This window comes from Daphnia carinata, chromosome 5 (assembly GCF_022539665.2).
Source record: "Daphnia carinata strain CSIRO-1 chromosome 5, CSIRO_AGI_Dcar_HiC_V3, whole genome shotgun sequence".
Taxonomy (NCBI): Eukaryota; Metazoa; Arthropoda; class Branchiopoda; order Diplostraca; family Daphniidae; genus Daphnia; species Daphnia carinata.
The window spans coordinates 6,772,986-6,845,074 of record NC_081335.1 but is presented as its reverse complement, the minus strand read 5'-3'; the positions used below and the strand labels follow the sequence as shown (position 1 = coordinate 6,845,074).

Below are 72,089 nucleotides of genomic sequence, written 5' to 3'. Positions count from 1 at the left end.
AACTCTACTCGGCAATTGAAACAGGGCGTCTGGGCAATTGAAACGTGGGTTTTCCATAAGAGAGCTCCCGCGTTTTACGAAAAAACTAAAATGACGATATCTCAGAATCAGGGATACTCATTCATTGGAACAAGGTGTTCCAATTGCTCCGACCATGGGTCTTCTCGGAGTTTTCATTTTTATAGGTGATAAAGTTAAGCTAGAAAAAAATTAATGTGATCAACTTATAGCTTAATGAATGACGAATGATTGGAGACCTTTTTTAATGATTTTCTCCATCGTTTTCAGTGTGAAAACGAAAAAATTGTCTGCAAAAAAACAACAAATGGACAGTCAAAAAACAATTTTCTGGGATAATTCGAAAACTTTTAAATTCTAAAGCCTCAAATTTTTTCTAAAAATGTAGAACCCTAATTCCCGTTAGTTCAAATTTTTTAAACAAAATCTCTTACATACTTTAAGTGGTAGAATTTTTGTTTCAATTGCCGCGTGTTCCAATTGCGCCCACCCTCCCCTACCGCGTTTCTCATCAAATAGAACAAAATAGGAAGACCATGGTTTATCGATGCTAGAAAAAAATAAAATCGTACTAATGCGAGAGGGTGGCTTTTACTTTTCAAAAATTGAAAAAACTGTCGAACGAAGTGCAACAGCTGTTTAAAAGATTTTAGATAATTTTCGGATTTAAACAAAGCTTGTTTCAAGTGGTAAAACTAAGTAAAAGAAAACTCGGCTCAATATTTGTATTTATTGTAGTTAGATAACTAGGTACTAAACTATATATTTCTTTAGCTTAATTTGACGAGTTTATTACTCCGAGAGAAACAAAAATCATTTTTGTTGTGTCAACCACCACCTCTCTTCTCTATTTGGATTCGTATATCATTTTTGTTTCGGTGTCTGGGAAATTGTCAAGAACGACGTCTCACTGTTACAATATAGATAATAAATGAATATATGAATATAGAAACCCATCACTGTTAAAACGGTTATCAATCTTTGCGGTGCTTGACCCCGAAAACTTTGTAACCCATCGAATTACTCATAAGGACCACAAAAAATTCGAAGAGGTACACAAAATTTATGGTTTATACTACAGATACCGATTCAATACTATATTAAAAGGTTTAAACATCGGAATACACTCTGGAACGATAACCGGAAAAGTAATTTGTGGATTTGGAAAGTTGTAAGAACGACGGTTATAGCGAAACACACACATACATTTTTCAAGGTATTATAATACTCTGAAATAATGCGCTGAAAATTCTTTGTGTAAAACAATTGTTTTTGTGTAGCCACTTTTATCCCAAACATCCAAAAAAATTCTTCAGTTAAACGTTATAATACCAATTTATATGTATTACATTAAAATGTCAATTCAAATTTATTTACCATGTTTCATTTTTTTCATATTCGATTTCATGAAGTTTTCAATTATATAAATTTAAATCAATTTATAATTATGAGCTTTACAAAATCAATTTTTGTGAAGTTCGAAAATAAAATTTTAGCACGTAAAAATTAAACGTTTTCGAATCTTCAATTAAAATTTTCCCCAAAAGGTGTCTATCATCCAAAGCCTTTGAACCGAAGTTGAATGAATGTTTGCTTAGAAATTATAACTAACATGTACAGTGGTAAACAACGGACTATCCATTCAAGGTTCTGGAATTTGAGTCGTGTTACATGCAAACTTTTTAAAAATTCCGTTCCATTTAGGGTATAAACCCCCCATTTATTTGTTGTGTAATTCGGCACCAATTTTTAGGGGATTTAACCCCTATCCTGATTGAACAGAATAGGGGGTATCAATTCAATATCAATCAATATTTCAATTCGACGGAAAAACTCGACGATTTTCGCTTTCGAAAACGTACCGCTAGTTTTCGTCGGATAAATCGTACATAACTTGTCCGCCGCTTTTATATTATTTTTGGTTACGAAACCACTAACAAAAATTAACAGTGCACTCGATTTTGCTACTGCATTAAAAATTATTTTTCAGCATTGTTCCTGAATTGTTTTTGGTTCAATAATATGTTCGTTTTCTTACTATATAGATCAAGAGTAACTCATTACTTACCTTTAAGAAACAAAAGAAATGTTGCCGAATTCTTGAATCGCCAATAAACACGAAATGGAGCAGATTCCCAATGCCTCTTGTATCAGTCACTTCAGAATTATTTCGACCTACATTTTTTCGATAAAAATTATCAAAACAAGCCACTGCATTTTCAAGAGTGTAGAGCAAAAGCTTGCAAATGTGTCCATCTGGAGATTTCGATATAGGAATATTACTACTGTAAGATTCCCCATCCCCTTTCTTGTAAAATATGTTTTCTTGCTCGAGGAGGTGGCCAGTGCATAGGGGAAAGGGATCCTCATTTATTTCTTCCCTTCATAAACAAAATTTTTTTTGTTAGGCTTAAATTTTAAATCAAAAATTAAATTGTGTTATTGGTGTAAATTAGAATGAAAAATGATTTTACTTTTGAGTTTGCATTTTTACTCGAAGCGTATCGGTTTCCTTGAAAAGCTTCCAACATATTATGGTTGTGTTTAGTGAGATAATTAATAGCGGCATGAAATAGCACAAGAACCATATGTATTTTGACAACCAGCAATTGGGTTTTTGTGCATATGCTCTCATACCTAACTCCCAATTTCCCTATATTTCAATTGAAAATGTAATTGATGTTACTTTAAAGGATGGTTTGATTTTGTGTTTTTTTTAAGTTTATGCTATTTCAGTATGTAAGAAACATATTACTTATTTTCATATATTGTATATTATTTTTATTTTTTTAATGGTTGACAACACTGTTAATTTTTGTTAGCGGTTTTCGTGCCCAAAAATAGTATAAAAGAGTTGGCAATGGGCGTATGGTTTAACCGACGAAAACCGACGGTACGTTTCCCAAAGCGAGAATCGTCGGTTTATTTTTGACTATTTTCGTTACGATTGTTTTGGCGAAAAGGGTGGATAGTTACTTACGAAATCAAAATTTGAAAAAGATCGGCTATGACGATTATCGAACCAGTGACTCCCGAATCGCTGTCGGATGGAATACCTTTCAGCCAATTAACCGATATAAGTTTACTAGTTAGTCCCTAAGTGCCTAAGTTCAAGTAGATACTTGAGGTACTGCCTTTGGATTTAAAATAAAATGTAGTTCAATATATTTATTGTGTGGTTACTTAATGGTTAGTTTGATAACAGAATATTCATTTTTTACTTACACATATTCATGCCTGCCATCTAGCTTATAATTTTTAGTTCATTAAATAATTCTATTTATTTATGTTATTTTTGCGTTTTAGTTACGCTGACAAAGGTTTTTTAGTGTTCGTACCTTCCTTTTTTAAATCACCAACACTATATTACTTACCAATTTTGCAATTATCTTACGCTTTTCAAAGAGTAGAAGAATTTAAGGGATAGGATACCTAAAGAGCACTAAGTCAAAATCTAAAGCCCACAAAACATGCCACTACATTAAGCACGGTACGTTTCAATATTAAGTGATGATGTGATTTCTTACTAATTAACTGTTAACCAGAAATTTCCTTTCTGAAAATCGTAAATCCCACTCAATGTTAGTTGCTCCCTAACCGACAAAAGTTGTAACCCATAATCAACAGTCATGTCCAACAACTTCAGGGTTATTATGAATGGTATTAATAAATACGAAAATTCTGAAAATACGGAAAGTAAGCGTTTTTCCACTTACTGGCGACTGCTGAACCCGAAAAATTTTTCTAAAGTTTTTTTTTTCTAATTTCATAGGTATTACCAGGGTTTTTTGGGCACCAAAGACACGCATGTTGTTTATGTTAACCCCAATTTCCCGTATTTGGTTTCACTAGTTGTTTTGTTTTTGTTTGCTTTTCCGGTGCTATTTTGAAAAATTTGAACTACGTTACCGCACTGTTAATATTGGGTAACGCCTTTTGTCGGTTTGGGGGTAACTAACATGGAGCGACGTAACACTCTTCGTTCGTTAAAAACAAACGAAAGAAGTTAACCGCGGGTGATTTTCTCAAAGCTGCATTTAGTTGATGGTTTTCGTTGATCTTCGTGTGTGAAATATTGCATATGAAAACAATTTTCGCATTATACCCCTAGATATCCTACTTTGACAAAGGAGACTAAACAGCATTCTTTATCGTCTTGTCAAAAACACCCATTATTTATTTCATAATGCCCATTATCTATTTCATACTAAGCAGGTGAATAGCAATATGAAATAAATACCAGATAAAAAAAAGAATTTCGACCTTTATATAGTTGGTAACAAAACGAAAAAATTATTTTACTATTATAGCCTTTTTATTCATCATTGTTGATTTTATTAACCAATTATGTGATTAACCAACAAATTATAGTTTTGTAGGTAATGAAAGACCTACAAAATTTTTTTATTTATTTTAACAACTTAAACGTTATAGTTCGTTCGTCTAACTCCAGTACTAAAAAAAAAATAAAGTATTAAAATTGTTACCGAGAAGTGAATTTTTTTCTACATAGATTAGACTCGAAACAAATACGCTTGTGATCGCAGTCTCATTTCTTACCAATCTAGCACGTATGAAGTTAGTTAACATATCGGTATATTTCACCCAAAAAGACGTGTAAGCTTAAAATAACTTTTTTTTTCAAATTTCGTTTTGTTGGCTATTTAGACCACATAAAGGACCATGCCATCCTAAAAGCCTCCTTAAAAATAATTACGTTACGTTTCTTAAAAGAAATGTAAAAACTTTTATTTTTCTAGTGTAAATAAAACCTAAAATATTTGCTAATAAGTTCAGTTCCGTATGAAATATGATCGATATGAAATATAATTGTTCGATATAATTCCGAACAATGAAGTAATTATTCTCTCCTAATTCCAGCCCTAAAACCCACTCCCTCACCCGTCCCATCGTCTTTGAAAATGCCAAATTGAAAGTCTTATTATTTTTACATTTGCAAGAAATACAAGTTTGGCATAATGCAAATTTTAAAAAATAATCCTATCCTACTGATTGCCCAAAGCAGCTCAAAACCCGCTATAAGAAATTTGCAATCCCAAACAGATGGAAAGACGGTTTTATCTTTTTCTAAAGGGACAGGGGCTGTTTTGATTATAAAGCAAATGAAGAAAGGCTACAGTGCATAACTCAGTGTGTAATATTTCTATTTTTATCCGAGAAACTGTTTCTTTTCCATTTTGCTGTTCTTTTTCTGTATTTTAAGGGTTCTTTTATATTTTTCTTGTTTCTTCAAAAATGGTCAAAAAAATATATCAAAAACACATAACTAAAACCGTTATGGTTGAATTCTAAGGAAAAGAAGAATTCGAAATTGAATTCAAGAATTTTACTTCAACTTTTGACCTGTGAGTAAGTTTGAAGTATTTGAAAGTTAAATCAAGCAGATTCAGTGAGGTATCCCAGTTTGCAATCTTTGTGTTAAAAAACCAAAGTGAAAAATTCCCTGGTCGATGGGTAATTGTGGGCGACCAATCACCTGTTAAAAATATGTGCACCTTGCAATTCATAAGCACCACAAAACCTAACTGTTCAAAAGTATTATTCCAGGACTTACATCTAAATATTTGTAAGCTAATTTTATCGATTATCAACTGTCATGTCGTGTAACTATTATCTTACCACAACTCTCACTAAGAGGAACGCTTGGGCACGAGAGGCTCATGAACAACAGTTTATGGTAGGTGAGGCCACCATTTTAACAGTTCCTGCTACAATATCTCTGCTGAAAAGTAATTCCCATTTGATAGGGTTATGTAAAAGTATTTACAACGATAGACAAATGTTATCTTTTTGGTATTCGTTCCTTGTTATGTATTTTTTAAAGGACATGAAGGGATCCGACTTTCACAAAAAGCACACAGTAAGAAACTTTACCTGCATGTTTAGTGGTTGCAGAGGAAGACAGCAATTTACAACAGGCAGAGCCTATGTTAGGTGGAACAACTACTGAACAGTTTGTAAGTAAAGTAATACCAAGGCAGGTACAAAACAAACAACAAGGAAGTAGGTCTTATAGTTCATCATAAATCATTTGAAATATTAAGTTATTTAAATTTCAGGTCCTGAGCTTGTTTTAAAAAAATGATAGCCAAATAGACAAAAAAAAATGTGTTCTAGCAAGGTGCTTTGGAATCGCTGTGGACTATAAACTGAAATCGAAGAAGCGCTTAAATCATCTAGATTTACAGGCTGTGACAAGAGTTCATGGGCTTGCAATTGCTGTAAAAACTGCACAGATCAACAATCCTGGTGGTTTCGGCAATGGAGATGAAGAAGGTCATTTGGTGAAAAGTTTATCTACATTCGTAGTCCGATTGGAAATTTTTCTTTTCTTAGGTTACATGATGTTCTACTTGGGAATCGTAAAAGCTTTACAAGAACAACACCAGCGTAGAAAAAATGCTGTTTCAATCAAGACTTTGACAAACGCAGACGTCATGAAATTGTCACAAGAATAAATAAAAACTTCCAGAAAATAATTAAAAAGCGTAGTCCTGTCCTGAACGAACCTTCTCACATATCTTATTTACACATATCTATATGTTTTTAATAATGCAGTCATTACACGTCACAAGAAGATTTTGACGCATGTTTCGGTAATATCATTTAAAATGTAAAATTTATTTAACTCACAAAAAACATTTTCTTTTTTAAACTAAGGAGCCAATTTTGTGCAGCGCTGGAGTTACTGTGCTTATTGAATTCGGGCACCAAAAAATCAGCAGAGTACAGACCATTCATATTTGATATGCAAGAGGTATTGCTTTGGGCAAAGTATTTGTATAACATATCCCACTTGAATAATCTGACACAATTTACAGGATCGTTTGGATATTAGCTAATTTTTCAGAAAACTGCCCATTTCTAGACTAACTTCTTTTATCCTAAAAATCGGAAAATGTTATAGGGGAGGTAGGGGGCAATTGGAACGCTAGGCAATTGAAACAAAAATTTACCACTTAAAGTATGTAAGAGATTTAGTTTTAGAAATTTGAGCTAACGGGAATTAGGGTTGTACATTTTTAGAAAAAATTGGAGGCTTTAGACTAAAAGTTATCGAGTTATCCCAGAAAGTTGTTTTTTGACTGTCTCTTTGTAGTTTTTTCGCAGACAAATTTTTCGTTTTCACACCTAAAACGATGGATGAAATCATTAAAAAAAGGTCTTGAATCATTCTTCGTTCATTAAGCTATAAATTGATAACATAAATTTTTTCTTAGCTAAATTTTATCCCCTATAAACATTAAAACTCCGTAAAGACCCATGCTAGGGGCAATTGGAACACCGTTTTCCAATTGCGATTTCCGTAAGCGCGTCCCCCTTACTGTAGTCTTGCAACGGTGTTATAGCCCTATGCAGCGTATGAGCTGTAATTCAGGAAACTACCAAAATTCATTGTAGCTAATAAAGTTCATTCGTTGTAGCTAAATTTTATCCCCTATAAACATTAAAACTCCGTAAAGACCCATGCTAGGGGCAATTGGAACACCGTTTTCCAATTGCGATTTCCGTAAGCGCGTCCCCCTTACTGTAGTCTTGCAACGGTGTTATAGCCCTATGCAGCGTATGAGCTGTAATTCAGGAAACTACCAAAATTCATTAAATAATATTTAGTTACTCATAAAGTTATAAAACATCTTAAAAAATAAAGATTAAAATTCTTTGTATTACTGTAAAAAATTCATCAAAATACGTATACCAGATTCTGAGATATTGTCATTTTAGTTTCTTCATAAAACCGGGAGCTCTCTTATGGAAAAACCCACGTTTCAATTGCCCAGACGCCCTGTTTCAATTACCGAGCAGAATTGGCAATTGAAATATCTTGAGGTACCTCCAGTTTTTTACACATAGCAGATGTTCATCTTTGCCGAACCCACCCAAAAAAAAAATGCTGTCATGTAGCTGAGGTAACTGGCTACCAATCTATATATTTTTTAGTCTAGTTGGACGATTTTTGTAATCGTAGGGAACAAAAATGAGTTTTTTGTTCCAACCACGCCCTACCTCCCCTACTCTTGTGGTAGACAAACAGGCCTTTACTCAAATATCAAGTTCTAGTATGGAGGCACTTGTTCTCTTTCTATGTGTTTATTACGTCTTCCGTGTAAGCTGGTGTAAGGCAACCATTCTTACGTGCTATTCATTCAAGCTGAATTGCTTGATTTGCCTTTACACGAATAAGATTCACTTTTTGATTACCTCACCATGTTGCGCTGTGCTTCACTGGTCTTCATTTTTGTAATTTCCACCGCTTTCAGACTATTTTTCGGCAGGAAAACTGCTCACTAAAACTAACAGTGCGATAAATTTTCAACCGGTTAAAATTTATTCTTTATAACTAATTTGTTTCTGTATAATAGAGCATAAAATGTTAAGACAGCACACTCGTTGCGACGAATTTACATTTAGGGTTGTACTAGTTATCAAATTTGTTCTTTTTTCGCATCAATCATATATTTTAAAACCCCGCTAGGCATCAAATGAGGAGCAAAGATTTGTTTTGATTTAATTCTTTTTTCCAATACCTCGTATTATACAACTGTAATTTGGATTTGAAACCAACTTAAAGTAAAACCGGTGCCATTCTATCGGGTAAGTTGTCCCCAATGTAAAAGAGGGTCGGTTCCATATATTCCATAGGCGAACCGATAGTTGATAGTGCTAAAATTAAACTTGAATTTCAAAAACCCAAATGTATTTAATATTGGGTTTGCCTTTTGAGCTCAAGAACAAATGCCATGAAACCTTAAAACTACAACAACAATACCGAAAACGCCAATTATTCGGCAAACACATTTTACAACAAACACATAAAAATTAGTGTTAGATATACAATTTGATATGGGCGTATTTTTACTGTCATTTGAGGCTACCCATACATAATACATTTCTGCGTAGTACATTAATGTCCAGCTTGCCGGTTATAACTTTAAACTATTTTATACAATTAGGCTATAATGTAAATGACGTTTATTGAGACTTGATACTGTTTTTACGGCGACAGATACAATTTATAAAGGCAACTTGCCCCAAAATAAGGATGTCTTAGAAAAGTATCTTTTAAAGCAATTAAAATTGCATTTGCATTTTGCCTTTTTTGATTTTTACACTCTCAGTTTTTGCCTTCTACCATTTTCCTACCTTTCGACTACCATACGTGGTAGAACTGAAAAGGTAGAGGAATGGTAGAAAAAATTGTCTGCTTTCAGAAAGTAGGAGATTGGTAAGGTATCTACCAGTCCTCTGCTATTTGGTAGAGCACTAGGTGTCTACCACAAGGAAAGAATTGGTAGGCATGAAATGTGAAACGACATCGCGAAAATGGACGACGGCCGAACATTATATCGGGGAGTAACTTGAGAATGGTCGTGAGATGTACGCTTTGGTGATGTGGGAAAATTACAGTGATATTGAAGAAAAGTACTGTTGTGTTGTCGTTGACGAAGACATTTGTGTAGGCTACATCCTCGTCCAACAAACTTGTATCTATTATTTTTCTGCTGAAATACATTTTCAGATGTGGTAAATTTTCGTTCAGTTTAAAAGACTCATAATTTAGTTAATCATAGTATTAATCAAATGTTTTTCTGACAAAATAATTTGATCGTTGAAATGCTGTTCTCAAAAATAAAACCACAAGTTTGGTATAAGAGACCTGTGGATGCAATATTCCCATTGATTTTGATGTACTATATGCTGTATACAAGAATAATATTTGGCAACAAGTGTATTCAGTTAACCATACCTTTGTAAACCACCAATACTAAATATAATGCAAAATAAAATAAGTTGTTGTGGGACTCGTGAACTTTTTTGTCTTTCACTGCTTTTATTTACTCCTAGGTTATCGAAGAATGTAGTTAGGTAACAAATTTATCTATCTTTCACAGTTTCTTAACGTAGTTAAATAGTAAGTAAAATACAATAAGTAAATAATACCTGGAATGACAAATCGAAATCTGGGAATAACATAAAACCCTGGTATGACTATTGTCCGCCACCAAAGCAAATTTATCCAGAATGAGATTTCGTTTGGGTTTTTAAAAATTCATACAACATATCCAAACACTTACCAAAAAAGGCTATACAATGTTCTGAAAAAAGAAAAATAATAAAATTGAACGCAGTAAACTTAAATTTTTTTCTGAGAAGCTGCTGTTTTGACACGCGTTACCATGGAAACCCTGACAGCTACGAGCTTGTACCAGTTCAACAATTGTTACCCCACTTAATTTAAAAAGTAATGTACAAAATTGTTTTCTTAGTTATGTTCAGCGATCTATTACTTATGTCAAATTGTTCTTGGCTTAAGTTACTTAAAAATATTACAATGTTATTATTAATAAAATATTATGAAGACTTACATTGTGTGTTTAGGGACGTACAACTAGAAGATGTGTGTGGTTACCCTGATTACTGTTTTTTTTCATGAGGTTTTCATTAGTCTTTAAAGATTTTCGAAGGAACTAGTGTCGCTCGTGACTCATTATTTGTAAGTCATTGTTTGATGTGTTCTGCATTTTGCATTACAGCTTGTGCGTTTTTTTATTAGCAGTGTTATTGATAGTGGTATCGATTGTGGATTTTTTTCGTACCGTGATTATTAATAGTGATTTACAATTTTGTGACGAACAACCTACTGTTTTTGGGGATTCGTGCAAGTTCACGTTTGTTTGTGAGGGAAACGGATTTTTTCTACTATTCAAAGGTAGGGGAGGGTGGGCGCAATTGGAACACGCGGCAATTGAAACAAAAATTCTACCACTTAAAGTATGTAAGAGATTTTGTTTAAAAAATTTGAACTAACGGGAATTAGGGTTCTACATTTTTAGAAAAAATTTGAGGCTTTAGAATTTAAAAGTTTTCGAATTATCCCAGAAAATTGTTTTTTGACTGTCTATTTGTTGTTTTTTTGCAGACAATTTTTTCGTTTTCACACTGAAAACGATGGAGAAAATCATTAAAAAAGGTCTCCAATCATTCGTCATTCATTAAGCTATAAGTTGATCACATTAATTTTTTTCTAGCTTAACTTTATCACCTATAAAAATGAAAACTCCGAGAAGACCCATGGTCGGAGCAATTGGAACACCTTGTTCCAATGAATGAGTATCCCTGATTCTGAGATATCGTCATTTTAGTTTTTTCGTAAAACGCGGGAGCTCTCTTATGGAAAACCCACGTTTCAATTGCCCAGACGCCCTGTTTCAATTGCCGAGTAGAATTGGCAATTGAAACAACTTGGGGTACCTCCGGTTTTTTACTCATAGCACATATTAAACTTTGCCGAACCCACCCAAAAAAAATACTGTTATGTAGCTGAGATAACTGGCTACAAATCTATATATTTTTTACTTTACTTGGACGATTTTTGTAATCGTACGGAACAAAAATAAGTTTTGTGTTCCAACCACGCCCACCCTCCCCTACATACATTTTTTTATTTTATGGAGATATTTTATGTGATGTGATTTACCATTTAGTAACCAATAACCTTCTGTTTATTGGGTGTGGTTCGTGCAAGTTCACGTTTTTTGGTGAGGGAAACGGAATTTTTCAAGGTACATATATTTTTCTATGTTATTGAGATATTTTAGCAAATTCACATTGAGGATCTAATTGCTTTCCTTATTTTAATTAACTTTGGTTCTTTTGTCCGTTGTAGGGGCGTTTTCTCCTTTTCCGCGTGGCGTCTAATTATCCAACTTGTGCTCCGTGCCTCATTGATGTTTCGGAGCTTAATGCAATTGATTTAGAATCATTTTTGCTAACCATCAACTTCAATTCAAGTGTTGCGGCAAAACTTAAAGGTATACTATAAGTCTCCAACTTTTTCTTTCTGCTAAAAACATAAGTTTTTCCAACTATGGCTCTTAATTCTGCGGTGTCGGACATTGAGGGTTTTTTTTGGTTTTCAGTGCATTTCAAAAAATTTCACCCGTACTTTTATCAAAGGTGAATTTAGAAATTTTACTTCTCATTTACGAGCTATTCATGCCATGCATACTTCCGGTGATGCAAGAGGAACTCTACTGGTATGCGCTCAGAACGGGTGTCCGGAGACTTTTAATTCTTTTTCTAATTTCAGAAATCATTTAATGCGGTGTAGTAAAACTCGGCGTAAAATTAGTTCAGAGGTTAGACAAAATATCAGCTTTCCAAATACCGACGAAGATGTTCATGTTATTCATGTAACAACCATGGAAAATGACATTGCAATGTCAAATGCAACTATTGTTGTTACTGAAGATAATAAAGCATCAAAACAAGTTGTAAGGGATTTAGCAAAGTTTATGTTAAATTTAAGATCAGAACATTTAGTTTCAAACACCGCATTAGATTACATTGCAAATAATTTGGGCGCCATTTTAGAACGAGATGATGAACAGCGTGAAAAAACCGGATCTCTTACGTCGATTCTAAGAAACTTCAATTCTCAAAAAAAGCGATTAAACTATTTCAAAGCACATTTCGCTTATGTTGAGCCAAGGACGGTGTTTCTATCAAACGAAAGTAATCCTCCTGTTCGAATTAATTCTAAGGGGGATCATTTCCAAAAAGAACAAAAAAAACTTTCCAATATATTTCTTTACGAGAAACTTTGAGCATATTATTTTCAGACAACAACTTCCGCTCGAAATATTTTGGAGAAGTAACAAGCGAGGATGGTTTCATTAGAAGCCATCGGGACAGCAACAATTTTAAAAATAGTTCTTTTTTTAAACGTTTTCCCTTTGCAATTCACTTCCAAATTTTTTTTGATGAAACTGAAGTCACAAATCCGCTTGGCAGCAAGACAAAAAAACATGAGTTGGGTATGTTTTGCTTTCGAATAGAAAATTTGGCTCCATTAGAAAATTCGCGTCTTGTAAACATTCATCCTTTTGCGGTTTGCTTTAGTAAAGATTTGAAAAACAGCGAATTCAAATTTATCATTGATGAATTACTAAAAGAAATGGAAATTCTAGAATCTGACCAAGGGATGTTATTAGATGTTTCTGATTTACCAGGATTTCGTATCCACGGTACAATTTCTTCTGTTTGCGGCGATACAAAGGGCATTCATGAATTGTTTGGGTTTTCATCGCCATCTGCTACGAAATTTTGTCGACTTTGCCTTTTGAGCAGAGACCAAATAAAACGTAACTCAAATACGCATGGTTTAGAAATGCGAACTAAAGAGAATTATGACGTTGCTGCAAGAGAGGCAAAGTTGACAAACGGTCAATCCACTCCACTTACTGGAATTAAATTTAATTGCCACTTGAACAAAAGTGGTTATTTTCACGTAACCAACAATTTAATTCTTGATTGTATGCATGATTTTTTGAAAGGAATAGTTCCATTTATTATTATGCTTGTGTTTCGTGAATTTTCGAAAAATACGGAAAACTTTTTCGTAGCAGAGGAATTGAATAATCGTTTAAAGCGCTTTAGTTACAGCTATTATGATAAGAAGAACAAGCCTTCGCCAAAATTTACAGATGTTTTAATTCGAAAAAGGGGAAATTATAGTACAAAACAGCGCGCGTCACAAAACTGGTGCTTGATCCGAATGCTTCCATTGATCATTGGAGATTTAATTGAAACTGGTGATCCCTACTTTGAGCTTATTTTAATGTTAAACAGAATAATGGATATTGTTTTTGCCCCAAGTATCGCATTGGAACATACTGTGATACTAGAGGCCTTGATTAATCAAATATTTTTCTGTTTTAACAAACTATTTAAGGACATTAACCCTATTAATAAATTTCATCATTTAGTTCATTATCCAACCGTCATAAGGGAGAATGGTCCACCGGTGCGATATTGGTGTATGCGTTTTGAAGCGTATCACAACATATGCAAACGAGTGGCGCATTATAATTGCAATTTTGTCAACATTGTAAAAGTGTTGCCGACCATCTCCAGACCGTGTCTTGTGCTGCAATTTTGAATACTAACATTTTTCATTCTGAGGACTTTGTTTTGGGTCCTTGTGATAAAAGTAATGGAGCAAAATTCGTTTTTCTAAACTTAAACCCTGAAAAATTTCAATGCGATTTTAAAGTTCCCAAATGGGTTAACTCTAAAGGAAGGGAGTATCGCACAGGGTCCGTTATTTGGCTTCACCCTAGTTACAAAACTGACAACGGGTATCCTGAATTTGGACTTGTCCATAAAATGGCCGTCAAAGACAGCGCATTATACTTTGCTGTAATACCATGCAAAACAGTCTGTTTTGACGATCATTTCCATTCATTTAGAGTTGAAAAATTATCACATCTTGAAGGCCTTGCTATAGTAGAATTTGAAACCCTGCCTGATTGCGAGCCACTATGGATACTCCAAAATTTCAAACAAACTACTCAAAAATTTTGTTTCACCGAGGCACTGGGTTTAAATTTTGCTTTATTTCAATTAAATTTAAAAACAAAGAATTGCAAAATTTTTTCGTCTTCCTCTATTTTGTTTTTTTAAACTGTCACTGCACTAACTGTACTAACTGGAGCCAAAAATGTGTTTGTTTCTAGATTTTCTAATAATATTTTTTTTTTCAGGGGAAGATATTGATGGAGAATGCCTTCTTTCATTGACTGATAAACAAATCGATGGCTTAAGTTTGTCCCTCGGCCACAAAATCAAATTGCAAAAAATTGTGAAAAATCTTGTCGCCGAAAATGCTTCTGCCTCAATGAGGAACAATGAAATCATTCCTGAATTATGTGCCAATGGCACGGTAATCGAACTTCAAGGAATTGACGACGTAACTCACGTAAATGAAAGCATTACCGAGGCACATGCAGATCCTATCAGCAAGTCTGATGTATACATAGTCAAACATATTTATTAGCAAGCATAAGAAGTAATAATTTTTTTTCTTGTTTGGTTTCAGGATACATTTCCAGTTATTTCAATTTTGAAGGAGTCGTCAGAAGGTAGAAAAATTGTTAAATCATTTATGGATCGCAACGAAGCGTATTTAGAAGTAGATGAACGGAAAACGTTGCTACGGATACTTGTGAGCCATATGTGCATGCTTTCTGGGAAAGAAGATTTATATCCACCGAGCAGCCTTAAAGAAGAACTTGCAAAGGCAATTGTTAAAGCTTTTCCATGTTTGGCTGTCCCTTGTTCTGACGGTTCTAGCCTGACGAACTATACTCACTATTTTAATCCAAAATTAACTAACGGTTTCATCGATACTCGTCTGAAAACTATGCGGTCGAAGTCCGAAGTGTCAAGGAAAAAAAAAAGTCTGGAAACCAAAGACTGCTGCTGCCCGGCTAAAAGGACAAAGTCCAATCGCAGGCCTGACAACGAGCTTAATGGTGATAGAGACCCCGCTTTCAATGAAGATGAAGATATATTCAAGGTAATTGGTTTGTTAATACATTCAAGATTTCATTCATCATTCAAAATTATCTGGTTTTCTTTTTTAAATTGAATGGATGAAGACACATTTACCTGAACAGGGTTCTAATGAAAACACAATTCAAGAGCATATGGCGTCTACATATAACTACAGACAACATCAAATTTCTGTAGGTAAATGGACCACTACGCAGATACTTGCGGAGTATCCTCGCTTCCGTGATTGCCAAAATTTGGTATACATAAACTTATGCACTTATGCCTTTTCTAATACGCTTCTTAATACATCCATAACATCCTAGATTTTCCGTGATTTCCTACTGGCATTCCCGAAGGCGGGACACTTTGAGGAGACTTTTATTTTGGCGCAAGGACCATTGGTAATAAAATATGCCTTGAGATCAAATGTTCCCGTTCCAGACACGGAAGATGGTAATTTTTTTTTTAATTTCAATGAAGGTCGAACATTTAATGAAATTGAATTTAGAATGCCTTAAACTATTGGTTCTAGTAATGCGACTGATTCCATCTTTAAAGAAGATTCGCGTTGTTAGCCAGGATTCAATCATTGAACGAGTGGTTTATTTCATCAAGGTATACACCTAGTATTTTTGTTATTGCTTCATAATTTCATTCATTGTTTTCAAATAGGCTAATGAAGACATTTTATCAATTATCGAGAAAAAGCCCCATCTCAAGGAGTCACCTTTTATGTGTTGCGTAGGTTCGCTGAGAAACCCAATCTGTTTTAGCATTGTCTGTGAAGGGGAATTAATATCAAGCGGTACCAGCTCAATTAAGGCGTTCAAGAACCTCTTCGCGTCGTTTCATATGTTTCGTATTAAATACCCTACACTCCTAAGCACATTTTATTATTTTTTTGATTCTTACGTTTTCAATGTCCACCCTGGTAGAATTCGTCCTTCAGTCGCAGATTTTTTTACACAGTTAAATGCATAGAAAGTGGGCATACAGAAATTGAAATAGCCTACACTGGATCTCATTATATGATCATTTTTCTGAAAAAGCATGTTTCCCTATATGTTAAATGTTTTGACTTATCTAGATATGTTTATGTAACTAACGTTCAAAGCGCATTTATGTGAATTCAGAACTATATGTTTAGTATTCTAAATACCAAGAAGTTTCTCTATTTTACATGGTTCCCAGAGCAACCCGGAAATTTCTGGTGTTTTTTGTATTTTACAATAAAGAGTATTTTTCAAATAAAACCTTTTTCACGCGTATACTAAAAATTGAAAAAAGTGGTAAAATAGTAGGAGAAAAAGTGGGAGAAAAGTAGAAAAATAGAAGGAATATGGTAGTGTATGTTGCATGGTAGTATGATCTACCAATGCGAAATTTTTTAATGGTAGACGCATTGGTAAAGGATCTACTTTTCTCCACTTTTTCTCTACTATATAAAATCGACGACTTTTCTACCAAATGGTAGCAAGTACTACCATTTGGTAGCATGTTTCATTTCGATACCAAATGGTAACCAAAAGCAGCGAAAAAGTATAAATCAAAAACTGAGAGTGTGCTGCGTGTTGACGAATGGTAGGAGACTATGGCAAAAGTTGAGATATGTATTAGTGGGATTGTTTGATTCTTACCCCTACACCCCCGCCCATATTTACTGTTGCAGATCACCTAATGCCCTCTGAGAGACGGCTGACTCGGGTTGACGGCCCCCTGAAAGCCCAAGATATTAAATTTATAATTTTGTGTAAGCCGTCAGGGGCACTGTAACCAGCGGCCTGTTGGCGGCCAATATCGGCGAAAATTTTTCGTCTAAAACCTTGGTCAAGGTAAAGCAGAAGTTGCTTCTTGTGTCAGAATTTTTCAATTAAAATCGTGTCAGCGTCTAAACCTACGTTGTGTGCACAATAATACAATAAGTTCTTAGGCGGGCAAATTCAATTAGAATAAGCATATTATTGTTATTTATTTAATATTTTTTTGGCATAATTTACTATTTTACTACGATGTGGCATACGGTTATCGTAACCATAGTAGGGGAGGGTGGGCGCAATTGGAACACGCGGCAATTGAAACAAAAATTCTACCACTTAAAGTATGTAAGAGATTTTGTTTAAAAAATTTGAACTAACGGGAATTAGGGTTCTACATTTTTAGAAAAAATTTGAGGCTTTAGAATTTAAAAGTTTTCGAATTATCCCAGAAAATTGTTTTTTGACTGTCCATTTGTTGTTTTTTTGCAGACAATTTTTTCGTTTTCACACTGAAAACGATGGAGAAAATCATTAAAAAAGGTCTCCAATCATTCGTCATTCATTAAGCTATAAGTTGATCACATTAATTTTTTTCTAGCTTAACTTTATCACCTATAAAAATGAAAACTCCGAGAAGACCCATGGTCGGAGCAATTGGAACACCTTGTTCCAATGAATGAGTATCCCTGATTCTGAGATATCGTCATTTTAGTTTTTTCGTAAAACGCGGGAGCTCTCTTATGGAAAACCCACGTTTCAATTGCCCAGACGCCCTGTTTCAATTGCCGAGTAGAATTGGCAATTGAAACAACTTGGGGTACCTCCGGTTTTTTACTCATAGCACATATTAAACTTTGCCGAACCCACCCAAAAAAAATACTGTTATGTAGCTGAGAAAACTGGCTACAAATCTATATATTTTTTTACTTTACTTGGACGATTTTTGTAATCGTACGGAACAAAAATAAGTTTTGTGTTCCAACCACGCCCACCCTCCCCTACTCATTTTAAAGAAGGGGATGGTGTACCTTAGGGAGGGTGGAGTCAATTGAAACTTTAAACGTACGATTATTAGGCTACTTTTACTTATTTTCGGCTCACTTTTCTTTAATATTTTATCTCTCGACACCCGATATGATCTAAAGTAAATTACAGATAATCAGTTGTTTCGTACTTTTTTTTATTGAGTTATGTTTAAGAATTAATATCGAAAAAAAATTAATTGAAGAGTTATAAAAATTTTTGTCAACTAGCCCCTCTAACAGGATAAGTTTGCCGGGTAGCGGGGTAAGTAGGACCCCTTGTAATTCAAATGGGAATTCATGTAAAACATTGATTTAAAAAAAAAAGTAAAAAAAAAAAATAGAACGATATTACAAAAAAATTAATGTTCATGCGTAATTTGTGGGTAAAAAACTTAAGACGTAAACCCTAATCGCCTTAACAAAACCATAAAAAATTAAAGGTACATAGGATACAAAGATGAGTTGTGGCGCAGTTTTACAATAACAGTAACGTTTATAATATATATGCCTACATAATATATAAAATTTACATAATAGGCATACTACAACATATATCATAACAATAAGAGGCTTGTAAGTGCTCTTTGAGAAACGTCTTTGGTTGATGCATCCTTCGGCACAAAGTAAGGTATTTTTTTCAATCATGGGCGGATAGCGGATTCCACCGTAACAAGAACAACTAATGTCGGAGGTAGGTACTAGTATTTGATATAGCATTTCATTTAACTGATATCATATTTGTAGTTATGATTACGCAAGCATCTTCGCAAACAAGTTGTGAAAGGGCTCAACCAATCGTCAATCGAACATATATACTTACGCGTGAAACATGAATAATTTTAGGCCAAACGATAGCCAAAATGCGGGATTTCAATTTCTGTAAAATTTAAACCAAAATTTGCGAACAAAAAAACCCTGAGCAAGAGAATTTCTTTTCGCATTCTGGGATCAAGACGAACCAATACACAAAACTGAAAAAAGGCTTTGTACATAAACATGTTTCCTGTTTGAAAATTTAGACAGAAATTTTATAGAATTCAACAGCGTTCATCTTGATCTATAGATTAACATAAAAGTGTTCCACTTTTTATCCAAAGGGACAAATTATAAAACATAACAATCCCCGAGAAAACGGTAAATGAAACCTGTTCGTTTTGCTTGCGGGCGAAAACCCTAAACAGCATACTATTTTTTAGCTGACACCTAGACGGCACAGGAAATGTCTAAGGTAAAATTTAACAAACCCATTAATTGTTGAGGAAAGTTTTGAAAATGAACGCTGAACAACGAGTACATTTAAATTTCTGTATTTAGGCCTTGCCTATTAACGTTCAACGTTCGTCTTTTGAGCGCGTCTTGTCACAATCTGCTGTCCCCCCTCGTCCTATCCAGCCCCAAAAAACAAGGGGTTAGGAAAACCGAGATACAAAGTATCCCAAGGCTAACAAGGAGACGAAACCCTCGAGGTCTAAGCGTTAGCATCTGAACGTTTTGCAACGTTCGACCGTCCTGACAAAAAAAAAGATCTCCTGATCTAATCAGTTGGTCCGTAAACGGGGTACAATTATCGTTGGTAAATTAACGAGAATAAAAAGAGGGATTTTAGAAGAACAGAAAGAGCAGGTATGGAAACGAAAGAGGCTGCATTGGCCTACATATCAAACATATTAAGTTAAACTTGGTAGCCTGAGTCGTAAAATTCGGAGAACAAACAGGGAGGAAACACAAACTAGAGAATACGTCAATGCAAGTGAACGAACATCTATCCATAGAGATATCGAAAATTAGCAACCGTATCCGGCAATGAATAGGTTTGGTTGACGGGATAGTTTTCGTGATCTTGTGGTGACTGGGAACGTTCTAACTGGTCCGTCCTCTTCGTCTTCTTCGTCATTGGCCGCCGAGCCCGTTCCCTGGTTGTCTTCGGATTCGATCTTGTTGACGTCTGCGGCGTCTTCCGCGGATATCAGCTGTTCACGGTTACGGTTAGGGTAGTCGTCGTCAGTGTATTTCTTCATCCGGTAGCAAATCTACTTCACGTCAAGGGAAGTAGCGTCGTAATTGAGAGACGTGGACGTTAAAGCCACGCCAGATGCTTTTTCTTGAATGGGCAGGAAGGTCTTCTACCTTATAGCAAGTTGCTGAAACTCGTTTGCAGATTTGATAGGATCCAACGAAATTGGCCAAAAACTTTTTTGTCTTTCGTTACTTACTTCGTTCCTTCGTTACGTTACTTCGTTACACCAAAGTTTACGTTCAACGCAGCACTAGTCGCCCAATTCGAAAAACGGGCTGGGCTTTCGATGGTTGTCATAGGCATGTTTGCTCTTTCGTAGTCTCTTGAAAATTAGGTGGCCCGCGCATTTTCTAACCCTTTTACGGCGTTTTTCTTGCGTTTCCGTATCGTTGGGTGGCCATGGAAATTTGGCTTCGTTGGGGGGGGGGGACACTGAGCGTCCGTACACCAATTCGAGGGGGTCCCGTGCGAAAAATGTTACATTAAACTAGCTAGTAACTAGTTCGCCAAAATGCCTGGTTTTTAGTTGTTCCCAACATGTCTTTAGCGAGCTAGCTTTGCACCCCCACAAGCAAGCGTTTTACTCGTTTGTGTTTTACATTTTTTTACTTAGCTAGTTTCATGGATTTTTTTTCGAATGCTAACTTTACGTTGGGTATGATATAGTATTGTCTAGTTGGTATTCCTCTCTAACCGAGCAAGCTAGTTTAAAGTTTAGATTTTTTGTCTTGAATTTGTACATAATTTAAATTATTAATCATACAACGGAAAACATTCATAATTATTGCCGTGTTTATTGCAACATATTGCACGTACAATCCTTATTTCACCAAAACAATCATAAGATGTTCCTGAATACTTTATGGCAGTGTTATTCGCAAAAGCCCAGTTTCATTCATATTTACCCTATTTTAAAGGACAACAAAACACACACAACGCACAACACTCCTAAACAAATGTGGAAAGTTATTAAATTTCGTTTTCGTTTTTATCAGCCGATGACGAGCCATCACTTTGTTTTCCAATTTCCTCGAAGCTTGACGAAACTTCAATATCTTCTAGGTCATCTCCAGGATTGTGGTCTAATAAGGTATTACTATTCAAGTTGTTGGAATCATTGCCGATGTCGTCTTCGTTAATTATTGGAGAAATTTTCGCATTTTGACTTTTTTTTGGCTGTATGGCAGGAACGTAGTTTTGCCCCAACTCCACTGTTGATGGCTTTATCGGTTGGAACAACCTGGTACCATTGTTTCCAATGCCTTCGTATGAAATCTAAAAGAAAAAATTATTCATAATTATGCAGTAAAGAGCCTTCAAAATAAAAAAAATTACTTACTTTTAAGGGCTTGCATGATTTGTGCTGGAATTTTGGGCTTTGCTTTACTCCCCTTCATATTAGGACATGGCTTCCCAGATAAACTAAAGGCTGCCAATTCGCTCTGCTTGTAAAATGCGTCTAGGATCGTGTTGATCATTAGGTTTAAATTATGATCGGTGTTGGCAGTAGATCCATAGGCAATGGCGTTCTTTAGCGCATCTGGATCAATCAGTATATCTCCATCAAACTTGACCTGCCCAATCAAAAAAAGGTATAGCAAGTATTAGTAAATTTTCATTAATAATTCGAAGACCAAAAAATATGAAATTACTAATCGCTTTGTCGGAGTAGCCAGTTGGGACGAACAAGGCGTGGAAACAGAAGACGAAGGGAAGCTGGCAAATTGATTTGATAAGCGTAGAAACTCACCCTGTCTTTTTTCCGAATCAGTTTTGATGACACTAATCAGGTCGGTCATATCTAAAGGGTAAAAGAACGATATTAGCCAATTACTTTGAGCAGTAATTGTACAAAACTCACGTTGGATAAGAACACCTGGAGCAAGTTGATCGGCATGCAATTTTTCAAGTTTTTGAGTTAAGTTCGATACCTCCGTAGCTTTGTCTTTGCAAAGTTTTTCGAGTGTGCCCAATTGCTCTTCGAGTTCCATTATTTGTCCACTGAGAATTTTTCGTTCTTCTTCCTTCTCATTTTCTAGTCGAGCCACTTTCTTCTTTAAATCTTGGTCTTCCTGTAAGAGTCAAACAAATAATTATTTCAATATATATTATTTGACATATATTATTGTTGAATAGTTACCTGTACTAATCGACGTTTAAGGCTCATTGCATCGTCCGTTTTTGGTGATAAGCCGGTATGTTGATCGCCATCACAATTTTCAGTTAGAGCTCCTGTATTAGACATTTTTTCGATTAATTAAAATTTAGTTGGCGACGAATTTTACTAGTTTTATTACTAGGATCATCCTTCCGAGCAGTTGGGCTGCCAGATAAGGGCTTCGATTTAGTAGCAATACTAACAGGAATATTGTTGCTATTTGTAGATGTCGTAACATTGCCTTTGTTACGTCTAACTTTGTTTGCCTTAAGTTGCTGGGCCTCTTTCGCCAGGGCAGATTTCTTATTTAACATTTGCAGATGTTTTTTAAGGAAATCTTTATCTTCTGTATAGATATTAAGCACAATGATGATTCAATTACATAATGATGAAACGATAACTTTTAATATACCTGATAACATGACTGCACGACAAACTCTAAATTCATCCTCAGGATCCTCAGTTGAACAGTTTCCATAAATTTTATCATTCCAATTGTTGTTACATCTCTTTTGCCATCTGCAAAGAGAAAAGAAAATAATGTGAAAGACGTTTGAACTTATTAATGATTTAATAGATAAAATGCTAAATACTTACCGAATGGTGAAATGTTGACTCGATGTGATCCAAGAATGCACCATAAGAACACTTTCACTTAAACTCTCTGGAAGAGGAGGCTTATAAATAGATCCAAGCGTTCCAACACCAGCAACACAATCACTTCCAATTAACTCGAACAAGACCAAAGGAAGTGAAACATTCTTCGAAGACTTTTCCATTTCTGAAAATAACACAAAGTATTGCAAAATTTTTCTTGAAAACACTGAAATTGACAAGTGGAAATACCTTTGTGAATCAAACGACACTATCTTCGTCAAATAAAGATAAAAATACTGAAAGCCAAGTGAATGGTGTCTAAAACCCACTATACTCTAAGTAAACAGTGCAGTACAAATCCAGCATGAGGCGAATTGAAAATGTTTTGGCGCCAAATACCGCTGTCGCAAGATTGCATTTTCATCTGAAAAGTATGATATGCTTTCAAATACATAATTATTGTATAAATTAAATATAGGAAATTTTTTTCTTCCAATTATCTACTAAAACTAATATTAACTTTGCAATAAAAATTTCGATGTTTAAATATTGATCAAAGCTTCTGTCAAAAAGCTTGTAGCAGACTACATTCGAATGTAAACAGTGAAGAAAACATTGAATTTCATTCTCTCGTTCTTGTACTTAAGTTAAGTTCATCACGTTGAATTATATTTCATATTACATTACTTTATTTCCGGAACATGAGTCTTCGTAAGAATGAGAAAAAAGCTGGATATTCTAGATGGACTCTCAACAGAATGGGAAAAAGGAAAGCTTCTGAAATAGTTGATAGAATGTTGAATCCTCATTGCAAGACAGCTAAAAATGAGGTGCGAAAAATTTGTCAATCATAATTTTTCCAAAATTATTTTATTTTTCGTTTTATAGACCTTTCCTCTAACCAGTAGTCTAGGTACAGATATTGCAGTTGAATCTGAAATACCTGATAACACTCAGACAATATTGCCTGTGGAAAATGTAAATTGTCATCGACAAAGTACTATTCAAGAAGATCTCTGTAGTTTTCCTGTAGTACAAGACAATTCATACCAAGCTTCTGATACAAAGCTGCTGCTAGCATCCCACAACCGGAAAAGTCAAATGACTCTATAGACGATGGAAGTTCTGTAGAAGTAGATAGCATAACACAAGAAAACAGCATTGACATGCATCTGCATTCACGAACGGAAGTATAATCTTAAGGCTGGTTTCATCAATGAATTGTTATGCTAATTTAAACATCCATTTTAGGAAAAAAATGAAACTGACTCATCGGTGTATCTGCCATTGCTATGTCTACTCTTTTACCTCAGACACCATTTGTCTAAAGTTGCCTTACAGCATCATCTCCAAATCTTGATGGTGGCTACAAAGACTAGCATAAAAAATCTAACGAGCCCACATAACCTGCTATCAAAATACAGCCATTTGAAGACAACAATTCAAAAAACATACGTCTGTAGGCAGAAAAAATGTAATGCTGAACTTGTGGTAGACGAGAATAAAGTCCCGATTGAAAAACAACCATGTGGACGCAAGCATTTAAAAAATCGGGAAATTACAGAAAACTACGAGAAGCCGGTATTATCGATGAAAAAACAATTACTTTGCAGATAAATACTGATGGAGCTCAGACGTTCAAATCTAGCAAGTTCGGAATTTGGCCTTTGATGGGGATCATTAACGAAGCCAATTACAAGACACGTAGATCTTGTATTGTTTTACTAGCCCTTTGGTATGGAAATAAGAAGCCCCCAAGAGAAACTCTGCTCAAACAACCCATTGAAGAACTGAATAAGCTTCAGACACACGGTGTAGATGTGAACGGAATAATCTACAAAGTGCGTGTTTTAATTACTTCGACTGATACTGTCGCTCGTCCACTCGTTCGCAATTCAACTCAATTTAATGGTGAGTTTGGATGCGACTTTTGCCTTCATCCTGGCGAACGAGTGCGAAAACGAAAGGGTAATGTCCGCGTGTATCCGCAGCCTAATTCATACCCCACCTTTAAACCGAGGTCCATGGAACAACATAAAAAGGATCTACAACTGGTTGGCATGTTGAAGAATAAGCCAATCTATGGAATTGTCGGCCCTAATCCATTCGAAAAATTGAATTGTTTCGACCACGTAGAGGCATATATTCCGGAGTATATGCATTCTTGTTGCCTAGATGTTTTCAAGACTTTCATTATGCTTTGGACTGACAAGAAACATAAAGTGAAAAAATGGTATATAGGTCACTACCTCGCCGTTATTAATGCCCGCCTGTCTCAAGCCAAACCCCCTTACGATATTTCCCGCACTATTGATTCTCTTAGTGATTTAACCAATTGGAAAGCGTCTATGTATCGGACATTTGTCCTATACTATTTTCATCTCTTAGAAGGCCTCTTGCCAGCACCTTTTTTTGAACATTTCTCTAGTCTTGTGTACGGCATGTCCATGTTGTTACAAGAACGTGTCAATGTGGCCGACGTTTCCAAAGTAGAAGCTGTGTTCCACAAATTTGTTATTGACACAGAAGCCCTTTATGGGATCGAACACATTGGGATCAATTTGCATTTTTTGACCCATTTACCAGATAGTGTAAGGAAATGGGGATGTTTGTGGGCAACTTCGGCCTATATTCCTGAATGGTTTAATGGGGTGTCGGTTTCAATGTGTAAAGGGACACAGGCAATTACCGAACAAATGAGCACAACATATCTGATAAATTTGGCAGTCAGAGCGGAAACAATACGGCTGTTGAAAACCGAAAATGTACCATTGCCTGTCGAAAACCTTTTTAGAGATTTGCTTAATTTATCCCACGATGATTCTGTTCGCCAACTTGGCAAAGGCAAAATAACTAATTCGGGATCTGTCAAATTAATTGGTGGATCATTTAGTCGGCAATTGACAGTGAGCGAGGAAGTAGCAATAAGAAATAAGTTGCGATACCATCCGGAGTTGAATCATCTTCGAGACGTAATAGATTTCCAAGGAATTTTCGATTTTTCCCCTCGGTTTCAACTTAATTCAATTGGCTCCATTTTTACTACCACCGAGTATGGGAAATCCCCTAAAAGAATCAATTACTGCGCATTGCTTGAAAACGGAGACTTTATTGCTATTGACAGCATAGTTTATCTTGAATCATTATCTGTGACATTCATCATTGCGAAAAAATATGGTTCAGAATCGAAGCATATATTTTTGCCTTCCCCTTTCAATGATGTTCATTTCAATCCTATTTGTGGACAAACAACACGTCTTGTGGGGATATCAAAACATCAGTACGCTTTTGATCCTTCAGAAATTAAAAAAAAGTGTGTTTTGGTGATGAATAATGATTTAACAAACACATATCTAGCTACTGCGATGGTAAATCATTTAGAGAGTGATTAATTCGAATCTTAAACTAAATTTTTTCATTTTCACGTTTCGTTTTCTTCCATGTTTCATCTGCCGGGCTGAAAATATACATTTAAAAAATCGATGTACAGAATAGAGTAACTTTTATGTGTTTTTTATTATTTACCTCTGTCAAATCTATTCTATCAATTCGACAGATTGATTGGAAATTTGGGAAAAGAATTATCAATAGGTTATCCTTTTATGAGGCTATTATAGGAGAAACTTGAAATCCTAAAAACTTTATTGCTTTTACGTTTAAAATTAAGTGCTTTATGCTAATAATACTTCTCTTTTCTCGAACATTATACATCTACCTTTGCTTGAAATATGACCTAGTGATAAAGTTATAAAATATTGTTTTACCGCGATTTGTGGTTTACTCGTAGGTTCGTTATTATGTTTGATGACGAAAGGTTAATATAACGTAAACGTATTTCATGAAAACAAAAAATTCAAATAGGGAAATAGCATGCGTATAAAATGATGGTAATATTACATGTTGTCTCCATACGTTCCAAGAAAAACTCTTTGATTAGCTGTGAAAAAATGACTAACAAGTAATATATTTTCATGCGTAAACGATGGTGATCATTTGTATGTTGTTAACATACATGCCACGAACAACCATTTCATTAGCTAAACTTTAAAAGCTAATAAATTTCATGCGCACAATATAGAATATTTCGCATGCTAGAATATAGATATCTAGGTACAACCATTCGTCGCGTTAAAATATTTACAGATTTTTTTAACAAGCTACACGCCACCTAATTTCCACCATGTTAATTTATGAGTTAGAACTAAAATTGTTAGGTTACGCTTTTGACTAGCTGGATTCCACTATGCATATTCTGGTTACGCTTGTCACTAGTAAGCGGAAGGTACCGACATGCTACATTTTTCGCACGGGGTTATTTGCGTTTCCCACACGGCGCATCTCCTTCCTGGTAACCTCCTAAAAGGCCCTTAGCCTCCCCAGCGCATCAATCATACCGTTGAGAAGTAACGAGGAAGGCCACAAGAGGCTGGAAAATTGTGGAGGAATATGCCAATATTTTCAATTCAAGAAATTGTTGGTGATATGCTCAGGAGAACTTTAGGAGATCCCTCCATGAAAGTAAGACTCATGCGTTTTAAAGTATCACAAAAACATTTGGCTGTTTCAAAGAAATATATAAAATCAAGTAAAATTGTTAGATAATGTAAATTTTGCACTGTTAAAAATATGTACTATTTTCGGTAATTTACCTCCTCTAAAATCGGTAATTTTACCTAAAAACGGTGATTTTCAGTTTTTGCGAAAAATATGGTGATTTTTTACCCGAAAAATACATTGTGGGTTTTACACACCAGATAACGGGGTTGACGCGCCAGACAATGGTGTTAACTAACTAAAAAACGAGGAGCCACCCCGAAAGGTAAAACGATAAATAATTGTTCACCATATTGTACTGTATGGCCACGTCACATACGTTTTGTCAACTCTAACCTACGCAAGCTCTTTCGAATTAGTCGGCCATTAATAGCTACACCGCCTACACACTTCAATTGTGCAGCACAGGTCAGTTTTCAATTTTAAAGTAAAAAAGTAACTTCCAACTATGATAATAATTTTGAGATTGGTTTTTCGAATGAGAATGGAACATTTTCTGATCTTGCTTTGATCACCCAAAAATTGATAGCCAAGAGTGAAACAGCTCGAAACTCTGTAAGGGATCGTGACTTGGTTTTAAAAAGGCAAAGTTATGTTAAAGAAGGGTTATGGGTTGTTATGGGTGAGGATTCACCAGTTAAGTCTGGATCTATAATTAAGTGTTCTTTCAAAACCCCAGCACAAATGTCTCCGTTCTGCTACAAAAGGTATGTATTAGTTGAAATTGATAATATTAGTAAGAACAATAAACACAATGCATATTATTCGTTTATTTTCATAGAAAGCACAGTTTTGGCTCCTTCAACAATGACAGTTGCTGCTACTCCTGGTACTTCACATGGTATGTATGGTTTTTTGTCAACTAGTTTATTACGATGATCATATAATATCCAATTTCTGTTACTTTCTAGATGGCTTTCTAGAAGTAGTTACAAGTGCTTCTACTCCTGTTGCTGGACATGGTATTTATATTTTGAAAAGAAGTTCACGGTGACAATTTCAATAGCCTGTTGTATTTCCTAGATAACTCTAAAACTCACTTTATTTGGTAGGACTTACCAAATACCCCTCAATGGCAATGGGTACGTACTCTACCTTTTTAAACATATTTCACTTTTAAAAATTGTGTACGAATTGGTTTTAGATGACAGCGATACCATATCTTATGGTCAAAATGTAGCCAAGATGTTGGATATTTATAAAAACGGAACGGCCCCTTATAGTACTGCAGTGGACAATCTCGTCAAACTTACTTTCTCGATCAGAAGAATTCGAGTTATGCAATGGATACCTGAATCAGGCAGAATTGAGAAATTCATAGACAGCCACTGCCCATTTCTTAAACATCAAACTTTTGTAAGTATTAAAATAAATTCAAGGCAATTTTTAAAGTGAAAAATATCTATTGATTATCAATTGAAATATTTTTATTATAGCTTTTCTTGGAGTTTGAATTAATAATGAAGAAACCATGCGAAATTTTTCGAGAAATGTGGACCCAATCGGCCAAATTCATCATTGAAGCAGCAAAAACTACAAATAAGAAACAAGTAGCATCTCTATTATCGTCCAAACCTTTTCAGAACATGTCGCCTAGTAAAAAATTTCACTAAAGAATCGCAAACGTAATAATGACTAACTGTTTTATTTTTTATTTTGCCCAAGAAATGTGATCGAGAGCTCCCCTTGAATTATTCCCATTCTTGGTTCCTGGAAAAGAAAGAGGTGATAAAGCAGCTCGACATTTGGTCGATTCCAGAATGGTAATAGAATTACCTCTTACCAATCAAAGTTAATCTGACTATTGTTTTAATTAATAGGAATCAGCTAACCTTGGAAATTGCATCGAACAGGAAACAAGGGGATCGCCGTTTATCCTATACATTGGATCGACAATACACCTCATTTTGGAGGGTAAACCATTTATGAGATTTCACACAACTGCGGATGCTGTTATTGGATTAATGGCAAGCTACTACGTCTTTCACTTCAAATACAGCAACAAGGTTCAAAACGCATTGTTGTTTCTTCAGTGTTACGTTTTAAGAGTAAAGGACGAAGCAACTGATACTTGTCCATTTGTCCATTCCTTTTCCGCACTGGTGGATAAAATGAAGACTTCTTCATTGTGTTTGTAATTGCAGTGCGTTACAGATCTATACTTTTGTGTTAATCTGAATATGTAAACTAAGATGCATTAACAATAAACGTCATTTTCATTTGGATTTACTGCTATTATTTCAATTATTCATATAAATAACGAGTACACGAACGGGCCATTTGGTTTCATTTTTCGGTAAATATGTCTTTTAACTTAGGTGTCATTTAAACCACTTTTCGGAGGACGTTTACCAATTTCAGGGAGTCTCCCCTAAATTTAGTTTTAGGTGAAATTTCCACCTATCTGGCAGAGTCCGACTTAGGTGCAAATTTCACCGAAATTGGGGCCTTTTTTTAACAGTGTGTGGTTTACCATTGTTTATTCAATAAATTATTAAGGCGGCTGTTTTTCACACGAATGACAAAGACAATGTGTGGGTTGCAAAAATTAATCGCTAACGTTAGTAAACTAACAAAGGCAACCAAAAGAAATGATTAAAAACACAAACAATAAAACTCTTTCAATAAGATAGAGGCCGAGCACTACAATAAGTGAAATAAGAGACCGATTTCAATCATACTACCTAAAATATGCCTATGGGATAACGTATTGCACCTCCTTCGTTACTGGACATGTAATTTCATGGTATTTAATAAATAATTAATAAAATACTATTAGAGCAAAATTAGAATATGTAAGAGCTGTATATTATGTAACGATAGTAGTATGAAATAGTAAAACATTAGTGCAATTGAAAAAGTTTGTTATGACCACATGAAGTGCAATATAAGTAACAAATATTTCTGATTTTGCTCTAATAGTATTTTGTTAAATGAATTCTATTAAATACAATAAAGTTCATGTTCTCCTGTTATTTTAATTAAAATAGCATAAGGAAAAAAGGTTTTGTGAGCCATTTAAGTAATGAGTTAACACTTTCGGTATTTTAAAAAGGAAAATGGATATACACAATATATTGCGTACCGGATTGGAGGCTCATCGTTCCATTTGGAACAATTTAAAAAAAATAGGACTATCGCTAAATAGAAATAGGACTAATGCCTTGGAAAAATAGCACTGACATGAAATAGTTTAAAAGTCAGTTCTATATCTCCCAGTCCTATTCACCGCGAATCCCAATAAAAGATAAAGTTTTTGAAATTGAATATACAATTTCCTGTTGTCGTTTAATATTCATTTTATATTTTAATTACATTTAAACGCTATAAAACTTATATAAAGCCGCTGGGTATATCGAAGACATATGTCACAAAATTGTTTTCATTATGGGAGGTTCTTGGTACTAGCTGAGTCATGCAAAACTTCTGCGTATGCTGCCGAAGAATGGGGCCTCCATCGCTAAGTCTACTTGGATGGTCCATTCTAAATCTTCGTTGGAGGTCCGTGCTTGATGAAAACGTTGGTTTTTCGAAAGGCGACTGCGTGTCTGTCTACGTGGATCGTTGACAGACTAGCGGCCTCGGAAGCATGGACGGATGCAAACAGGTTTTAAGTCGGTGTTCGGCGTCTGGGGCAGACGGCGCTGATGTGGCATGTCCAGATCAGACATATTCACGTTGATTGGGCAGCATGGTTGGTTGCCTTTGTCGCAATTTTTTCTAGGTGTCTTTCGTTTACCGACTGGAATCGGTTGATCCAGAAACGGGTGTAGCGGCCAAATGAAGCAGGAATAGAGTATAATCTAGGCAAATTCCGACTCTGTCGTCTTTCTCCAATCCTTCTAACGGAACGTGACACCATTCCCTTGTTGATCAACGGCTTGGCGAAATGGGAGCATGTTAACGATACATACTGACTTTAAGATTGCAGGTAAATTTCGCACTCTGTATTTTATTTACGGGCACGTTAGCTCAATACTGATATTTCACAAGTCACAATATTTTACGGGAAAACGAGTGACGCGACTGTAACAGGCAAATTCTTGTCTCTAATTGTTTTGCGAAAGGGTGATCTTCCCTCCTCGTCGCGTCGTCTACGTTCCCCTGCCTCCGTTTTCGCCTATGGCACAATACCGTTTTAGATAAAGCCTCTTCTAACTGTTTGGGGCTGTAGGATTCGGAACATAGCCGGCCCTGCGTTCGTAAGCGGACGCACCATCCGTATCCCAAGACTCCAACAAGCAGAGTTTCACAGCTGGGCGATGAAGTTCGGAGGTTTTGGTGGCCGAACGTAGGTGAACGATCGCGGAGCGGACCACGCCATCTGGTCCAGAGAACACCTTGACGACACGAGCGATGGGCCATTCTCCACGGGGTGTGTCTGGCTCGATAACGATCACGATGTCGCCAACGTTGAGGTTCTTTTGTCCGTATAGCCATTTCCGTCTTTCCGTAAGGCTGGGCAGATATTCCCTCATCCAACGTCTCCAGAAACAATCCGTGAGGTACTGAGCGATGCGGTACTGCCTTTTGGTCGTCATGTCGTTTTCGTCGAACATGTCGAAGGGTACGTACGGATTTTCGTGTCCAAGGAGAAGATGGTTTGGCGTGATGGGTTCGGGATCCGCCGGGTTTACGCTTACATACGTTAACGGGCGGCCGTTGAGAAGTTTCTCCACTTGAATTAACGTGGTGACTAAGGTATCTTCAGTCAGGGTTTGTTCGTTAAGTACGAATCTTAAGGCACGTTTTGACGACTGAACTAGACGTTCCCAAGTTCCACCAAAATGTGGCACGGCAGGTGGGTTGAAACTCCAGGTCACTGTTCTTCGTTTTCGTCCATCTCTTATGGCTAGTTGTTCCATCCGGCGAAGACACTCGGAGAATTCACGCACAGCTCCAACAAAGTTCGCGCCATTATCGCTGTGATAATGTTGCGGAGTCGTACGGCGATCTTCAAAGCGACTGATGCAGTTGATGAATGACGAAGTGTCAAGAGAGTATGCCATTTCCAAGTGCACGGCTCTTGATGACATGCAAGTAAACAAACAGGCCCAGCGTTTTACTTTCCGTCTGAATATCTTTACGTTGTACGGGCCAAAGAAATCTACTCCGGTGTGTGTAAAGGCGGGGTAGAAAGGCTTCAGACGGTAACCGGGAAGGGCGGCCATCATCGGGCAGAGTGCTTTTGCGTAGTGTTGCTTGCATTTGAAGCACTTGCTGATAATTCTTCTCACCGTTTTTCGTCAACGTTGAACCCAGTAAACCTTTCGTAACTCGTGAAAGGTTCTCTCTGTAGTGGAGTGAGCGAACTCGAGGTGGAGACTATAAATTAGCAACTTTGTGATTTTCTCATCAGCTGGAAGTATGATCGGATGGCGAGCTTCAGGTGGAGCTGGAGCATTTTCAATACGTCCTCCGACTCGTAAAACTCTTTGATGGTCGATGAATGGCGTTAACGTGATTAGGCTTGAACCAGGATCGAGCTACTTTCCCTCTTTTAAATTGCTATAATCTTCTGGAAAGGCAGACATCTGAGCGCGCCTAAACAATTCTGCTTCCGCATTCTTGACCTCGGTTTCCGATAATTTGCCGAATTCGCGATGAGTTTTTTCTTTACGAGCGTTACTGATGAAACGTTTGACGTAGCCGACAACGCCGACTAAAAACGGATAGCGGAAGGTGTACGTGGTGAGCTGGTCGATGGAATCGTTTACGTGTAGAATCGCACCAACCCATCTCGTACAGCGAACTTCGGGATCCTCTACTTCGTTAGTTCCCTGTTTTACATCGGGGAAGGCCGGCCAATTTTGAGGTGATTGGTAGAGGAAAGACGGACCGGTGAAGAAACGATGTTCGATGGAAAATTCAGATGACGTGACGCCGCGGCTGACGTCATCTGCTGGGTTTTGAGCCGTAGGGACGTAACGCCATTGACTACTTTCGGACAGCTCCAATATTTCGCCTATTCGGTTTCCGACGTAAATATGAAACCGATAGTGTGGGGAGTTGATCCATCTCAAAACCGTTGTCGAATCTGACCAAAATGAGGTTTGGTCGATTTTTAGTCGAAGTTTTGACTTGATCACTGATGCTAGGCGGGCGGCGAGTAATGCTGCACACAGCTCAAGTCTGGGTATCGAAACGTATTTGATAGGTGCTACTCTTGCCTTGGCCATAACCAATGACACTTTAACGCCGTCGGGGATGTCGAAACGGAGATAGGCAATGGCACCAAACGCTGATTAGGAGGCGTCAGCAAACAGATGCAGTCCCACACCTCGTGCTTTTGGTAGCTCTGGGTAAAAACATCGTGGGACGGAAAGCGGGTTTAGCTTCGAGAGGGAGATGGCCCAATTTTGCCACTCATCGATGGTCGTCTGGTCTAGTTGATCGTCCCAGCCAACCGATTTTCTGCATACAGCTTGCAGAATGAGTTTAGCTTGTAGCAACACCGGTGAGAGAAAACCAAATGGGTCGTAGACGCTTGACGTTTCTCGTAGTATTTCACGTTTCGTCTCTCCATCCAGTTTAATGCTTGCGCTCACTACGAACGAGTCGCTACCGTAGTCGAGTGAGAGGCCCAACGTCCGTTCTATGGGCATTCCGTGTAGCGCTAAGTCGATAGACGAAACTGGGTTGCCAGGCAACGACAGCAGAACCTTCGGGCATGATGAGCCCCACTGGGCGAGCTCGAATCCTCCACGACGTAGAACGTTTGTCACCCTTTTCGCTTGCTGAATAGCTTCTTCGGCAGTTGGGAATGACGTCAGCCAGTTGTCCACGTAGAAATGGTCGATTACTTGTTTCGTAGCGTCGGCTGCATCAATCCCACCGTCTTCGGCTGCTTGACGTAGAACGTGAGCACAAATTGTCGGGGAGCAAACTGCGCCGAAGGGTTGCACGTTCATTTGGTAAACGGAGGGCGGTTCCTGTATACCCGGGTCGCGATAGAAGAAGTACCGGCCCGTCTTGTGGCCGCACTCTTACTTGGTGGAACATCTTTACGATATCCGCGCTCAATGCCATAGGATGTTGCCGGAAACGTAGCAACACACCAATTAAGTTGGTTAGCAGGTCAGGTGCTTTCAGCAGGGCAAAGTTCAGCGACATTCCCTTGTAGTACGCGGAGGCATCAAAAACTGGGCGGCATTTGTCAGGTTTCTTCGGACTTATCACAGGGTGGTGAGGCAGAAACCAGGTACGGCCAGCTGGACGGTAATCGACCTCCTCGGCTGAAAGTTTTCGGGCGTGACCAAGACTGATGTATTTGTTGATTGCAGCGGAGTATCTTCTACCAAGATTTTCGTCGGCGATGAGTCTTCGTTCTAGCTTTAGGAAGCGAGCTAGTGTAGACTGGCTGTTGTCGGGGAGGTTCGGCTCTTCGTTTTTCCAGAGGAGTCCCGACTCGTAACGATCGCCTACGAATCTTGTCGTTTCGTTTAGGATCTTGTTTGCACGTAATTCATCGTCGCTGACCGGCACCTTGACAGCTGCTCGGGCTTCGTAGGTCTCGGTGAGTAGAAAGCGATCGATCGCATTCACAAGATCTTGATCGGGTGGGGGCGCTAATGAGAGCGAGTTGCACTGAAGTTGTGCAACGGCGGCCGGAGAAATCGGACCGGCTATACACCATCCAAAGGCTGTTCGGAGACTTCGCGGAGCTCGCTCGTTCAACGGATCTCTTTTGATTTCAAGCACTTCTTGCGGAGCCATATCACACGAGCCGATCAACACGTTCACGTCCACGGAATTTTGGGCGGGAACCTTCAATCCAGCTAGATGAGGCCAATCCTTGACAAGCTTCTTTAGATCGACGTTTTCGTTCTTGATTTTTAAGACGGGAACGGAGTAACAGTTCGGGATTTCGAAAGAACTGCTTTTGTCCAACGACGAGATTCTGAAGGACACCTTTGTCGTGTGTGCAGTTGGGTCGCGGCCGTGGTACGTTCCGATTATCGAAATTCCCTTCTCGCCTTGAAGTCCCAATTCGTTTGCAAGCGCGCTGGTTATCATTGAGATTTGGCTACCGGGATCCAACAATCCGTACCCGGTCCAGGTTCGACCATTAGCTTCGATTACCATAGGGACGATAGGCAGCAGGGTCGTTTCGTTTTCGTAGCCGAAGGAGACCGCGCCGTTAAATGGGCCCTTTCGAGAAGAGTGTGACGTCGGGCTCGATTGTGGCGTTTTCGGATACATCCTCGGTGCTCCGTGGAGAAGAGGGTGGTGAAGACGTTTACAATCTTCTGTTCCACATTCCTTTTCCCTTTTACACTCGGAACTTAGATGGCGGTCGTCGAGACACCGGTAACAGCATCTTTTTTCTTTGACTACCTCCGATCGCTCCGTGGGATTTAACGCCTTAAACTTCTCACAGAGGTAAAGGCGATGAGCACCGTCACAATATGGGCAGGATGCGATGTTTACGGTTGTGGAGAAGACCATAGGGGGCGTGGTCGACTTCTTCGGTTTTTCGTTAGACGATTTGTGGACGTTTTCTCGAGTCTTCGGATGACTGCCTTGCTGGAATGTGGGGTCGACGCCAACACGGACGAAATACTCCGCCATCGTAACGTCATCGAGCCACGTGTCCAGGTCGAGTATCGTAGGCAATCTATCTTGAATTCGATAGCTCACTTCGGCCCATTTACTGCGTAGTTTGGACGGCAATTTTCCAACCAATTGAGCCAAAGTGGTGCTGCTGTGTAGCTCCAATCCATATCCACCCAGTTGCAAAGTTGCGACGACTGAACGGAGTGTGGACGAAAACTGCTTTAAAGATTCGTAGTCGCTATCTTTAAACGAAGGTAGCTTTAGACGCAATGAAGAGCAGGCGGTTGATACGATTCTTGGATTTCCGAACTTCCGATGCAGCTCTTTCAATGCAAAGGAGTATAATCCAGGGTTGAGTAGAACTTCACCGAGGTTCTTCTGAATTTCGGTCGTCAGGCATACACGTAGATGATGTTGACGTTCGGCATCGCTGAAACATGTGTCGTGGATCTGAACCTTGAATGACTGGATAAACATAGGCCAGTTTATCGGGTTGCCGTCAAACTTCGGTGGTTCAGCTTTCGGCGGTCTCGATGATGAACGAAATGTCGGAGGTGGGTCATGACGATTCACGGTGAATATCCAGGCATCAGGGGAGTACACCGTTGGTTGCGAATCAGGAACTGGTCTCTGGGACGGAAACGTTTGTTGCGTAAATCGGTTGTGTACGGGAGGCGCCGACATCGCGATTGTTGGATGTGACGGCGGACGTGAGCTGGAGTTGATTTGCTGAGCTACCCGATCGAATATGTTTGTGGGTGCGTAGCTTGAGGCGTTGACGTTCAAGTTAGGAAACGACGAAGATGGCTGGTCAAACGTAAACGGCTGTTGGGACGCAGCCGGATCGTGTTGAGAGCATGGTTGCGTTGTCGTTGCTGGTCTGTACGGCATGCAGAATTCTGGAACAGGCGTAGCGGGTGCATGAAATGGGACGTTAGAAGTTTTCCAGACATCTGATTTATCAAACCCGGACGTTTCGATTTCATCCGTCTCTTCGGTTTCCGCTAATTCGTCTGCGAGTTGTTTACGTAACAAGGAGCTAGTGTAACGTTGCTTCTCTAACTCCATTTTCAGTTGTCGTTCCTTACGTGCTGCTTCAACCCGCTTTTCCTCTGCCTTTCTGGCGATTTCGAGCTGCATCTTGCCAAGTTCGAACTGCTTTCTACGTTCTTCCTCTTCGGCTTGTTGTAAGGCTTCGGCCTTTTCCTGTTGAATCCTTAGTTGCGTTTCCTTTTCTAACCGCTCGGCCTCCTGAAGTTTACGTCGTGTCGATGAGGTTGATGAACGGTTGGAAACACTACTACGGCTGAAACCTGCAACTGATCTTGCGCGGGCCTGAAGGGAGTCGATGTAGTTGGCCATGTCGGTTAACGCCCTCGAGTGTTTGATGGAAATATCAATTCCCCAGCTGGTTTCTCTGTCTAGATCTTTGCCGTCGAACTTGCAGACTTCCACGTAGCGACGGTGAATTCTTTCAACGATGTCGTATGCACGAACCAGGCTTGTTCGCTCAATCTCGATTGTTCCAACATCTTCCTGCATTCGGACGGCAAGGAGAGCTTGATTGAGTGCCATCGTGTGGATTCTCTTGGCCTGCGTACGGTGCTGTTTTAGCTGAGCGGGGTCGTTTGTCCTTTGCCATTCTTCCAAATCTTCCTCCGGTTCTTCTTCTTGAATAACATCGAGGGGGAAAGCTTCGTTGGCCATGCTTGAATGACAACGGATGACGTATGGGATCAGTTTACGCAACGTGTTACGTGATCTGCCACGCGGGACTGATTTGCGAGTATGCACTTTAGACGTTATTTAAAGGCATGAGCTTGTCGACGAGACGGGTACAAGGTAAGGTTTCGACAATCAAGTTATTAGGACAATACTTCGTGCGTAGACGATTCAATGTGCTATAGGGCGAGCACATGTGGCGTAAATCGTCTAATTAAGTTTTGTTCTAAAGGTAACGCTTGATTGTAGATCCTTTTGATAGGAGACAACGTCAGCATGAGTTTTCGTGCTGTAGCGTAAACGATGTGGACGATACAGAGCGATAAGACGACTACAATTTACGGATCAGTTCGTTGGGATTCACGATTCCCGGTCGATGCACCAAAATGTTAACGATACATACTGACTTTAAGATTGCAGGTAAATTTCGCACTCTGTATTTTATTTACGGGCACGTTAGCTCAATACTGATATTTCACAAGTTACAATATTTTACGGGAAAACGAGTGACGCGACTGTAACAGGCAAATTCTTGTCTCTAATTGTTTTGCGAAAGGGTGATCTTCCCTCCTCGTCGCGTCGTCTACGTTCCCCTGCCTCCGTTTTCGCCTATGGCACAATACCGTTTTAGATAAAGCCTCTTCTAACTATTTGGGGCTGTAGGATTCGGAACAGAACATGTAGCCGGATTACCGCCACGACACCGGAGGATATTCCAAGTTTCATTGTCAGAATTCGACAGCTGGAACAACTTGGGGTTTCAGCGCGACCAGAGGTGGCGCCAAATCAACAGCATTGGACACCCCCGCTACAACAAGATCTAGCAGCAACGTTTCGGAACTTCGGGGAGAAAATGATGTGGTCGAAGGTGACGATAGACAGGCTGTGAATAGGATTGTCGAAGGAAGACGGGCTAGTATTGCGGATGGAGTGCTGGTATTGCCACAGGACGGGCCACCAGCCACGTTTTTTTTCGTCTAAGCCGGAAAACGCAAACTTTGTCAATCGAGGCAAGGCCATTGTTGACCAGCTACGCTTCCTTACCTTGAGGACACCTCCTTCCTATAAACAAGGTAGTCATTATGAGCGTTGGTGAAGTTGTAGACTCCGGAGCCACGAGTAGCGCCATTAGGTTTAGCACGGCCAGTAAGTTAAGAAATATGGTGTTGAGGTACGGCGAGAGTGATTATAAACTGAGAGGAGTAGGCAATAGAGTAGTTGCAGTAGAATCTTTTTGTTTTTGATAATCTGGTGAGAAGGGAGGAAAATAGAGTTGGCAGAGGTAGCAGTGATTCAATGGTCACCTTTTTCTTGATATTGTCGGTTGATTGGATAATAAAAAGCGGGACAAACATTGTAGTAAAGAGAGGTAGACTTGCGTTAGAAGGGAAGGGATTGCAGTTTATGGGACAACTATTGGGGATATCGAAGGGTGTAGAAAGTGTGAAAAGTTAAAACAGAAGAAGAAGAAGGTATAATTCGTGGACGAAGTGGAGGATACCTCAGAGGAGGACTTTTCGGCTTAGACGCCCTTGTTAAGATGTTACAAGACGAATCTCCCCCGAAACGCAGTCGACAAGGTGTAAGTTTTAAATTAATTCAATCTTTAGTTATTCCAGGTGACTCACTGATGTTGGTGTCGGTGAAAGTGCAGAGAAATTTCATCGGAAATGGAGCGGTAAAATTGAGTTGCTGTGCTCGTTCAGGTGGAGAGTGGATGGTATCGCCAGCCATAGTTCAAGTGAGGAAGGAAAGCTGAAGGTTCCGATAGTGAACTTGCGATCCAGCCCACCAAGGTTTACCGGAAGGGTGCTGATTTCGACGATGGACATAGAGCTTGGAGCAGAGGTGATGATGGAGGCAACGGAGGAGATGTCAGTTAGCTGTACGATGATAACCGGGGTAGCTGAGCAGCTGAACAGCTGTCCATCGTCGGTAGCAAATCTGAGGTTCGAAGAGGAACTATCGGAGGATGAAAAAACCAGTCTAGGGTCTCTAATCAAACGGCGATGGAGATGCTATCCTGGTAGCGACGGGCAGATCGGCATCACCGATCAGGCGGAACACGTGATCGACCCCGGCGACGCACAACCAGTCCGATCCGCACAATATCGCGTTTCAAGGTATGACAGGGACATAATTGTCGACGAGGTGGCCGAAATGCTCAGAGGAGGAATTGTCTGGACCTCGTCAAGCCCTTTGGCAGCGCCAGTAGTTTTGGTAAGCAAAAAAGATGGGAGTTTGCACAGACTATAGGAAGTTGAATTCGGTTACTAAGAGAGGCGTATAACCTCTACCTCTGATTGGTAATGTTTTTGATCGCTTGGCAAACGCAATTTTTTTTCTAGTCTTGATTTAGCCAGTGGCTATTGGCATGTTCCTGTTGTTGCGAAAGACCAAAAAAAGACCGCGTTTGTCGTCTCAGATGGTCTGTATGAGTTTTGCCGCCTACATTTAGGTTGAACACCGCCCCGTCAACCTTCCAGAGATTGCTGGATAATGTGTTGAGGCGTCTGAAGTGGCACATGTTACTCGTCTATTTGAAAGGTGTCTTAGTCTTCAACAAACACGTGTTCTTACGTCGTCACAAACACCGCACTGCAAGTAGTCAGGAAACAACATAAAACTTTAGATGATGGGGACGAGCACGAATTTCAAGAACGCAACGGGCTGACTTGAAATTCTGTAAAGACGGACGAGAAAACAGAACGAAACGAGTTTGAGATTTGTGCCACTTGCTAGCGAGGTCGAGACCGAGGTCGGGTGAGGTCGGAACTCCTAAGCTCCGCCTTTCGTTACCGACTCTCTTCCTTCGGGTGCGGCGTCGTCAGATCGGTTTTAAATGAGACCGTTTTGGCGAGCTCTAACTCGCCAACAGGACGCAAGCAATCTCGATTTGAGGGCTGCCTTACTACAAGACGATGGTTATGGGCCACGGCCGGTGGCGTTCGTATGTAGAACGTTATCAGATGCGGAATCGCGCTATCGCGCGAATGAGTTAAAGTGTCTTGCTCTCGTTTGGGCGCTTAAAAAGTTCTGAACTTATGTGTATGGACGTCGGTTTTCAGTTGAGACCGATAGTTCGGCGTTCAAGTGGATGCATTCAAAGAAGGAATTGAATGGAAAGTTTGCTTAATGGATTCTTTCTTTACAAGGGTATGATTTTGAAGTTCGCCATCTTAAGGGTACTTGTAACGTTGCGGCGGATGCTCACTAACACAATCCGAAAGAAAAGTTGTCGGAAAGCGAGGCAGATCATGTATAATTTGTATTGTGGAAAGTAATAAGCCTACGGGCTATGCCCCCCTATGAACTGGCTAACCTCCAACAGGTAGACAGCCAGGTAAAGAACATGGATTTCATAGATTTTACGTTTTCTAACCCTGGTAGAAGACCCCATGAGTTTGTCATCAATAGAAAAGTCCTCTGTAAAAACCTTGTTGATCCTAGAAGAAAATTTCTCCTTGTCGTCCCCTCTGTACTCCGTAGAGAAATTTTGTATAGTTGTCATGATGATCCCCAAGCAGGGCATATGGGGAGGGAAAAAACGTATGCAATGGTTAGTGAACGCTATTGGTGGCCTAAAATGTGTGGTCGTGTTAGAAAATATGTATCTTCTTGTATGTACTGCCAACTACATAAGCATTCCGTGGGTCAGACCGTCGGGTAAATGCAGCTTATTCCTCCGCCTGCCTACGCCTTTGAAATGTTGGGTATACACCATTTGAGCCCCTTGCAGACGACGCAATCTGGAAATAAACATGTGATACTGGCGATAGATTATTTGACTAAGTGGGTGGAAGTTCCAGCCGTCCCCAATGCCTCCGCTAATCACGTCATCCTGTTCATCCAAGAAAACATCATTCATCGTCATAGTCACCCCAGAAGAATTGTGAGTATTCAAGGCCCACCGGCCGTCAATAAAGTCAAACAAGCGACCACTGAGGTCACGGCGTTTTAAATGGTGTATGGCCGACTTCCGGTAATGGCAGGCGAAAACTGGTTCCCTTGACCACCAGAATATCCAATGCCGTACCAGAATTTTGTTAAACGCGTGAGCGAATTGCGAAACGCGGCTCGGGTGCGCATATTCGAAAAACAAATAAAAGGGAAGGAACGAGCTGATCGTATTCGCCAAGTGACAGAGGATTTACGTGTTGGTGAGGTCTTATAAGTGCGAAGAAAATTAAACAAAAAAGGAAAAACGAAAAAGTTTTTGCCTATGTTCATAGGGCCGTATCAAGTGATTCGAAAAGTGTGTGAGACCACTTATCTTGTGGAAGACTTGACCGCCAGATGGAAAAAGAAACAGTTTAGGAGGCTTAATGCACATGTGTGTCAATTTCATCGGTTTCACGCCCGAGAAGATGTGGAGTAGAAACGTGAAGAAGATTATAATGCGAGTGGCGAGGAGACGGAAGATAAATTGCAGGAGTCGCATGAAGATTTACCGCTGGAGGCTGTCGACCGAACTGCAGAAGATGCACCACAAGACCAGCCGGGAGAGGTTATGGAAAACATATCCGGGAGGCAGAGTCGTCCACCCGCTTGGCCAGCGACTACGAACGACACTGAACACGGCTCGTCTTGCTCGTAGTTGGTAGGCGTAACTTTGCTTCACCTTACGTATTTAGAATTTTTTTTTTTCCTCTCTTTTCTCTTTTCTATTTTGCGGGTTGTTTGTTTTCGCTCCCCCATATCGTTGGGACTTTCTTGGTTGTTGATATTCTTTGTCTTTTTGTGGTGTGATTATTATTATTATTAGTATTATTTTTGGTGGTTTTAAAAGTATATCTTGGCACATTCGTTGTTTTCACGTGCATGAGTTTGTTAGTTCGGGTACAGCAGCGGTCTACATAGTGGGTCATGCCGTGCAAGGGGATAACCTTCCCACTTTGCAGGTTTGTCCCACTTTGCGGGTCCCCATATGAATATATAGATGAGATTAGGCAACCCGGCTTGGCTCAGCAAGGGCTATTAAAATATCCGGCGTCTCCCAAGATGGGAGTTGCTGAACCACTTTAATAGATTACATTGACATCAGCTTCATTCTCAATCTGCTCCATGACTCTTAGTTGCTCACCTAACGAAATACGTTGATAAAATTTTCAGTATCTAAAAGCATCACATCCCCTGTTTTTTGCACGCTTTTTGACATTTTTTCACAACACTAGGAATGAGCAAAAAGTGGCTAGGCGCAAAAACTAAAGCAAAGTGACTTTGTTTGTGAAATATGGCGATTTTCGCCAAAATATTTCATCTATTTTTAGAAACATATTTTACAGAAAAATTGTTATATTTGCTAAGCTATCTAAAAGAGCTCCAGCAGCATGAAACATCAGAAATTGTTTCCAATATTGCGGAGTTTTAAACGTTACCGCGCTTTAGCTACTTTAGTCAGACCCCGAGATTTCATTTCTGTGCAAGCGCCGCACCTTCCCACTTTGCAAGAATTCCCACTTTCCGGGCCTCCCACTTTGTGGACCGCTACTGTACAACTAACGAGAAGCCAGTGGCAACGAGCTATCCCTCTTACCGATGCCGAGTTGATCCCATACCTAATCCGAGTGCTCTGTCGTGCTGAAATGGGTATAGTCATGACAGGCCATCCGCTTCATTTAACGCATTCCTTACCGAAATTTGTCCTTTAGAAAGTATTCACGAGCCACTCACCCACTCCCGGCGTTAAAGAATTCCTCATGTCTTCTACTCGCACAACGTTCAGGGAAGCATAAACAACTTTCATCACACTGTTTATATCCCTTTACACACACACACCTAGTACGAAACCCTACTCCGCAGAGCAGTGAAAACGGCTCATTCGCACCCCAACAAGCCGGAACTAAAATGACATATGTTCAAAACAGCTTCTTTTTTCGTTCGTTTGTTCGTTTCCGCAGATCCAGGGATCAATTTGGTATCGGACGGCGTAGATTTGAGGTGATTCGACTGAGGACATCACGCAAGGCAAGGTGTATCTTCCCAAGACAGTGCTACACGGCTAAAACAAGGGAAACCGCGTGCTCACCACAGTGCGTGGGTCGATTACGCAGCAAGCCAGATAAATTGGGTATAACGAATCCCCAGAAACTTTCAAGACTGACACCGAACGATTTCCACGTTGACTTTCGACGGACAACTCGTAAGACTCAAGAAACCACCGATGTGGCCTCGTAACGCGTTCGTAGAGCGGTAAAAAAAAACGCGACCTCACGAGACAGTACACTGGAATTGTTGCCTTCAGTTGTGATCTCGCCGTTGCCACCAAATTTTGCGGAAAGTCTTGAAAATGAACGCGGAACAACGGGCATGTTTAAATTTCTGGTGTTGCCTATTAACGTTCAACTTTCGTCTTTCGATCGCGTCTCGTACTATCTACTGTCTCCCCTCGTCACATCCATCCCAAAAAACAGGGGGTTAGGAAAACAGAGATACTAACTACCTCAAAGCTAACCAGGATACGAAACCCTCGAGGGCCTAAGTGTTGGCATCTGGACGTTTTGCAGCATAACTAATTATCAAACAGGAGAGAAAATTAAGTTCTACACAGTAAATGCAAGTCTGTTAAGTTTTACGAAGTAAGTACAAGTCTTTCCCAATAAATGCTAGTTTTATTCCAATGTTAAAAATCAGAGGAAAACCCCATTCCTGCTAGTTTGGGACAGCCGACGCTATTTTAGGGCAAAAATATTTTCAAAAAACAAAACAAAACTTTTTTCAATATTCTTACATCAATCAACGCAGAATTCCAAAATAAATTGACTGATGTAGGATATCTATCCGTTTTTGAATTATTTCACAGAAATAACGCAAAAATAGTTTCTGGACTTAGAATCTAATCTGGCTTCATTCCGCAGCTTTAAAAAAAATTATTTACGTCGTTTCACTTTTTTTCCGTAACTTCAAAGAAATAAACTTTTTATGTTTTTAAAGAAAATTTCGTATTTTTTTCATCTTACCAGGTACTAAACGAGAAATTTTTCGGAAACTGTTGTCCCTTATTGGGACACAAGTTTATTTGTAGTTTTTTTCCAGAAATTTTCCCGCGGTTTTCTTCGCTTCTCATTTCTTTTACTTGTCGTAATAGAAATTATAAATAAGTAATTAGTTTTAATTAAAAATAAAAAAAACTGTTTTATTGTTCTCGTCATAGCTTCATTTGATTGTGCTTTAAGCGAAAGCGCTAATTCCGGATACACTTTTTGAAGGGCATAGGAGGGCGGGAATTTTCTTTTTATAATTTACGAGTTAGCACAGTGGATGAATGCCTGGATGGTGAGACGAAGGTCTGAGGTTTAGTCCTCAGCACCTGAAATCTAATTCTTGTGTTTAATTAATACATTCGATGTATTTAGATACGGTGGAATATGTCTGTCTATCATGTTTAATTAAATCTCAAAAATTAATATTTTTGTCTGCATTTTGGGGCTTAATTTAAATAGTATTTATAAATAGCAAATTTGCCCAAAGAAATTTGATAGCTCAGAGGTAAAGCATACGCTTCACGATAGTAATGGCTGTAGTTCAATCCCAGATAGCAGTTAAAAGTAAATAGTTATTTGGCAAATGCTACGAAACTACCATACGGCAGTATACTGATGAAGAAAAAATTCCTACATGAGTTTTCCATTTTTATTTTTTCTGCAACCTGGAGATTTAACAGTATCGCACAAAATGTGAAAAAATCAAGAAAGATGTACAAACAATTCTTTTGTCTATTCAATTGTTATTAAACCATCGACCTTCGAATTAACAATGAAACGTTCTCACGACTTGGCCCGTTAACATAATATAACAGAAAATGAAAACGTTATTTAGTATCTCATGTGCTGTCCCGATTGCCGGAGAAATAGGACCCGGAGATTTAGGACCCAATGTTCAAACATTTTTTGAAGGGTCCTATTTCTCCATCACAAGGGTCCTATTTCTCCTTGGTATTGGTCCTATTTCTCCGTCATAGATAGCCCAAGTGTCTGCTGTTAGAAAAGAAGAACCGACGGGTTATGCAGTTTTTCGCACTGCAAACAACGTTATCAATTGCTCGTCTAATCATTCCATTAGAACTTTTTTGTTTGAATTCATATTTGTAATTTTTTTGCACGATTACATGCTCTATCTTAGACTTGCCGCGCCGATCAATTTTCCGATCTCGATCTCCGATCCGATCTTTTGAGTTTGATCGGATCGGGCGATCATTTTTACCGATCTTTTTGTACGACATCTAGCGCTCAAAGTTTACACTATTTATCGAATTTAGCATTGGCTGTCACAGCGACAGTCACTGACGGCCATTGAGGGTGAACACTAAACAGCATCCCTCAATTGGCATTCGCAAAAATATTAGTGAAAGAGTACCATGTGGCTGCAAAATCGACAGCTAGATGACGAAAAGTTTGATCGCTCAAAAAGATCGGATCGCAATCATTTTTTTGGGATCGCCGATCCGATCTCCGATCTTTCCCAAAAGATCGGATCGGCGATCATTTTTTGATCGAAGATCGGATCGGCGATGTTTATGGGAACAATATTACAACCTACAACTAAATATCGTCTGAAGCAAGGACAAGACAAAGGACTACTATAATTCACTCTTGATTCAAATACCATTTATTTCTTCAATACATTTTCAATTCTTTTCACAGTTACAAAGATTCCAATAATTATATTAAAATCAAACCCTACTTCTGTAACAATGCCAGGCGGTGAAAGCTGTCTGTTATATAGGGTAGGAGCGCTTTACACCAAAGCATTAAATGTAATAAGCAAAACTGAAATGTCCAACTTGTGTAGGGACATCTATGAGGAAAATTGCAATAGTTATGGCGTGGCTTCTGTTAAAGCGGAAGAGGAACAATAACCTCACAAAGCTACTAATAATGACAAATCCATTTTAATTATTTTCGACCAGGCAAGACCTTTTTTATGTGCGTCAGTGATTACCAAAGTCACTAAACCTTTTAAAATGAATCCAAGATGTTTTTAAAATTTTCAACGATCATGGAGGGCATGCAGGTGCATTGTTATCCAAAACTATCATGGCACGGCTTGTAAATAATAGAACACGAGTCAGCTCATCTATGAGTCAATTTCGGCCATTCATACGATAATTTGGCTCTTTTTTCGCTAGTTTATTTCAGTTTATGCTTTCTTTTCATTTTCCGTTTTCTTGATGTTGATTTATCCCTTTTCTGTTGGTCTTCCTTTCTCTATTCCTGTTCTTCGATGCGTTCAAACTTCAAACCACTTTTTTTTCCTTTGTGATTTTGATTTTATCCTGTTTCTTAATTAGTTTGGCAAGTAATTCCACATTGTCTTTTGCACCTATTGCTCTTAGTATTGTTTTACCTATTGTGATACAGTAAAGTAATAAAATATTTGAAGATCTAAGAATTTTTTTTGTTTAATTTAAAGTTTACCTTAACACCTTCAGCTCTTTGCCGAGCACCTTCCCATGGCTGTTTCTCTTCAATGCTTCTTGCCTTATCAGCTTCACCTTTGCCTTCCAAGAATATCAATTTTTCTTTTACTTTTTTATGTTAATCATTGCCGCGTTTGGATTTAAAGTGGGTTTCAGTTTAATAGTCAAAATCAGTTAGTGTTGATAATTAAGGAAGTACAACAACGCGCGGTAAAGAATCAAACGGCAAACTTGTATTGCTTGGCACTGAAAATAAAATGTTTTTTAGAATACAGTAAACAAAAGATCATTATGGAAATTATTCACCATTCTGGGTCAGTGTTAAAACACTGACACTGTGATTGACTGAGAACACCGGAAAAAAGGCTAATAAATATATTAAAATTACAAACTATGAACCTCAATTCTTATTACCTTGGTCTACCAACACATTAGTGAGTTCGTTACAACAGTCAACCCCTTTCATGGACTGTTTGTCACGTTGTCTTGCTGAAATAGGAGGTACATCTGCAGATATGAAGAATATGAATTCATAAATTTCCAGGGACAACTGTAATTAAAACTACCATTATTAGCTTTCAAAATGAGAGGTTGGCGAGCTTGGATGTTGCAATCAGTGAATGGGTTGCGTTTAGTTTGGCCACCTGCATAAACAATCATCTAGTTATGTTTCATGTTTTAAAGTTTTTACAAATTACCTTTTTTTACTTGAGGACAACAAAGCGGAGGCTTATCATTGTGCTTTACTGTAGAAAAGTAGATTAGTATTAGCAATGTGGAAGAATTATCAACAATGATTCTTCTCTCTTGATATGGGGGATATTGACAATCACTCTTCTACGAGTTTGTCTTTCTCCCACAATATGTTTTTTTTTGCGAATCTCAGACATTTTAGATAACTTAACGAGTACGCAGAGCTCCCAACGGCTAATAAGCTTCGCATTTGTCACTAATAACCTGCAATCAGAATATGATGAAACAAAAACAACACAACAAAGCCTTTGTAGAAAGCAGAGCCGGCCTAGCAGACGCTATGTTGTCATGAAAATGTAAACATAACAACATTGCCAGATACTGCAGCTGATTTGTTCAGTAAAAAATGTTTATTTTTATGATTGTAAATTGCGCAACGCTGCAAGTTAACTTATTTTCCCGCCTTTACAACCGACGCTATTAGTTGTCCATTGTGTCTGATTGCTTGCTCTGACTTTCCTTTTTTTTTTATAGTCCCTTATATTCGGTAAGTAATGTTTTCAATTATGTTTGACTAACCTGAGCCGGTACTTCTTCATTTGCCGCCTTCCGTGCCATAAAATCCCGTGACCCTAAAGCAAAGGTAGAAAAGTAATTCATTTTATCTCGCCATTTTTAATTGAATCATTCGTTCTAGGTCTTAGTCATTGGTGAAGAAAACCACTTGCCTTACATGAGGCCACCACTATCGAAAGAACTGTGGTTCAGTGACGATCCCGAAGTGTCAAACAAACTAAAGTTTAAGCAGTGGAACGGAAAAGAGTGAAGGTGATTGTCTAAAGTTATAATTTTGTATTGCGTTATTTTAACGAATGTGACTTATTTTTGGATCCAGTTTGTTCTGCGAACAGGATAAATTCTACTGCAGTCCCGTGGAATTGGTTGCCAAAGAAATTGGTGGCGTTTCAGTTGTGTGAGGACATCATGTAGTTAAACTGGACATTGTTGGTCGCAAAGCTGAGTTAGATGACAGCCATACCATCACCTACGACAAGTGCCTTATTGCCACAGGTGAATTTCTTTCGTATTTATCTAAAATTTAAAGTACTCGACGATTATAACTTATTGGAATGTTGAAAAACTTTGATAATCTTCCTGCTAGATAGTATCTGAGAGCCATTGTTTAATTATCATTTCACTTAGACACATTTTCAACTATTAACTACATTAATTTATTATCGTCTTAGGTGGCAAACCGAAATCGTTGCCATCGCTGAGCAGTGCCCCGGAAAATGTCCAGGTGTACGTAACACTATTCCGCAATATTGATGACTTCAGGCGACTCGAATCCATCTCTCGCCAAGTCAAATCCAACACGATCATCGGTGGTGGATTCCTCGGCAGTGAACTTCCCTGCGCTCTTGCAAGAAGAGGTAAAAGATACATAAAAATTATTCACTTTAGATTACACATCTCTGTGATTACAACCTTATGGAATGTTGAACAGTTGTGATTATTTTCCTGCTAGATAGTATCTGAGAGAATTAATAGCTAACATTATCGCCCTTCAGTTTGAACTGTTGAGAAATGATGTAATGGAACCAGTTATTTTGTTTTTATGTAGCCAAAACAAGTGGACTGGAAGTACTTCAAGTCTTTCCTGAAGACGGTAACATGGGCAAAGTTCTCCCGAAATATTTGAGCCGATGGACGACCGAGAAGGTGATGGGTGAAGGTGTTCAGGTTTTACCCAAGACGCACGTTCAGGGAGCAACCATGGAAGATGATTATGTCGTTTTGACCTTGCAGGATGGACAAAAGGTATCCCTAGCTGCATAGTAGTCTTGTTTAAAGTGTAATTTGACATTTTTCTCAATTGTTTTCGTTAGTTTAAAACAGACCATGTTGTTGTTGCTGTCGGTCTGGATGCTAACACGGATTTGGCTATCGCCTCTGGTTTGGAAATTGACCCCAATTTCGGCGGTTACAGAGTCGATGCTGAACTTGAAGCCCGTTCTAACGTCTGGGTGGTAGGCATGTCTATTTACGTAACGTTATTATGGTTATAATTTATGATTAAACATTTTCCAATATTGATTTCCATAATGTTGTTGCTAGATAGTATATGAAGCTATTGCAAACACAAGTTCTTCTAAAATGTGAGTTGCACAAAATTGAAACGGGCTTTGTTTATGGAAATTTTAGGCTGGTGATGCTGCCTGCTTTTACGATATCAAACTGGGTCGTCATCGTGTTGAACATCATGATCAAGCTATCTTGTCTGGTCGTTTAGCGGGAGAAAACATGACCGGCGCTGGCAAACCCTACTGGCACCATTCCATGTTTTGGTCAGACTTGGGACCTCCCCACATAGCACCGGGCTGTCGTTAAAACATCCCGAGGATGTCCGATCGTCCCGAGTGAGGAGATCCCGAGGAGCTCTTTAGGTAATATTTAAGACCCCTTCCTTTCGTCCAAATGTCCGGGACTAGTAGTATCTTTAAGATAACTTTCTAGACAATCTGCGGACAAATTTAAGTTTTCATTTTGATGCATGAAAGACGTTCATGACGATGTTGTTTTTCATAGGCGAATTCTCAAATATATCTTATAGTTGCCTTTAAGACTTCCGTAGTTACCCTAGTAGCCCATCGGCATCGTTTTGGCACCGTTGCTAAAACGGCTGTGGTTGGGATCAAACTCGGGTCTCCCGCATCACAGTCGGATGTTCTTTCCACTGGACCATTCTATTCATATTATAACTGATATTTCCGAACAATATAAATAGAAATCTAGAAAAATACTTAATATACTAATAATAATCTAATACTTAAGTTTTTCGACAACAGGTCAAAAACAGAATTTATAAAACCTAAAGATGAAGTCAAAATCAAGTTAAACTTTCGTTCCCTCAAAAGCAATTAAACCAATTTTGCTAAACGTTTTTTATTTTCAAACTTAAGTATGATTTGTTAATTTTTTTAAGGAAATGAATTATTTAAGATTAAAGTCCTATCATAACTAATGCTTGTTTTAAGCATTTCTTATGCTAAATAATATATATTTTCCTAACTCCCACTTTTCTAGCTTTTTTTTTTTTAAGCGCAAGTTTAATTTTAAGGCGCTGAAACCAACCCCCAAAACTCAAGCTAACCTAATAAACGTATCCCATTTTTAATGAGCACAACATTTAAATGATGCCGCTTTGATGCCGATTTCGTGCCTTAAACGTGTCGGCTCTCTCCGTCATCTGCGGAAGGTTTCGGGTGCCGAAATGGTACCCTTTTCATACCCGCCTTGAGGATGCCTTACTTCCTGCAAACGGGTACCATTTTGGTGCCGTTTTGGTGCCTGAAATCGGTGCGGATGCCTTTCCGGTATGTACGGCACCTTTCGGGTAGCGAAACGGCACCGCGTGCTACTAGGGTGTGGATCACGACGTCCCAGAGAATGGAAAATGACGGCCAAATGCATAGAAAATGACGTCTAAAGTATGGTTAAAGACATCTAACAGACGTCATAAAAAATGGAATATGACGTCAAAAACTTTACGCAAATATGAGGCCTAAAATGGTAACAAGAGTCCACATGACAAGTAATATATTCTTGAATTAGCAGTGTACATCAACACATTGCGGGGCCATACGGCCAATACAGGATCAAGTAAATAAATAGGGACATGTAAAAAAGCATCACGATTTGCTTGCTGTACTTTGCACGTTTCGGACGTCAGGTTTCAACAATTCTTCTTCGAAATGTTGGAAGTCTTCTTTCGTTTTCAAAGAAGTCCGACAATAAAGAAACAATTAATTTTGATTGTTTTATGTTCATTTTCGCGCAATAACTGATGATATGTTTTTTACGCTGTGTATACCCCTTAAAAATAGACTGATAGAGGCGACTTAAATTTTCGGGTATAGGCGTCTACAAGGCATCTCAAAAACACCCAACAGACGTGTAGAGCACATTTAAAAGACTTCTTTAAGATATTTTAAGACGTCTAGAAAACACCTGCATTTTGCCTTTAACTTCACTGATAAAGCTGTAGAAAATTCGCCCTATCTAGACGTCTTAACGACACCTTCTTCTGATCCCGTTTATCTCTTCAATAATTGTCCTGAGATAGTCTGATCTTGGACGTCTTAAGAATATCTTATTTTAATCTTAGTCCTAGGTCCCGAGTTAGTCTCTCCGGGGACATCCTTAAGACATCTTTTTTTGGCTCTAGAATCGTCTTGTCCTTAATTAAGCCTGCCTTGACGTCTTTAAGACGTCACTTTTTAGTCTTCCTATTCCGTTGACCTAAGGAAGTCCTGACAAGATATCTTTGAGACGTCCTTTTTTGGACAGAACTGTCTTTGTACCAAAGTAGGCCTGACCGGATATCTTTGAGACGGCCTGTTTTAGTCAGGGATGTCTTTCGGACTATGGGACATCCTTGGCATATCTTACAGGTAACCCGGTGCTATGTGGGTCATGTTGGCTATGAAGCCATCGTCATTGGAAACGATGGCCGTTTTTGCCAAATCGACGGCCGCAGGCACCCCGAAAGCTGTCGTCGAAGCTACTGGCGAGGGTATTCGATCAGAAACGGAAAATGTACCATTGACTTTGTCCGAGGAAATCTAAATTTTGTACTAATTTTTATTTGTATAATTCAAGGCTGCTACAGAACAATCTTCCATATGGCTTCCTCCCGTGCTGACGCCATCAAAACCGCGCCGGGCTTAGAATTTGAGTAATTTTTTGTTTCATTATTTATATTTTGTAAAAATAAATGAAATGTAATTCTATTACAAAGAATTTATGGTTTTATTTTAATTGGAAGCTATTTCCATTACAAATTTTCCTGCGTCCTTTGGCTGCCGTGATCCGGACATTCCCCGGATGTTCGAATACGTACGTTCACCGAACGTACGGATTTGCCATCCTGCAGACGTCCAACTAGGGACCTCCGTAGTACTCCCAACTAAGGGACCTTAAAGAAACAACCTTATAGATAAATGGTTTTGTTTCTTGGAGTTTCACCTACGAAACGCTTTTTTGTTACCAGCTGGAAAATTTGTTACTCGACAAAGATGGACACATAAAGATTGCTGACTTCGGACTTTGTAAGGAGGATACAACGTACGGACGGACTGCCAAAACATTTGCTGAACCCCCGAGTACCTTGCCCCCGAAAGTGCTTGGAAGACAACGACTACGGGAGTGCAGTACGTTGGTGGGGCTTGGGTGTTGTGAGCTCATTTGCGGTTACTTTCCGTTTTACGACCGGGATCGCGACATTCTCTTTGACCGTATTCTTTTGGAAGAAGTTAGATTCCCTCGAACACTATTGCAGGAAGCGAAAGATTTTCTTGGTGGGCTTTTAGCTAAGGATCGACATAAGAGATTAGGAGGCAGCCCGGAAGATTATCAAGAAATCATTCTACATCCATTTTTCCTACCGATTTGTTGGACAGATCTAGTTCAAGGGAAGGTACGTAGGCGTGCAGGTTGTATTTGAATGTTTTGATTTTACCCTGTCTCCTACACGCAGATTCCACCACCGTTCAAGCCGCAAGTGGTAAGTGAAAGACACCCGATAATTCTGTATCTATGCTTATTATGCTCAATGAGAGAAATAAACTATTTGTACAATTGATAAAACTCTTACGAATGTTTGCGTAATCCATTTTTAATTACTTAATACTTAAATTGAAAATTTTAGGGAACTAATTCCTAAGTGTGAAATGCACGCTACGGAATTAAAAATGTGATAAAGAAATAAATGGTATTTGAATCAAGATTGAATTATAGTAGTCTTTTTCTTTTGTCCTTGCTTCAGACGATAGCTTGTGTAAGATTGTAATATTATTCCTATATACATAATTCATCAAATGTTAGTAATACTGAACTAGACATCATGATAACAAATCTCGTTCCTAGCACCCACAAAAAAACCCATGGAACTCATTCAATTTCCGTGCTTACCATGTAGGCCTAGTTCTTTCCTTTGTCCACAAAAGGCAAAAACAATATTTTGCGCAAGGGCAAACAGTGTTTCATTATTAAATTAACGTTTCTTAAATTATTTTTATATAATAATTTCTTATTTGTCTGTGTATTAAGAGGTACTTAAACGCCCTCCCAAGAATCCTCATTGAGGCACGAAGAAAAAAGAAAAAAAAGGTGACTAAGGACATTAGTAAAGGGATGGTAGGCCTGAAAACACCAGTAAGAAAATGTCAAATGCAAAAATCCAAATACTGTGTGAACAAAATTACTTTTCTATTAAATGAGCTCTAAAAAGCAATAGATACAGCATATAATCATGCAAAAACATTACGAATACTAATTCAAAAACAAAAGTTATGATGGAGTGAAAACACGTCATATTGATAACGGTGTTTGAAGTGCAGAAACCAATATAACCCGTTCGGTTTTCTTCCTAAATATCGGACAAATAATGGTCGTTCGAGATTTGTCCTTTTTAAGCTGGAGAAATAGGACCAATACCAAGGAGATATAGGACCCTTATGATGGAGAAATAGGACCCTTCAAAAAATGTTTGAAGATTGGGTCCTATTTCTCCGGGTCCTATTTCTCCAGGTCCTATTTCTCCGGCTACCATCCACCGTTATCCATTCTCACGGCAGAAAAAGTAAATAAAAATTTGGCGGAGGTGGAAAAACGGAGGCAGCTGCAACCGGGAAAAGTGCAGGAAAGGGAAAATTGAGAAAATTCAAAAAACAGTGCGCCACAATTGGATGAAGAATTTGACGACGACGTGGATGAGGGATACCCCAATACATGGAAATGTAAGTTAAATTTGTCATTTTAAGAAACATCGATTAAACAGAATTTTGGTGGAACGGACCCTTCCAGTCACTGCCAACACCAGGGCCATCTGAGGCAAATACTTCTCATGTCACTTTGACAAAAGATGGTGTGTTTTCATGGTATGATTATAACACTTGGTTAGTTTAATGTTTTTGTTTAATGTTATGTTATGTTGTTTATGTTTTTAGTTTAATGTTTAAAGTAAAAAAGGGCAAAAAGACAACAGGGAAGGTTTTTATAGAAGGATCACGACGCTCATCGAGGCTTCAAGCACGATTGAGAGTCGGAGAGTCTCCTGACTTTGTCGGAAAAGCTCAGCAAAAGTTGCTCCAAGCTCTCTGTATGCTGTGTAAAAGCACAGGTACAGAGGATGATTGCAACCAATGTAGGGTTTGCGATTCATGGATCCATAAGGCCTGTTTCGGTATGGATATTCTTAAGGAACATGGCATCCCCAGCTTTTGTTGTCCAACTTGCATGGATACCTTTGTCAAGTAAACAAAAGCTTTTCAGTTTCAGGTTTTCCCCCTTGATATTTAATACGATCTATTTTACTTTAAAGAAACAAGGAGGTTGAAGAAAAAAATGCCAGGAAATAGATTTTTTTATACATTTAGCAAGTTGTTTTCTGTTTCTGTCTGTTCTCTTTCTGTAAAATTATACTGTTTTTTCTGTTTACGTTGTTGAAAAAATATACTTCATTTTATTGTTTGACTCAAACCACACAACAGGATCCCAAGAAACTCACTAGAACTCCCTACTTTTTCCGAAGTTTTTCTTACAAACATGCGATTCCATAATATCGCACAAAATGTGATAAAAACCCAATAATGGAAAATATTAAATATTTGTCCCACTAACATCGATCCTGCAATCCTTTGGTTACCATTCCAACATATTACGACTGAGCCACTATCGTCGTAATTTTTATGAATGATACAGCTCGCCATAAGAATAGCGCTCACCGATTTCATGAATATTGTCGCATAATTTTTATAAAATATGCAACAGCCATGTAGAAGAAGCTGAAACAAGTCTGTCATTATGTGTCATTGAAGATTTAAAAGTATCTCACAAAATGTTATAAGAAGTGAAAGAAATAGGCAAAGCTATCTGTTCATATTCTACAACTGGAGTTGAACCATCCAACTTCGGGTTAACAATCCAATGTCTTACGACTATACCACCGTTTACATAGTGAAGAAAAAATATATAATAATGAGTACATAGTACATAGTGTGCTGTCCCAAATTAGCGTCATGGGAGCTTATATAAAAAATATAGAATTGCTATCACCTATTAGATAAATATTGTCACATGATTTTCACAAAATATTCAACAGCCATGTGATTTTAAAAATATCTCACCAAATAGGAAAAATTCAAAAATGAGGATAAGAAAATTTGAAATTGGTGTTAATACGGTATAGATCCATCACCCTTTGTGTCATCAACCCACAGTCTTACAGGTATGACATGGTTAACATACGTTAGCTGAAAACTATAGCATGTAATTAAGTATATAGTCTGTTGTCCCAAATTAGCGTCACGGGAGCTTATGTAAAATTGCAAACACCGATTAGATGCATATTTTCGATTGGCGGAGAAAAAGGCCCAGACGAAAAAGGCCCAGACAAAAAAGGCCCGACAAAAGGGCCAGGCGAAAAAGGCCCATACGAAAAAGGCCCACTTTGTTCCATTCAAAAGTGGGCCTTTTTCTCCGCTCAATTTCCAAGTTCCTAAAAACTTTTTATTTGTTTCCAAAATATATTTTCCACCTCCTATTCCGTGGAAGTTGGAATGTACGAAGGTTGCTGAAACCGTCACCTCCTATAAGGTTTGCCGAGATCAAACAATGTTATCGTATGTGCGCTATTTAATCTTTGATTATTGATTCGGTAGTAATCAGATTTCCGATTATGTTAGTATTTATCTAATGCTAATAACTCGTTATATAAAGTTCATTTTTTACATTTTTTGTTTATTGAACAACTATCGGGTCTTAAAATATAATATAAGAAATCTATGTTTTCCGCACTTCGGCTTGTTCTGTCCACCCTCTTGCTCATTCTCTCCCCCCACCCCACTCAGTCTCCCTTGTAACTTCTCTTTTGCAATACTTATGCCATAGATAAAGAACAATGGTTCGTTGTGTGGTATGCTTTTAGCCCTATCCCTACTGACGCCGAAAAAGCAAAATACTTACTCTTATCGGTAGTGCCTTTTGTGGACAATGGAAAGAACTAGGCCTACATGGTAGGGACGAAAATTGAATGAGTTCCGTGGGACTTTTGGTGGGTGCTAGGAACGAGATTTGTTATTGTGAAGTCTAGTTCATTATTACTAACATTTGATGAATATGTTTATAGGAATAATATTACAATCTTACATTAACTATCGTCTGAAGCACGGACAAAAGAAAAAGATTACTATTATTCAATCTTGATTTGATCTTTGAATTTCAGCATGCATTTCACACTTAGGAATTAGTTCCCTAAAATCTTCAATTTAAGTATTAAGTAATTAAAAATGGATTACGCAAACATTCGTAAGAGTTTTATCAATTTTACAAATAGTTTATTTCTCTCATTGATCAGAACCATCGATACAGAATTATCGGGTGTCTTTCACTCACCACATGCGGCTTGAACGGTGGTGGAATCTGCGTGCAGCAGACAGGGTAAAATCAAAACAATCAAATACAACCTGCACGCCTACGTACCTTCCCTTGAACTAGATCTGTCCAAGATATCGGTATGAAAAATGGATGTAGAATGTTTTCTTGAGAATCTTCCGGGCCGCCTCCTAATCTCTTATGTGGATCCTTAGCTAAAAGCCCGCCAAGAAGATCTTTTGCTTCCTGCAATAGCGTTCGAGGGAATCTAACTTCTTTTAAAAGAATACGGTCAAAGAGAATGTCGTGATCCCGGTCGTAAAACGGAAGGTGACCGCAAATGAGCACATACATGACAACACCCAAGCCCCACCAATCTACTGTCCTCCCGTTGTCGTTGTCTTCAAGCACTTCGGGGGCAAGGTACTCTTTGTTTTGGCAGTCCGTCCGTACGTGGTATCCTCTTTACAAAGTGCAAAGTCAGCAACCTTTATGTGTCCATCTTTGTCGAGTAACAAATTTTCCAGCTGGTAACAAAAAATCGTTTCGTAGGTAAAACCCCAAGAAACAAAACAATTTATCTATCAGTTTGTTTCCTTAAGGTTCCTACAGATAATGCCTTGATCGTGTAAATAACCTAGCGCTAAAACAATTTCCGCTTCGTAAAACCGCGTTTTGTCTTCAGAACACGTGAAAGATGAAAAAACATTTCACCGCCGTTAACATATTCCATTACAAAACACAACCGTTCAGCTGTTTGAAAGGAATATTTTAATGCCTGTTTCAAAGTTTTAAAAATATGAATGAGAAATGGTGCAATATTATTTAATGAAAAATGTTTTACAATAAAAGAAAAAGGATGGTTGGTGGTGGCATGCGGTTTTCCGTAAGAATGTGGGCAACTTCGTCTAATGCAATAATGACTTCCTTTTTAAAGATTTTGATGGCGAACAAGTAGCCAGTGCCTTTTCTCGGCAAAGAATCACCTTTCCAAACATACCTTTGCCCAACATTTTGATGAACTCAAAGTTTTCTAAAGTCTGTTTCAAACAAATATTGGGATAAAAAAGGAACAACATTGGAAAAAGAAATAGTTAAAAATGGTTAAACCGTCTTCACTATTAATAAACCACATATTTGTATCTCTTCGACTACGTACCACTTCCTACTTCCCTGAATGATGAGGTCTATTGTTCCGGTTAAGAGAAATTTCATTTGCACTTCATCATTCGAAGTGGAGGCGTCCTGAAGCTAGATTTGGCTTTAAAATACCGTTCTCTAAAGAAAATAACAATAGGCTAGGTTCGTCGACATTTTCAAGCCAAATCTAGGTTCAGGACGCCTCCACTTGAGGGCAGTATAAGCAGAGTAAGTATCCAAAAAATCGTATGAAGGGTAGTACAAAAAACAAACGTAGTAAAATAAACTCTTAAGATTTTCTATTGAAATTTTTAAAAATTTTAAGTCTTTTAATACAAGTTCAGCAAAATTTAGTTACTTTGTTATTGTTTATGGTTTCCATCTGTCGGTGTAGTATGTGAATTCCATTGATAGCTTTGCTGTTATTGTCTGCTAGCATCGTAGCTAGTACCGAAAGAATTCTGTGAAAGAAGGGAAAAGGCCGTTATTACAACAAAATGTTTCGGTTCAATTGATTCTACCAACAACTCCTTTTACCATAAAGGACGGCTGGCTGCTTTAAAGAGGTAAATTGAGTAAGCTCTTCTACAGAGACTTACCTGCAGCTTGCACTTAACTTGTTGATGTGGAATTTATTATGCATTCTCATTCACATTCAATGTTTATTTTGTTTACTAGGAGAACAGATAAAAAATTGGCGTCAAAGATATTTTGTTATACGGGATTATTGATTATTACTAGGATCCAAGCATAAAAGAAAGCCAAACATAGGACTTGCTTAACCACTCAACAATTTTACTGTGAAAGGATGCCAAATTATGAAAGCGGTCTAACATTTTACTAACCAATACATCTTAGAATATCTTTACTTTGTTTTTGCATGATACCAGAAGGTCATCCAAACCATCCACCTTTCTGATTCGAAGTCTTCAATGGATGAATGCAATTGAAACGAGTTTTCGTATTGAGTCTGAAAAAGAAAGGTATGTGAAGGGTCAAAACCTAATTTTAAAAATGTTCATACGTTGGTTATCTTCTGCATGAAATAACAAAAATTGTGAGCATAACTTTGTTTTTGGATTCTAGGGAAGAATGGATGACTGCTATTGATTATGTTGCTGAACAGCTTCATACAGATCCTGGTAGCAATTATGTGGATATGCCAGCCGTTTCTGAAAAAACACCAAGAACCATGCTTCCAATCCTGAAGAAATGGAAGAATGTCTAACAGCTAAGCTCTCACACCTGACAGGTATGTGTTATTCTTTACATTTAAGGAAGACTGGCCAGATTATTCCATTGATTTTCAGGGAAAAAGCTGGATTTGTCTGATAAGACAACAAAAACCAAACTAAACGGAAGTTAATTGAAATGAAGAAGAAATTAAAAAGGAAAAATAAAAAGAAGAGGTCCTGAATTGCCAAACTTGCATGAGCCACCAAGGCAGCATCTGTGTCATCAACCTCTGGTCTTTCAGAGTTTATCAAAGCAGAAGTTCAAGAACCAAGACTAGTAAGTACACTGCCAACACCGATTTTCAACAGTGAAGGCTGCCTAGTTTTCAGCAAATTGGATTTTGGAGAACTATTTAATCCCTCACCCATTCTGGAAAAGACCACTTTAGATCCAGAAGTGGCAACTATTTAAATGAAAAAAAACTTAAACCAAAAGTGAAAATCTTGGTAGGCCAAGCTGAAGTTGAGAATGGAAGAAGCATTGAAGATAAACAGGCATGAAAAGGTGCTCTGCACATAGCTGATGGTTTTCAGGTACACTTTCAATTTGGCAAACACATTTGTAAGAAGTTCAAAACTTTTAACGTTTCTGTATTGCAATAGGTAAAAGACTGTGTGGAATTGCTTGACAAATAAATTAAGAAACGAGATCAAATCAAATCAGAAAGTTAACAAAAAATTGGGCTGAACGCATCGAAGAAAAGGAAAAGAGAAAAGCCAACATTAGGAAAAAGAAAACTGAAAAGAAAGAACATAAAGTGAATAAACTAAAAAAAAAGGAAAATTTATCGCATGAATTACTGATACTGACTCATGGATGAGCTAAACTTGTGTTCTTTCATGTGCAAGCCATGTCGAGATAGTTTTTTATAAAAATACACTGGCATGCCTTCCATGATCGTGGAAAATTTGAAAAAAAAAATCTTAGATTCTCTTTAAAAGGTTTAGTGTCTTCATTTATACAGACTCTCACAAAAAAAAAGTCCTTCTTGGTAGAAAATAATTAAAATTGATTATTTATTGTTATTAGCTTTGTTAACGTCAAGTGCAAAGCTTCCTTATATTTCACTGTAGTATTTGATGTGTAATTAGGTAACCAATAGCTGCTTGAAAATGTGCATAAGGGGAAAACAAGACACGAAGAACGTAAAAAATCATTTATAATTGCTGGAAAAACGCCTGTTCTTACCAGAGACTGTTGCAACTATTGCCCTCTCTCGTCGGTTGACTGTATTTTAAGTGCTGCCATCTTGTGTGAGCCTTTGTTTGCATGTCTTTCATTATTGTCACCCTTTCACCCCTAGAGGTCAGGTCGAACCTTAGTCGACTTCTGGCCTCTCTTTTACTTAGTCTGGGACTCGGGATTTGGCCCGACGTCCGACAGGACGCAAAGAGGGGGCTCTGCCGTTGGCTGGCCGCCCTCGTGTTAGTCCTTTAAAGAAGGAGCTCTGCAGGATTGCTGGCTTCCCTTCGCGATGTGTTTGTAAATAGTATATGTGTTGTAAGTATTGTGTTTATTTTGTATGTCTGTGTTGAATGCCTTTGTTGTATTTCTGTGCTATAATGTATGTGTCTTGAATAATGTGTTTTGTAGGTATAAATGTGTCAAAACTGTAACAAGACGTAGATTGTTTTCTCGGACTAAAGGTGAGGTTATTCTTTAACAAAAGATTGCTCTTTAACAAAAGCCATACATTAACTATTTAAGTTTGATTCATAGGCGTTCCTACGCAAATTGAATATTCCAGTTTTGATCGAACTATTTATTGCTTTGGTGAAAAGCGCTCCAAGCCTAGATAACAGTCAGCAGTCACCGCCTGAGATATAGTTATAGCAGTAGGTTATGATTTTAATAAATTTATTTGGCTCATTGTAATTGTGAAAAGAATTGAAAATATGATAAGGAAATAAGTGGTATGAGAATCAAAATTGAATTATAATATTCTTTTTATTTGTCCTTACCTCAAACGATAGTTTAAGTGTGTAATTTTCTTCCTATAAACTTTATTTATCAAATGTTAGTAATAATAAACTGGTCTTCGTGTTAACATATCTTTGTTCCCAGCAACCACAAGAGCCCCGCGGAACTCATTCAGTTTCCATATTCACAGAATAAGTGGTCTTTACCTATGGCATAAGCATCGACAAAGAAAAGTTATAAGGGAGATGGACTGGGGGTTGGGGGGGGGGGGGAATGATCAAAGGGGGTGGACAGAACAAGGCTATGTACGAAAAACATATATTTCTTGTATTATATTTAAAGAAGCGATAATAGTTCAATAAACAAAAATTGTGAAAAATGAACTTTATTTAACGGGATATAAGCAATAGATAAATACTAATATAATCCGAAATCAAATTGCTACCGAATAAAAAATTAAAGATTAACTAACGTACATACGCTAACATTCTTTTATCTCGGCAAACCTTATAGAAACAGTTTCAGCATCCTTTGTACATTCCAACTTCCACGGAATAGGAGGTGGGAAATACATTTTGGAAACAATTAAAAGTTTGTAGGAACATGGAAATTGAGCGGAGAAAAAGGCCCAGTCCAATGGATAAAAAGGCCCACTTTCCAATTTGTAAAAAAGTGGGCCTTTTTCGTCTGGGCTTTTTTGTTGGGCCTTTTTTCGTCTGGGCCTTTTTCGTCAGGGCCTTTTTCTCCGACCTCCATATTTTCACTTGATTTTCATAAAATATTCAATAGCAATGTAGAGGAAACTTAAACGATTCTATTGATCCTAATATTGTTGACATTACAGTAGTGTAAGGTATGTCATGTGATTTTAAAATATCTCACAAAAAAGGAAAAAATGAGGATAAAAGAATTTAAAAATAATGCCTTGACAGTATAGAACCACTACCCTCTTGGATGGCAAACGAACGTCTTACGACTATGCCGTGGTTAACAAGAAATATTTCAAAAGCATATTATGTCTTTTTGTATGTAGACTACTGTCCCAAATTAGCGCCATGACAGATTCAACAGCCATGTAGAGGAAAGTTAATCGATTCTATTGATACCAGTATTTGTTGATATTGCGTTACTTTAAGGTGTCATTGAAAATTTAATTATCTCGCAAAATGTGATTAAAAGGGAAAAAGTTGGGCAAAGTTAGCTTCATTTTTTACAACTGGAATTGAACCATCATACTTCGGGTTGACAATCCAACGTCTTACCATTATACCACCGTCGATATGCAGAGGCAGAAAAATATAATACTTAAAATACGTAATACTTAATGCATAGTGTGCTGTCCCAAATTAGCGTCATGGGAGCTTATGCAAAAAACACAAGACTTGCGGATCACGGATTAAATGAATATTATAACATGGTTTTCATAAATATTCAACAGCCATGTAGAGAAAAATTCAAAGAATCTATTGATCGTAATATTTTTGATATTGTGTTAGTGTAAGGTATCTTAGGTGATTTTAAAATATCTCACAAAAAAAGGGAAAATTCAAAAATTAGGAAAAAGAAATTATTGCCTAGGCAGTATGGAAACACCCTCCTATAGGTTGGCAATCCAACGTCTTACGACTTTGCCATCTTGAACAAAACGTAATATAAAAGCATAATATGTCATCTAGTGTGTAGTCTGCTATCTCAAATTAGTGTCATGGGAGCTTATGTAAGAAACATAAGAATTGTGATCACTGATTAGATAAATATTTTCACATGATTTTCACAAAATATTCAACAGCCATGTAGAGAAAACTTGAACGAATCTATTGGTACCAATATTGTTGATATTGCTTTAGTTTAAGGTGTTCTTAGTGATTTCAAAAATATCTTACTAAACAGGAAAAATTCTAAAATTAGGATAAGAAAACTTAAAAGTGGTGTCAATGCTATATAGATCCGCCACCCATTACGTCATCAACTCATCGTCTTACAGCTATGCCATGTTTAACATACATTTACAGAAGAGCATAGCACGTCATTTAGTATGTAGTCTGCTGTCCCAAATTAGCGTCACGAGAGCTTATGTAAAACACATAAAAATTGCAATCACCGATTAGATGCATATTTTCATATGATTTTCATATAACATTCGATAGCCATGTAGAGAAAACTTAAACGAATCAGCCGATCCTAATATTTTTGATATTGTTGTAGTGTAAGCTATCTTAGGTGATTTTAAAATATCTCACAAAAAAGGCGAAAATGAGGAAAGGAGGATAAAAAAATTTTAAAAAAGTGACTTGGCAGTATAGAACCATTATGCTTTTGGGCTGGCAATCGAACGTCTTACGACTATACCATGGTTAACACATTCTAATTCAAAAGCATAACAGGTCTTTATGTATGTAGTCTGCTGTCCCAAATTAGCGTCACGGGAGCTTACGTAAAAAACATAAAAATTGCAATCACGGATTAGATGCATATTTTCACACGATTTTCATAAAATATTCAACGGCCATGTAGAGAAAACTTAAACGAATCTATTGCTCCTAATATTGTTGATATTCTAGTAGTGTAAGGTATCGTAAGTGATTTTAAAACATCTCAAAAAAAGGGGAAAACGAGGAAATGAGGATAAAAATTTTTTAAAATAGTGACTTGACAGTATAGAACCATTTCCCTTTTGGGTGGCAATCGAACGTCTTACGACCATGCCTTGATTAACGATGTTTCATTGAAAAGCATTACATGTCTTTTTCTTACGTAGTCTGCTGTCCCAAATTGAACGTATTAAACAGAATTTTGCACATGAGCCCCAAATGGTATTGAATCATCACCCTTTGAGTTAGGTCTCCAACATCGTAAGACCACGCCACTGTTGCCTGGTAATAAGAACACAGCCTACCACATTATTTAGTTTATAGTCTGCTGTCTCAAATTAGTGTCATTCGAACTTATGTAAAAAACATGGAAATTGTAATCACAGGTTAGATGAATATTGTAAGCTGGCTAAGGTGACGACCTTTCCGATTTATAAACGGAATTTAGGTGAACCCAGCGGTGTCAATATTAATAGGAAAAGTGTTAGTTTTGGATGATTAAAATAAATTAACAATCTCTCTTGCATAAACTAAGAAATTCGTATGGTTAAAAAAAGTGAGCTGAAATGTACAAATAATAAATTATGATTAGTCACTGTGTAGGGTTGAACCACTGACTCTCGGAGTTGCAGACCAAAGATTTATAGCTCAATATAGTCTGGTGTCCAGATTTAGCGTCATGGGAGCAGTGATCACCCGAATCAATTTTGATTTCAATCAAATTTTGATTCGAATCAGCGATTCCAATCAATTTTGCTTGATTTTCACAATTTTTTATTCTCCCCAAAATTTGCTTTTATTCTTTATTCTGATTTTATGGTTTTTGAACAAAATTGATTCAAATAAATTATTTTTGTTAGTCATTTATGCGAACACGGAAATATTAAATCATAAATGTGTGCTACACTGCTACGTCACAAAGCTGTCTGTTTAGTACTTCCTCTATTATATAGCAGACAAATTTTTTTCATATGCGTTAGCGTGACATTTGTACTGTGGTTCTCTGAAGTCTGAACAACGTGGAAAATTACTACTCGGTAAACGGTAAGGAAGTGCTTTTATGCTCACTGAAGATCTGAAATACTATTATTCCCTTGAATGCAACGGCACTATGGCAGATTATATATTGGCAATGGCAATTGGCAATTACAAACCATAAACCAAGGTAACTCGTAGATTATATAATATATTAATATAGTCCTTATTGTATCAGATGAATGCTAAATATGTAAAAATTTACTTATATCATCTAAAAAATGACCTACTTATGCTTACATTTGTAGATTCAATCATCACTGTAAGTCCTCAAGAAATTTTCTGCCACTCGACTTCTGAAGATATTCAGCAACTAAAATAGTGAGACACGTATAACTTGAATTTCATTTACTAAATTTCAGGTGAAGTGTTTTTGTTTGTTCGCTTTCTTATTTAGGTACAGTCATTCATCATTGTTAATTTTCAGGATCTACCCTTTCACACGACTAATGGAATTCACCAAAATGAATGCAGATATCGCAATAGAAGATAGTAGTGAAAACATTATTGAAGTTACAGAAGAGAGCTATAATCTTCATTCAGAGGATGAGCCCAATGATTGTAATTTATTAATTGAAGAACAAGAAGAGGAAACTGCTATTGCTTTCCAAGAGAACTTGCCAGGCAGTTTCAAGACCAAGAAGCAGAGAAGTCCTTGGTATGAGCAGCTTGTTCTGAAGTATTTTGAATTTGCAGAAATTTTTAAGAGAAAGAAAAGGTGGGAAATCAGAGAAGACGAAAATATCCAGGGAATATGTATAAAATGCAGGAAAAAGTATTCCGGCTGTCCATTCTCAACAAGTAATTGGCAAAGGCACCTGAAGGTGAGTTCTACTTAACTTTTTTACTTAAATGTTTGATCTCCGCAACATTTTAAGAAACATTTCCCAATATTTCTTTACAGACACATCCAGATTTATATGAAGATTATATAACGAAGTTAAAGCAAGCCCAAGAAGTAAGGAGAAGAGCATCTAAACCAACTTCTAGCAATGAGGCTATCAAGGAAAAACGCTTAAAACTTCAACAAGCAAAACTGAATTTCCCTGCAGTTCAACCGATTTCTCGACAGGAGCAGAAAGTTGTTGACAAGCTTATTTTGGACTACATCATTAACGAGGCCAGGCCACTGCAAACCGTGGAGTCAATATCATTTCAAGCAATGGTAAAGGGTTTGAATCCCCGTGCTGATGTCATGTGTGGGAAAAAGTTGAAAAAACTCATCGAGATTGAGCGGGAGTCCCACAGTAGTAAATTTGTGAACACCATAGCTTCAGTGAAGTACGTTTGTCTAGCAGTTGACATGTGGAGCACTCTTAAACGCAGTTTCATGGGAATAACTTGCCATTGGATTGACGAATCAACTACACCTCTACAGCGGAGATCAGCTGCGCTGGCATGTAAGAGATTCAAAGGTGAGGATCTCATTTTACTATAACAGTACTTAATTAAAAAAAACAATCAATTAATTTATTGCAATTTGTTCATTTTCAGGGAGACAAACATTTGATGCCATTGCTAAAATGATTCAAGAGGTAATGAAGAACTATAAAATAGTAAACAAAGTAAAAGTTATCGTCACTGATAGTGGAGCAAACACGAAAATTAATTAGACGAGACAATGTCTAACCTGCAATTGGAGGTCCTGGATGACAAGGACCGAACAATACTACAAGAGTTTCTTATCGTCATGCAACCAATTGCACTTTACCTTGACGTATTACAAGGGGAGAAAGACAGCTTCCTTGGTTGCGTTCTGCCCTGCATTTTCAAAATAAAGAAGGAACTTCAGGGGATTTCAAGCCCTAAAATTCAACCAAACGGATTTGGGTCTTTCATCCGCCGCGGGATGCTCACCAATATCGAGAATAGGTCACCTACAAATTCATAAAAATTAAAAGTTCTTGGCGTAACATAATTTTTTTGAAGAAATAGATTTGGCGCTTACTTTACAGATGAAAAATTCGTGGTTGCAACATGCGTTCATCCGAAATTTAAGCTAAACTGGATAGCAGATGAAATGGAGGTGAGATTTAACAGGAAGCTAATAGCTAGCAAAATTGCATTGGTTCAAGAAAACGAAATAAAAAATGAAATGTCGTCGTCTAGTAAAGACCCTTTGCATTTCGCTTCAAAAAACACCGCCACCCTAGACGAACTTGAGCTGTTTTTCATTGATAATGATACTAGTTTGGCTATGCTTGACAAATATCCAAGAGTAAAAAAATTGTTCTTGGAATACAACACAGCCCTACCGTCAAGTGCTTCAGTCGAGAGGCTCTTTAGTGCAGGTCCACTTGTGCTGACCGCACGTCGTAATCGTCTGGCTGATAATATTTTTGAAACATTGCTATTACTAAAAGTTAATACAAGTTAATAAAATAAAGCTTCCGTGTTAATTTCTGTCATGTTAACTTGTAATACACTTGAACAGTTTATACAAACAACTCGGAATTTTGATTTTTGATTTTGATTTTTGATTTTGATTTTTGATTCTAGTTCGGATTCATTGATTCTTATTCTTGATTCTTATTCTGAACCAAAAATTTTGAATTATTCTGATTTTCTATTCTTAGAATTTTTTAAGCATTATTCTATTCGGAATTGATTCCAATCCGATTTCAAATTGATTCGTCCGATCACTGCATGGGAGCTTATGGAAAAATAGAGTAAAATCAGCCACCAATTAGATGAATATTATATGTCTACATTAATAACAAATTTAATCGCATTGTTAATGTAAAGCATTCTTTTAGTAATAAAAGAACGTCTTTACGTTATTTAAAGACAAGTTGTAATAAGAAAATGAACTCGGGAAGGCGTTACCACAATGCCGAATATATTTTATTCTAATAGGCCGAAGATAATAAATGAATTACACAGATATAGAATATAAATGGGAAACGGAAATACAAAATGGAGTCAGGTGAGTCTAGTCTTACCGTCACCGCCGTGGCGAAGATGGAATAAAGATGTCAAACGTTGAAAGAGAAAAGATAAGACAGACGGAGCTTGTCAGGCACACAAGAAGCGATGAAAGCACTCACAATAATTATTGAATGAGTAACAAAATTGAACTCACTATATTTGAAGAAATAGACAGCACTTGTAGCACTAAGAATGAGAACTGGAACTGGAAAGAACTGAAGGACTGAAGAGAACTGTAGGAGTATAGAACTAACTTTTGGGAACAAAAAGGGCATCCTTTTATACGTTTTACAGGCTTAAGGGAACATAGCATTTCCGACAAATGAGCTCCGGATGTCGTACGCAGGAACATTTCATATTCACGGAAATGCATGGCGCGACTTCCTACTCATGCAGATTCATCCAATCGGAAATAAGTAGAGCACAAGGTACAATATAAAAATAGAATTCAACGAAAGGGCAACAACACTTGAATTATGATATCTATAAGAAATAAAGACAACGGATATAATATATAATCATATTAATAAAACAAACAATCAAAACACAATATAATTCAATAAAAATTGTATTTTATGACTTCGTTACATCACTCCCGGCGGTGCGAGATTACGTCCCGTAATCAGACTTCATAAGCGAAATCCGATTCCGGTTCTTGAATTGGGCGAAAGCATAGCTTGCTGATAAGTCCAAAAAATCCACAACCGTAACAGATGCGTAGAAAAAGAAGACCCAGGAAGCAGAGTACACCGATGAGAAAAAAAAAAAAAAAAAATTTTTTATAGTTTCCCACCAGCTGGTATAAGTGGTCACTCCGGATGCTGATAACACAACGTTGGTGACACTGGGTCGTTTATTGGTTGAAAATTCACTCGGCGAATGTTCGTTCATAGCTGCAGCAATATCAGCCATTATGCTCATATGATCCATAATGGTTTCACTGTACGCAGGGTTACTTCTATGTTCATGGTCGAAAAATTTCACATCTTCATACCGAAAAGAATGTGCAAGAGAATGTACCGGTAACACGATACTTGCGTTCACGGGCTTCCAAGTGTTATTGCGAAACGCATAAGGAATGTCATTGAAGTTCACAAATCCATTTGTCCAATAACACGGCGAATATTTAACGAGTTCCCAATCGTCCAGGTTAATTGTATAATTTTTAAATTTTTTGGTTGCGGTCCGCAAGATGTTATGACGGTTTCAAAAGTCACATTTAAGGGAGTACAATCGCACACGGTCGCTTCAAAAGCTTGCGTTTCATTCCAATAAAGCATAGCAGTAAAATAATTGGTAATGGCGACATTTCGACATATGACAGAAATATTTAAAAAAAATACATAAGAAAAATTTTAACAGAGCAGTGGCCAAAAATATTCTACATCGACATTGGGTTTTTTTTTTTTTTTAAATATGTTTGATTATATATATATAGTTGAAATAAAGTAAAAGGCAAAGAAAGAAGAGAAAAGAAAGTAAAAGTAAAAATTTTCTGACGGCTCTGAAAGGTCAACGGTTTCCCGTCGGCTTTTCAGTAGCTGCGCTGCGGCAAAAGATAGAAAAATAAAAGGGTATCGCATTATAACTGTGTTTTCGGGCATAAAGAAAAATTATTTTTAATCGAAAGTGGTATCATTGGAAAGAGGATAAGATAATCTTAATTATCGAAAAGAGAAAAATGCTAAAACAGTTTATAGTTTAGCGAGGTGGACAAGAAAAAAAAATTAAAAATTCTACGGCGGAAAAGTTTTGCCGCACAAGGTCATACACTGCAGTGTGGAAACGAAAGGGAAAGTGAAAACTAGTGTGTGCAAGAGTTGGGAACTAAAATGCAAAGAGTTGGAGCTACGACTTTGGAGAGTGTGAAGGAAAAGAGATTCACAGTGGAAATAAAGAACAAGGAAATTCTACATCATTATTTAGGAAAAAATTTTCGTTTGTGGTGGATCTCAAATGCTATTTGTTAGGTTTTAATATCTTGTTATTTTTCGAAATTATACTAATACTCATTTTACAGCACTGGGAGAGGGATATTTTATAAAAGACACACACTATAGAGAAAATGGGAAAAGAACAAGTATTATATAATATTGTTCTACTGAATACAAAATAATGATTGAATGAAGAAGGGTGCCAGAAAAGTATCATAAGAAAGCATACGGCACATAAGAAAAACGTACTGTTCGTTTTTTTTTCAATTGAACTCGTTTCCAAGAGCACCCATATATTGTTTATGAATATTTTTTTTTCATGAATATACTCATGTATAAATGGTTCAGTTTATCTTTTTGTCTATTTATCGAGATAATTATTCTTTTCAAGGCTCGTTTTTTTTTCGATTTACGGGATAAGCATGAAGTCGAACGTGTTGTATCGAACTTCAAAAAGTTATATGCTAATAGCGAGTATAGACGGTTAGTAATTGTAAAATCTGGCTTAGCTTGGTTAAAATTGGTTAATAGATTAACGGTTATACAGAGTTCGTGCTCTGACTGTTTTTTTTTTTTTTTTTTTTTTTTTTTTTTTGCAGATGAATGTACTTTTTTCTTCCCTTTATGAATATTAGTTATTTTTAATCGTGATAACCAATCTGCATTTTGATGAATACGCCCCGGCTTATACTTGAATTCATAATTTAATAAAATTGGGATACACGAAAAACTGGTGGTGTCACTAGAGAAGTGCGCAATTTCTCAAGAGCCATTTGTTCTTCGGCTCCCCATATAAAAGGTTTCGTACTAAGATCTGTACTTTATACTCCAAAATTTTCTTTGATTGCTTGTATCTTAATAAGGGCGTTGTCGAATAGGGCCTCGTTCTTGTGCATTAATTGTATGTTCTATAAGATTAATTCTCCCTAATTCTGAATCTTTTGATGCTAACAAGTCGTGAAAGTTATTTACTAATTTTGAGAGCGGTGCTTGAAATTCAGAGTCAACTTCTGAAATTAAAACTGGCTCAGCTTCTGTTTTAAGGCTATCTTCCAATTTCGCTAGAGAAATTTTTTCGATAACGTTATCAATAATTTTAATTGCGCCTAATGTAGTGCTTCTAGGAATTTAGATTTGATGTAATGAATGATTTTCGACCATAATTTTATAAGTTCCATCTCCCGATACATTTCCAATAAATTCTTCAATATAAACGCCTGCTGGTAAATCTTTTGCTGGGTTAAATATAAACGCTGTATTAGGGGGACATACGGAAATGAACCTTTCATCCGCGCTGCAATTACTATCGACGTCTGACGAAATAGCGTCGTCTTTTTGACCGTATAACTGCCATGTCCGGTACCTCAGAGATGGCTGATTCCTGCTCATCCCTTGTTAGGTAAATACTTCTGGCTTCTCCATCAAGCCGAAATCCGTGTTTCTGGATTGCATCCCATCCAAGGATACAGTCCACAGAAACACCATTAGTAACGATAAATTCTCGCTTAAAAACTGACTCTCCGTATCGAACGGGTAAAATAAATCTTCCCAGCGTATGTAATTTCTTCTCCCCTACTTCATACAAATCGAAATCAAGCTGACTGCAGATCACTTGACCTCTCGGGGGTAACTTCTTGAATAATCTCTCATGAATAATATTTTTAGACGCGTCTGTATCTGTAACGGGATCTGAGGAACCTTTAATGGAATTATTGGGGTCGATTCATTCGTTATAGTGGTTAATTTTGCGACTTGTCGGGATTTAATGTGAGGCTGCCTATCAACTGACCCGAAGTTACAATTGATAATTATTGGTTTCCATGATGCTGAAAGGGACCTGGAATATTAGGTCTATGGGAGTTTTTGAACTCAGTACAAGTATTACATTTATGTTCGAATTCACGACAAGCATAATAGATTGGAGGCTGGTATTGTTCCAAGGTCTGACGCTGAAATTGATGACAATTGGATTGACTGTGTCCATGATTTCTACAA

At 37.8% G+C, this 72,089-nt stretch overlaps 4 protein-coding genes and 1 pseudogene across 5 annotated transcripts; 3 read left to right on the top strand and 2 right to left on the bottom strand.

Annotated features, from left to right (window-relative positions):
* Positions 1–14,651: 14,651 nt before the first annotated feature.
* On the top strand, positions 14,652–16,609 carry LOC130703022 (uncharacterized). 2 transcript variants are annotated; one of them, XM_057524648.1, is made up of 6 exons: positions 14,652–14,851; positions 14,921–15,400; positions 15,483–15,635; positions 15,702–15,831; positions 15,911–15,993; positions 16,051–16,609. In XM_057524648.1, the coding sequence occupies exons 1-6, from the start codon at positions 14,720–14,722 to the stop codon at positions 16,357–16,359; spliced, it is 1,287 nt and encodes a 428-aa protein (XP_057380631.1). In that variant the 5' UTR covers positions 14,652–14,719; the 3' UTR covers positions 16,360–16,609. The 2 variants fall into 2 exon arrangements, with proteins under 2 accessions (XP_057380631.1, XP_057380630.1); XM_057524647.1 differs by having other exon boundaries at positions 15,887–15,993.
* An 11,901-nt stretch (positions 16,610–28,510) lies between these two features.
* LOC130703096 (uncharacterized) lies at positions 28,511–29,099 on the top strand. The gene is made up of 3 exons (XM_057524713.2): positions 28,511–28,568; positions 28,631–28,842; positions 28,923–29,099. Exons 1-3 carry the CDS (start codon positions 28,559–28,561, stop codon positions 29,097–29,099), a joined length of 399 nt encoding a protein of 132 aa, XP_057380696.2. The 5' UTR covers positions 28,511–28,558.
* Positions 29,100–32,972: 3,873 nt separating this feature from the next.
* LOC130703059 (uncharacterized) lies at positions 32,973–37,749 on the bottom strand. The gene is made up of 3 exons (XM_057524679.1): positions 34,477–37,749; positions 33,797–34,418; positions 32,973–33,727 (listed from the first exon to the last, which is right to left on the bottom strand). The coding sequence occupies exons 1-3, from the start codon at positions 37,747–37,749 to the stop codon at positions 32,973–32,975; spliced, it is 4,650 nt and encodes a 1,549-aa protein (XP_057380662.1).
* Positions 37,750–39,588: 1,839 nt separating this feature from the next.
* On the top strand, positions 39,589–50,266 carry LOC130703057 (apoptosis-inducing factor 1, mitochondrial-like). The gene is made up of 7 exons (XM_059495410.1): positions 39,589–40,003; positions 48,460–48,518; positions 48,573–48,699; positions 49,123–49,308; positions 49,500–49,696; positions 49,765–49,905; positions 50,081–50,266. Exons 1-7 carry the CDS (start codon positions 39,589–39,591, stop codon positions 50,264–50,266), a joined length of 1,311 nt encoding a protein of 436 aa, XP_059351393.1.
* Positions 50,267–57,289: 7,023 nt separating this feature from the next.
* On the bottom strand, positions 57,290–58,889 carry LOC130703055 (RAC serine/threonine-protein kinase-like; annotated as a pseudogene).
* Between the last annotated feature and the right edge of the window lie 13,200 nt (positions 58,890–72,089).

Excerpts from the sequence above, each read along its gene's own strand:
- LOC130703057 (XM_059495410.1), top strand. The coding sequence starts at position 39,589 with ATGGACATAGAGCTTGGAGCAGAGGTGATGATGGAGGCAACGGAGGAG. Across the intron at positions 48,519-48,572 it reads CCCGTGACCCTAAAGCAAAG|GTCTTAGTCATTGGTGAAGA; the intron begins GTAGAAAAGTAA and ends CATTCGTTCTAG. Across the intron at positions 49,309-49,499 it reads CTGCGCTCTTGCAAGAAGAG|CCAAAACAAGTGGACTGGAA; the intron begins GTAAAAGATACA and ends GTTTTTATGTAG.
- LOC130703022 (XM_057524647.1), top strand. The coding sequence starts at position 14,720 with ATGAGGAACAATGAAATCATTCCTGAATTATGTGCCAATGGCACGGTA. Across the intron at positions 14,852-14,920 it reads ATCCTATCAGCAAGTCTGAT|GATACATTTCCAGTTATTTC; the intron begins GTATACATAGTC and ends GTTTGGTTTCAG. Across the intron at positions 15,401-15,482 it reads AAGATGAAGATATATTCAAG|ACACATTTACCTGAACAGGG; the intron begins GTAATTGGTTTG and ends GAATGGATGAAG.
- LOC130703059 (XM_057524679.1), bottom strand. The coding sequence starts at position 37,749 with ATGGCCAACGAAGCTTTCCCCCTCGATGTTATTCAAGAAGAAGAACCG. Across the intron at positions 34,419-34,476 it reads TCGTAAAGATGTTCCACCAA|GAACCGCCCTCCGTTTACCA; the intron begins GTAAGAGTGCGG and ends CCGGGTATACAG. Across the intron at positions 33,728-33,796 it reads CCCGCTTTCCGTCCCACGAT|CGTTTGGTGCCATTGCCTAT; the intron begins GTTTTTACCCAG and ends CCTCCTAATCAG.
- LOC130703096 (XM_057524713.2), top strand. Across the intron at positions 28,843-28,922 it reads TTCTTAAACATCAAACTTTT|CTTTTCTTGGAGTTTGAATT; the intron begins GTAAGTATTAAA and ends TTTTTATTATAG.